The sequence below is a fragment of the Chinchilla lanigera genome, unplaced genomic scaffold (genome assembly GCF_000276665.1).
Source record: "Chinchilla lanigera isolate Chin_1 unplaced genomic scaffold, ChiLan1.0 scaffold00015, whole genome shotgun sequence".
In the NCBI taxonomy this organism is placed as follows: domain Eukaryota; kingdom Metazoa; phylum Chordata; class Mammalia; order Rodentia; family Chinchillidae; genus Chinchilla; species Chinchilla lanigera.
In genome coordinates this window covers 18,764,482-18,836,570 of record NW_004955416.1, presented here as the reverse complement: position 1 = coordinate 18,836,570, position 72,089 = coordinate 18,764,482, and positions in this window count along the sequence as shown.

The window sequence follows — 72,089 nt, the reverse complement described above, 5'->3', positions numbered from 1 at the left end:
TTTTTCCCTCCCTCTCCTTTTCTTCTTTCCTTCGTTAAACTTCTATTGAATGCCTAGACCTGAGAACCACAGGGCCACACAGCCAAACGGTAACATGGCTTGTCTTTTGAGGAGCTCATAGTACTCTAGAGTTGACAATCATTGCATGCGCTTTTTATATGCATCTGATCCTGTGACTGTGCGTTTGTTTTACATACTTGCATTGCATCAGCAATGAGATTGCTCAGTCTTTAGTTTGCCTGGTTCACAGTTTCCATCTCAGTAGTGAGCTCAGTGGTGCAGATGAGAGATAACATTACCTATGTCCTAGTCCTGTGGTGAGCTCTGAGTTACGTGATGTCTCTAAGTGTATAGGCCAGCGTCTGGCCCACAGTGGGTCTCGGTCAGTGGTAGCTATTATGATTACCGTGGCTGGAGCAGCTTGGTAAATTTCAGCTCATCTGAAACGTGTTGACAGATGGGCAGAGACAGGAGGTGAAATCCAAACCGGTTGACTTATTAGTAGAGCAGATCCAAAATCAGATAACAGAGCAGAGAGATCCCAGTGCTGCTTTTGTTCATTTATAAGTTGGATTCTTATGCAACACTGACTTCTCAGGTGAACACAGGAATTATGAAATCTGGTGCCTGTCTGCAGCAGGCTTGGTGGGAAGCTAGACTTAGGGAGATGACTGAACATACCAGGACACGTAGGTGACATATAGTCACCACAGGAGTAACAAGAATGATGGAATAACAGCACATATACAGGATGGACTTTATATAGTAACATATTATTTGCTAGAGCTACAAATAACAGTAGAGAGGGTATTACAGAATGGATGATTTAAACAACAGAAATATATTGTCACCTACTCCTGGAGTCTGCGCATCCAAAACCATGGTGTGGCCAAAATTGCTTCCTTCAGAGGCTGTTGAGGCAAGAATCTGTCATTTCCCCTTGGCCTGTAGATGGTCCTCTTCACCTTTACAACTTACCTCTGGCCAGGATGTTTTAATTTTCTGATTCTATTCATACCAATGTGGTATTTTCACTCTGTGACAGCCCTATGGGGTAGATGAAGGTTTATTACTCTTTATCAAAACCCTTGAGGCTAGATGTATTTCAGAATTCAGGATTCTGCAGATTTGAGGAAAGTAATGATAGTGCATGTCCTGTTTATTACATGATATCCCTGTAGGGTCTGGGGCAGCTTTGACATCCTACCGCAAAACATCTAAATAAGTCACCCAAGATTGGATCAAGATAAGCAATAACTTCTTGTCTGTTTGAGTCAGGCTTTGTTGCCAATGACTTTTGAAAAATGTTTGGGTTTTGGAGATTTTTGAATTTCAGATGTTTAGTTAAGATTTCCCAGGTCCGTTCTTCTTATCCTTGTTTCCAGAGGACAAGGTGAATATTCATATACCCGCTGGGGGAGGTAGTTAGGCCAGGCAAGCTCAGGGTCTGGCTAAGCAGCTGTGTGGGAGCCCAGAGTCCTGACCCAGCAGCTGTTGGTGGAGGGGATGGTGTTGTTCCAGGAGGGTGTAGGCGCAGGTCCTAGGGCACCTGTGACTCACCAGTCAGGGGATGCAGGTGTATCATCCAACCCTTCTGTAGCTCACTAGGCAGCCTGGTCTTAATGAGCTTCCTCAGGGTGTGTTAGTGAGAAAACAAGAAGCTAAGAAGGCGATAGGAAGGAGGAGATTGGTCTTAGCTTTGTGGAACCTGACACTTGTGTGATTTGAGGATCCCTTGTATGAAAAAGATTATGAAATGGCAACCAAAAAATTAGATACCAAGTGAATTTTTCTTTAGAATGAGGAATTACAGCAGATTACAAACTTTAAAAAGCTGCCAAATAATCTGGGGTGAGAGTGTGGGTGTGACAAGATGTATGTGGATATGTTTGTACTTTCTGCTCAATTTTTTTTTGTGAACCTAAAACCACTCAAAAAGTCTATTATTAAAAGAAAACCACCAAAGACCTCATACATCACACGATCCAGAAACAGAGCATAATATTTTTTGTTAATTAACTACCTGCACATTTCTTTAATATACTTTTCCCCTGATCAGTTTTTGGCTGCATTTCTTTCCTTTTCACAAGATAATGATTTGGTGATATTTTTATGGAGAGACTATAAAAATCATCTGTAAAGATGATTCAGTCTTCCCTCCAGCATGGTTGACCAAATTGGCTTTTTATTATTGGCAGCTTAGAAAAGGTTCTTTTAGCTGTTCAATTCTTGCTTGGTAATGTCATGTAAATTTCTGGGGTTGTTGACAAAGGTGTTGAGGCACGTCTGCCAAGCTCCTTCCACAGATGAGCTTCCTTTAGGCTCATGTTGGCCTCTGGAACATGTTCGTGTCCATGGCAGCACGACCAAGGGCTCACTGCAGCTGAGGAGAAGAAACAAGAATGGGTGAGACTTACAGTGTTTTGTACAGTGAGACCTCCTCTCCAAGCACATATCACTGTTTGCTTCCCCACTGTGAGTTCAATCCTGCCCTGGCCTCTAGAGCAATCCTTAGGCAGGAAGATTTTTCGTATCCACTGTTCCCTGGGCTCTGGCTCTGATTTGGATGGCTATGTCACTCTTGTTCTGCTGGTGGGGCCTCTGATGTGGGTATCCCGCTTAACATTCAGCTCCTTAGATGTCAGACCCCCATCTCGGTCCTAAGCTCTGCTTCTCAGTGGACTTCACCCAACTGGACACTCTCTTGGATGATGCTACGACATACCTGCCTGAATTTTTGAGTGGTGCTTCCCCCCACTTCTCTTTCTCTCTCTCTGTCTCTCTCCCTCTCTCTCTCACAGATGTGAGCTTCCTGATAGCAAAATGTATTTTTCCCATATGTGTGACCTCAGCACTCAGCATAGTGTCTGGAACTGGGTTTCAGAAAATTGGAGGGAATGAATGGATGGGCAAGATGTGTCTTAGTCCATTTTCTGTTACTATAACAAAATAACAGATATTGGATAATTTATGAAGAAAAGAAATTTATTTTTCACATTTTAGTTTTTTTTTTTTTTTGGTACAGGAAATTGAACTCAGGACCTTGCACTTACCAGGCAGATGCTGTGCCACTGAGCTATATCCCCAGCCTTTGTCACATTTTTTTAAAAAAATTAAGAGATGGAATCTCCTTATGTTCATGGTGACCTGGAACTCCCAGGCTCAAGTGATCCTCCTGGCTCACCTTCCTGAGTAGATTGGATTACAGGCGCCAGTCACCATGCTTGGCTTATTTTTCACAATTATTTACTTCTCACAAATCTAAGAGGACAGTGTTGCTGTTTGGTGAAATCTTTGTGTTGCCTCACACCGGGCACGAAAGGGTGAAAGAGGCCATGAACACATGTAAAAGAGAAAAGCACTGGAGGCCAGGCTTGTTTCCTAGCAACTCATCCCCACAATGATGATGATGATGATGATGACATTATTCCATTTGTGAGGATGGAGCCGTCATGACGTAGGGCCCACCCCAATACTTGCACTGGGGGAAAGTTTCAATATGAGGTTTGAGGGAAAATTCAAACCAGAGCAGACTCCAGGAGCTGGGCTTGCTTTAAGCCAAAAGTTATGAGCATAAGTGCTTCCAAGCTCTCAGGAGGAGACCTGAGGTCTAGGGTGGGGTGCGGGGAGCATCCTTGCATTCATTTGTTAGGGGGTGGTAACAAAGTGCCACTAAGTGGGTGGTTTCAACAAGATAAATTGATCTTCTCATGGTCCCAGAGGCTAAAAGTCTGAAATGAAGATGTTGGCAGGGCCACACTCTTCCTGAAATTACTGGGGAATCCTTCCCTGTCCCCTCCTTGCTGCTGGCGTTTTTCTGGCAGTCTTTGGCTGGTAGATGCATCCCTCGAATCCCTTGTCTTCATACTTCATTCTCCTTGGGTGTCCTCATATCGACTTACTTCTTTGTGAATCTGTGTCCCACTTTTTTATGAGTGTCAAGTGGATTGGATATGAACCCACCCTAATGACCTCATCTTGACTTCATTAAATACTCAGAGAATTTATCTCCAAATATGTTACATTCTGAAATCCTGGGGTTAGGACTTCAATATGTCTCCAGGAGGGGCACAATACCCTAAATCTTCTACCTGGATGTTTGGGATATTTCCATGACTTTCATGGGATGGAGTGGGGAGGGGGTGTTTTCATGGGCAGAAGGTTGTGTGTGGTGGATTAACTAACGGTCAACTTGTAATATTCAGCTGAGCTGAGTCAGCGTGGTTCTGGGTGTGGATGTCCCACCTAACGATTGATGCCAACAGCGTAAAAGCAGAACTGGAGGGGAAAATGGTTGCTGTTGAGTCTCCTGGAGAAGTTTGTTGTGCTGGCTTTCCTGATATGAACTCAGCTGTTTTCACCATAAGAGGATCTTGGGTCCTTGCTGTTGCTGAGGATGGCTTCAGTTCTCTTTGAGAGGAACTCTGGTCCTTACCTTGAGCAGCACTTCCTGGCTCCAGTGCAGATCTCTCAGTCTGGTGGCACAGATCCTTCATCCACCTGGTGCAGACTTTCTAGTTTCCACTACTGACCTTTGGGCCTTCCCGGTGCAGATCCTTGATACAGACTTGCATGAGACATTGCTGTGGGCTCCAGACCTCAGCTGGACTCATAGGGGACATTGCCTTGGGCTCTAGGTCTTCACCCGGACTTTTGCTGGACATTGCCATGGTATTCAGGCTGTTGGCTGGATTTTTCAGGTCTGCAGTGTGTGGACAGATCTCTTGCACTCTTCTGCATTTGACTTTTTGGGTGAATATTATAAAATAATCATATAAACTATATCTTCTGGATTAAATTTCCCTTGCAAACCCTGACTACAACAATAAAGATCCTGGAAGAGGCTTTTTAGTAGCATCTGAGTCATGAGTTAGTGCTGTGGAATGAACAGAAGTAAGAAAAAAAAAAAAAAAAAACAACAAAGAGGATTAAAGAAGGAATGAATAGGCCCTGTGCTGGTGCATGGAGATAGCCCAGTGCAGTGTTATGACATTGCCTGGACCAAGTGTTTCTGGATGCTTCGGATGCAGTGTTGCCAGAATAGACTCTTGATGCTATAGTTGGGAGTGAGAGTGACTTGTGCTTGTTCAAGTCCTGGCTCTGCTGCCATCTTCCAATTATAAGGTATAGGTCCAATTGTTTCATCTCCAAAAATCTCAGTTTTTCCCTTGTTGAAAATGAGAATGGCAATAGTAATCTTACAGATTTTTGTGGTACTGGGGATTGAACCTATGGCCTTCACGCTGAACTGTATTCCCATCCCTTTACTTTTTTAGACCAGGTCTTGCTAAGTTGCTCAGGAGGAGCTCTAACATGCATGCATCTTTCTGCCTCAGTGTCCCAGAGTGCTGTGATTACAGGTGTGTGCTATGCTTGGCCTCTTACATTATTTTTAAACGCTCTATGAGACAGTATATAGAGTGCATATAGCTTGTAGATAGTAGATACCCAGTAATTATGATATGCTGTTGTTACTGTCACATGTACCTTTCTCTCTTCTGTGACTGTCCTAGCCTACTTGTTAATTGGAGTCTAGTTCTTTTCTTGCTGCCCCTTTGTTCCAGCTGTGGTTTATCAAGCTGTGCCTAACAACTTCTAGAAAAAAGATAACCTGATACCTGTCCAAAATTAGGTGTGTGTGCGCGCGTGCGAGCTCGCGCGTGTGCACACACACACACACACACACACACACACACACAATGGCAGAAACCTTTTTTTCTGAGCCCGATCTTCAATTCAGTGGCTTCTTGGACTAAACCCCATATCTTTTCTGTGCACTAAGTATCTTCATTTGTCAAATGAGATGTGTGTTGGCTTAGTTCTGTATATAGTTCCTACCCATCTGGTTTTGTGTCCCTGTGACTGCAGATGGTAACAATTATTAGCGCATAGCACTCTGCTATAGGGAAGTACTGTTATTTTTTTGTTGTTGGTGCTGGCACCGGCACGGTGTGGAAGAGCTGGGACAAAGAACAATGTGAGCAGCTATGGAGCAGAGTGTGGAAACACGCTGTGCCCGAGACCCCACTATGTTTCATACACTTTGCCATGTGCCTCCTGTACAACAGCACATCACCGACACCCAGGTGCCTCTCAGGAAGGAGTGTGACTCCCACTTTATAGTACAGGACACTGAGGCCCTGATACATTGCAGAACTCAAGGGAAGACTCAGTGCTGATGAGAGAGAAAGCCACAGTTTGAATCTAGCATTGAATCTTTGCATTCAAAGCCCTTTGGAAAAGCTGCTGGAGCCCAGAAGGAGGGAGAGCAGAGGCATGTTTGCCATGCACAGAGACGGGGCTGTCTTGGGCTTGAGTGAGTGATGGTTGGTGAAGAAAGTTCTTGTGAAAGCAAAGGCCATGACTAAAGAAGCCCAGGCCCTCTGGCCTGCCAAGCATGCCTGCATGAGAGAGCGAGCTGTTAAGAGGATAATGAACTCAGCCTCTCAGGGAAGTTAGCAGGCAGCTGGTGGAAAATGTTCCCATGCAGATTTAGCATCAACTTGAATGCCCCTCACAGCCTGTCTCAGCTGGTGAGACAATGGCTTTACACTAAGGAAGAAATATGTGTCTTCCTTCAGCCCAGAACCCTGGGAGTAATTATGGCCATCCATGGAGGTTCCCAGGCTATTTTCCTTTAAGTATTTATACTAAGCAGGTGCTTTTTGCTCATGAACTCTCTCCCAAAAGGATATTAAAATGGAAATCCACTCTTTTCGATTGGACTTCTAAGACAATAATGGCCAGTGATTTCCACTCTGCAAAATGAGATGCTAGAGAAGTTACAGAGGAGAGGGTTGAAAACTGATTTTGGAATCTGAAAATTTACCCACTGGTGGGCATAAAAAGCAGGATGAAGAGAGGACACACAAGTTTGGAAAGGTGGAGAGGGGCAATTGCTAGTTGGAGAATGTTTTTGGAAAGAGCTGTGATGGATCCTCCCCTTTGATGGCGAAGGAATAGTGGATAGTTTCCGGTCCTGTCTGTTGAGAAGGACATTGGGGACTATTCAGAGACATTCGTGTGTGTGTCCTCGGTTGCTGAGAGTCACCAAGGACATGATCTATCTTATACTGGGAACTCTACAAAGAAAACGGTTGTCACTGCAGCTTCCTGCAGGTGACTCAGTCACTAAAGGGCCACATTTGGCAAATCATTGTTTCTAATGATGGAGGCAGAAGAGCACACTTGCTATGGGAGAAGAGATTGAGCAAGGGTAAGGGATTGTCAGCCAGAGGGGTGGAAAGACCCCAGTAGAAAAAGAATAAAGGGGATACTCAGGAGCCAAGGAAAAAGTGATCAGTCAGATGTGTTTGCCTATGCCAAGGGCACTGTACCATATTAAGCAGATCCTTATAATAGTAACTCATACATGTATGGAAATTGCAAATAAAAGTGTTGTTTTAAGCACTCATTTATTTCTCACCACCATGCCACAAAGCAGATACTATGATCATCTCCATTTTGCAGATGAGAAAACTTAGAGGTCAAGTGACTTGCTACAGGTCACACAGGTAGGAAGTGGTAGAACTAAGATTTTTTTAAATTTTTTTATTTTTTATTTTTATTTTTTTTGGTTTTTCTCCGGTACTGGGAACCGAACTCACGACCTTGCGCTTGCCAGGCAGGCGCTTTGCCGCTGAGCTAAATCCCCAGCCCCGGTAGAACTAAGATTTAAACCCAGGAAGTTTGGCTTCAGAATTCACACTTTTAATCAATACATGTTGTGAAGTCTTACAAGTAGCTGCAAAGCTGTCGCATGCTTCTGCAGAGGAAAATGTTCAGTTCTCCTCCCAGAACTCCATCAAAGAAGCTGGGACCCAAGCAAACTCAGCCAGCTGGGATTATACTTATCCCAGTGTAAGATAAATCTATTTCTTCTCTCAGAACAGAAAGTGTCAAGAATGCTGGGATAACTGTGTTCAAGAGGAGGGAAAGTATTTGAGGGAAGTATTAATGGCAATGGTCTTCTACTGTAATAGATTTAAAAATTTTAAATGTTCAGCCCATATTGGATCACCCTGTGTATGTATGTCTACCTAACTACCTTTGACTTTGCAAGATGCATTACAGAACAGTACCAAATCTAAAGTCACAAGGAACCCCAGAAGTTATAATTCAACTTCCTGATTGAGTAAGTCAGCAAATTTGAACCTGGAGATGTTAGGTGATTTGCTCGGCATCACACAGCCAAGAAGCAGTGCAGCTAGGCAGGGCCCTTGGTCTGCAGATTCCTGGTACTTTGCTCCTCCTCACTCACTGAATACACACTGGCCACCAGCCCCACACTATCACAGCCAGCCTCTGTTTTAAGGCAGAGATACTGGGAAGAAAAATGGTTAAAGGACCCAGTCCTGCAACAGACCGTGGTAGGACCTACAGATCTTTCTCATTCAGAAGGCTGAACTCTTCCCCAGAACACACCTGGTTCCACCTCATGTGCCAGGTCCAACTGGCTGGTCACAGCTGCATGGAGGGTTCCAGAGACTGGGTTGATTCAGAGACAGGCTTCAGTCTGTGTGAATTCAGTCCTCTTAGCAGGGAACCCTTTGGACAGCACAGTGGAAAGCCTAGTTTGCTTAACAGAGCTCTTCCTCCTAGGTGGGCTCTGATCTCCTGCACTGAAGCCCTTAAGACAGCTCAGTTTCATTCAGCCTTTCAGTCTCTGACCGTGGAACTGGAATTGGCAAATGTCTTGAGCAAGAAGTGGTCTCACATTGGAGACTTACTTCTACACCCCTCTTCACGCTGGGCTCTTGACTCCTCAAGTCCTTGCTGCCTTGGTAGCTATCTGATGTCTGAAAATCTACAGAGAAATAAACAATGCCAGAGGAACTGCTACTGTCCACGGGCTGCACTGCTATTTCTCAAGCAAGTATTTTACGTATCTCTTGTTTGGTTGCTCTAGGTATCTTCTTCCATCTGCTATGTGCTAGTCTATCCTCCTACCTGTAGAAATTTCCTGTTTTAAGACGTAAAAAGCCAAACCTGGAATTCCAGTGCTAACTTGAGTTATCTGAGAAATTGACCTCCTGTCAGAGGCTGTGCCCTAGAACCTTTCCCCATTCCAGCCAGGTGACCCTGGCAGCTCACGATGGAGCTTGGCTCAGCTAGCATTCTCTTTGTGTGAAGGAGGATGAACACATTTTCTCTGGTGCTGGACTCTCTACCCCAGCAACGTTGGCCAGGTTTTGCAATGCAGTCTTGAAGCAGAGCTGGCAAAGTAGGGAGATGGCATCTTCTTTCACCACGAAGCTTTAGATCCCTGGTTCATAGCAAGAGGCCCAATGGCCACAATGAAGATCCAGTAGAGTCCTGTAAGTTTCACTGAGGCACAGGTTGGCTAGGCAAGTGGGCTAGCAGGAAGGTGAGCAGATCTGAGCCTGTTAAATATCTGTTCCCATCTTTTCACTGTCACCCTGGAAAATCTTCAGAGAAACAAACAGTGCCAGAGGAGCGACTGCTGTCTATGCACTGTACTGCAATTTCTCAAACAGTTGGCTTTAAATGGTCAGAATAGGTAATGATGTATAAAAGAAATGAAACAGTGACAAAAATGGACCTGTTTGCAAAGTGCTTGTCCAGTATTTATGGTCCAGATACACCATTTAGCGCTGTATTTGGAAAATGATGGATGCTTTAGCAATATCAAGTGCTTTGCTTTGCAGGAGTGGGTGGCAGGTGGGGAGGGCACATCTCTGCAACTTGGAGGATTAAATAGCTCTTTTCTCTGGGTGCTAAAGGCAACAGCTTGACGAGTTTTAGCCATCACTTGTCCTTCTTGTGACCTTGCATCTTTGTAATTTTACAACCCTTTTCCCCTTTCCTTGCAGCTAACGAGGCAGCCTTAGTGCAGTAACTGCAGCAAAAAAGCAGAGGCAGGCCAAGGTGTGTGCTGCTATCTGAGCAGCGTGAAGTTTAAGACAGTGCGGATCACAGGAGCAGTCAGTAAACAGGGGAAAGGCCATGGTCACTGTGCAGTCTGACCTCCCTGTTTGAAGCTTAGCTCTGTGACTTTTCTGTCCTTGGCCACTTAGCCTCTGAGTCTCTACTTCATCTGTAAAGGGAGGACAATTATGAGGATGAGACAACTTTGCTATGAGAAGGAAATAAGATACCACTCCCGGCGGGTAATGCATCCAGCAACTTGTCTTCTCAGTTTCTCCAGGAGCTTCTATTACAGGGAATCTTAACTATCTCAGACTTAGATGCGCCTTGGATCTTGTTACCAGCAGAAAGAGCGCCTCACTGGAGATCTTAATTCTGAGTGTCCCCTTGTGCAGTCATTCCTGCAAGCCTTCCAGCTTGCTCAGGGCCCCTGCTGCTATGATTCTTCGACTGGATGAGGGCCTCTTGTTTGCGTGGTTTCTGGCCCGGAGGAGAGAAACAGAGCGGTCTTCTGCTTGTCCCCCACCACCTTTCTCCACAAAGCAGACAGAGCAACATGAGGTTCTAGGTGTAATTCCTAGTGCCCCCATCAACTCATGCTGTTTCATCTGCTTGAAACTTTTCAGTGGTTTTCTAATTGCCACCTAGCCAGCCAAACAACAAATCTGTAAATGCATGTGGGCACTTGTTCTGTGCCGGCTGCCATGTTGGGTTATATCCATACACAACACGTGCCCAGAGCCTACCTTCAGGTCCTTCTTGTACCTTGATGGGACATTGTCACCTCTTTCCACATCATCCCTTCCTCTGTTGGCTGAGTTTCTGTATTATCTGTGCCTGTCAACCCAGGTGCCTTTACACTACCAAGAAAACCTTTTGCTGAAAACTCACCAGGTGCAGAAGCTACAGCAGAAAATGGCCCCCCAGCCAGTATACTTCAGTTTCTGTTGCCTATGTAACCTCTGGTTTACTTCAGTTCCCATTACCAGTTCCTGTTACTTCTGTTGGTCCTGTTACTTTGGTTGGTCACTATGATGCCTGGCTGGTCACTATGATGCATGGCTGGTCACTATGATGCATGTCTGGTCACTATGATGCACACTGTAAGAACCAATCCTCAAATGACAAGCACTCTGTACTTCCACTTTGCTACCCCATAAAAACCACCCTCCCTGAGCCTTCGGGGCCTGACTTCTTTGGGAACAATCCTGGTCAGGTCTACCAGTGTAAATAAACCCCCAAACCTTGATACCGCTTGGTTCTCAGTCACAGCTTTGCTGTTACAAAGCTATGCTTACAATGAGGTTGATATTCTTTCTTCATTTCTCAGCTGATGAAACTGGGCTTCGGAGAAGTTAAAGAATGTTCCTGGGATTACACTGCTGCAGTGTGATCACATTAGGGGCCAGGAGACAGCCAGGCTCCTCAGCTGATGTGTTTCTGTGGTACTGTCCTTGCTCAGTAGCCCTAGGGCCATGGCTTAGTCCTGCAGTCGCTGAGGAGGACACTGGTACTCTTCATCATAAATTATACTCCATCATATAAATACTCCATGTAACAGAGTATTAAGACCTTGAAGGCACCCTAGCTCCCCACACAGCTCCCTTGTAGAGGAGTTGTTTATTTCCCAGGCAAAGTCACCTCTCTGTTCTCTCATTTTTTATTTCTACCCTTCTTCCAGGTGTTTAGTGTCATGGCCTTTTCCTACCACTCTCACTAATATTTGTGGATCCTGCAGTCCCATGGCATAGGTAACATCTTATCATTTTCATCTCATGTGAAGAATCAGTAGGGTAGGAGAGTTTAATTTACTTGCTCATGTCCAGCTAGTGAGAAGTGGAAGAAAGATTTGGCATCAGAACTTCTGCTCAAAATAGTCTACTCTGTCATTTCCTGTTGCAATCCCACAGTCATTTCTGCCTATAAACGCCTGGAGTGGGAAGGCCCGGCAGGCTTCATCCAAGGTGCTAAGCATGACTGATTTCAGTAGTTTCCTAAAGCTCTGTGTTGAGAAGGGCCCTGAGGCTGCATTTAGACTCAACTAGAGTGAATGTTCAGATTGGTTAGCGATATCTGCTAGGTGTGGTGCGGAAAGTATAGGGCCAAACATTTGCTGCCCTTGAATTTGTTTTCTTTTTTTTAAAGGAAGTTAAAAAAATTTTTTAGTGCATGTTTGCAGTACACAATGATTACATTCCTCATGGGGAGATGACACATGTATGTAACACTTCTTAATTCTTTTTTCATCCCCTACCCCTCCTATCCTTCCATGCTCTTTCCATCTTTTGGAAAAGCTCTGTTTCCCCTGGGCATGGTGGTACATGCCTGTAATCCCAGTACTCAGGAGGAAGCTGAGGCAGGAGGATCACCCTGAGGCCAGCCTGGGCTACATATTGAGTTCAAGGCCAGTCTGAACTACATGTTTCCTATACAGATTCCTTTTATTACTTTTTCTTGCCTGGTTGCTCTGGCTAATGTTTTGAGAACTATGTTGAATAGGAGTGGTAATAGTTGCCCTTGAATTTGTATATCTTTTCTTTGGTGGCATAGTGTAGAATTTTCTTAGTCTGTTTTGTGTTGCTATGACAGAATGCTATAGAATGAGTAATGTGTTGAAAATATTTTTCTCACAGTTGTGGAGGCCAAGATGTCCAAGATCAAGTTTCTGGCATCTGGCTAGGGCTTTCTTGCTGTGTCACAACATAGGGGAGGGCTTTAATGGTGGAAGGGAAAAAGGCAGGGAAGACGGACAGCAACAGGGTGAGAAGTCACCCTTTATAAGGGCATGAATTCCACTCATGAGGGTGAAGCTCTCATGACCTGACCACCTCGTCCCGGTCACCCCTGTTGACTATTACTTCGCAATGCACTTTCAACATAAGATTCACAGAGCTTGGACATTCAGACCATAACAAGAAGCATCTAGCATAAGACAGTTGAAACTCAGAAAACATGAAACATTTGTTGACTTCACTAAGTTGTTCCTGGGGGAAGAGCAGTGAAAAAACTAATTCCTTTAAAATACCCACCTCTACTTTTATATTAGATGGACTCTCAGGGCTGATGCTAGGTATAGAAAGATTGGATTAAGGAATCAGGCTTTGTATAGTTGTGATATAATTAAAGAATTGAGATTATGGGGCTGTCATCCTTGGGTCTGAAGTCCCCCTCTGGTATGTGGTAGCAGTGATCTTAAACAAGTTTCTCAAACATTGTAACATTCATTTATGCATCCATAAGTTGGAGTCATATATGGTATTTATGAAATATGTTTTTGAATGGACTACCTGAGATAATGCGTATAAACCAGCATGGCATAATTCCCGGCATGTGGAAAGTATTCCATAGACACCAGCTGTTATAGCGTGACATGAAAAACTGAAAGCACAGTTCCTGGCACTCAGAAGCCACCCCTCCCCTCCTTTCCCCGTTCTTCCTCCTGAAAGAAGTCAGGCATGCATGCAAAAATGAAACTTCTGTCTTCTGTGCTGCAACTTCCATTTCAAAGCAGAATCTGCTCACTTCCTGTCCAGGACTTGTGGGTGCCATGGAGATGCCTGCAGAGCGCCCAGTTGCCTGATGACGCGGGCAAGGGAAAGATCGGGTGTGTTCTCACACTGCAGCCTGCTTCTCACCGAGAAGTGCTTACAGATGGCTGTTGCCAGTAGGGGCAGCGAGAAGCTTCCTTCTGGCCGACAGGTTATTTGGAATAGCTGCAGAATGACCTGGGGCGCCTACTCTTGGGCCACTAGGCTGTTGGTAAGCACTTCCAGGTCCTGCCCTGACTTCTCTCACCTTTTGCTTCTGCCAGTCAGTTGCAGTCAGTTCAGGACTGTGCTTTGGGCAGCACAGTTGGCAGAACAGAAGGTCTCAGCAAGGTGGACGGGGCATCAGAAAGGTGGCCAATCTGCTGCGTGCTGCGTCTTTCGGGAAGTGTCTGTGGAAAGTGAAAGAACTTTAAGACTGGTGAACTAAAAAAGATGCCTAAAAAAGATGGGGTTAGCACCATTTTGTAGCTCTGCCCACTTGACGGGTGCTCATAATGGTTTTATTTCCCTGTGGTTGTTCTAGACTTTTATCTGGGAGGCTCTTGTTTGGAACTAAATTTAAGTGTTGAAGGTACAAGGCTTAGTGGTGAATAATACAGGTTTATGCGCCACTCAGGCCTAGGTTCAAATCATGATGCTGATACTCTTCTTGCTTTTGATCTCAGACCAAATAATTGACCCTCTCTTCTATCTGTAAGGTGGGACAGTGGTGCTTTCTATGCTTTAGCTGTGAGAAGAAAGTAAGAAAATGAACAGAAAGCATGTTCCACAGCACACAAACCAGAGTGGAAGACTGGGGCTATTTTGGCGTTACTGCCTAAGCAGATTTTTTCTGGCCAGACAGGGAAGAGATATCATTTAGGGCTCAGAAGACTTCGTTCTCCTCCAGGCTGAAAGCTCTCAGAAGTCATCAACCTCCTAACCCCCAATTTCCATGGAGGTATAAGACACTGTGCCCATTTACCAAGTTGTATGAAAACTGATAAAATAGTTGATGAGAAAAGTGCATAAGTTCACTATAAAGTATTATTCAAGTGGAAGGTTTTAAAAATTTGGTCAGCTTTATTGAAGAACAAATCACATGCAATAAAATTCACCTTTTAAAGTGTGCCACGTCGGCAATCGCTCACCATGATAGAACCGTGGTGAACCATGACCACGGTCAAGACATAGAAGAGTTTCACCACACCAAAATCTCCCTCCTATCCCTTTGTGGTAAACCTCCTTACCTAACAGCCAACTCCTGGCACCACCAGTCTGTTCTAATAGTTTTGCTTTTTAGTAGAAAGTTTTATTAATGGTATTACAAAAAGTATATTTTCTTGGTCTGACTTCTTAGCAGAATGCTTTTGAGATTCATCCACATGGTTGTACAAATCAGTAGTTTATTCTTCTTTATGAGTAGTACCCCATTGTAAAGTGCCATTGGCAGAACTGTGTCCACTCGGAATTCATTCGTTAAGGTGCTAACCTCTAAGTGATGGTTTTGGAGATGGGGATTTCAGGAGATAATTAGATTTCTATGAGGTCATGAGGGTGAGGGTTTCATGATGGGATTAATGCCCTCATAAGAGGAGACACCTGAGCCCCCCTCATACGTGGGCATAGCAGGAAGGCAGCCACTTGCAAGTCATGCTGCCTGGTCATGCTGGTACTCTAATCTTGGACCTCCAGCCTCCAAAACTGTACGAAAATGAGTTTCTGTTGTTTAAGCTTCTCAGTTTATGGTATTTGTTATGGCAGTTCAAGCTATGACATACGGATAAAAAGTTTTTTTTTTAAAAGAAACTAGTATATTTTTAAAAAAACCATTCCCATATTAATTCTTTTAGTAATATAAAACATTTTATTATAAATGTGCTGTTCACAAGCTAACTGTAATGTTTAAAAATATGAATTGAAAGCACTGAAACAGTAAAACACAAGATTCCAGATGCCGCCTTGATATCTTTGAGTGTCACGGGGCCCCACAGGCCTCACTGTGTGTATGTCTATGCTCCCTGAATATGCCCGTCTCCTCACACACAGCTGGAAAATCTCCCCACCCAGCTTGGTGCACTGTCAGCCAGAGCACCTGCATCCCACCTGGCCCCAACCTAAACATTCTACCTCCCTGCCAACCCCAGGAGTTATACAAACCACAGTCCCATTCTCCCAAGGAACCACTGGTGGCCTCATGTTCTTGTCACTACATGGCTACTTCCCTCTATGCTTGCTTGCTCAACCCGGTCCTGCATACAAACCCGTGTGGCCCTGTCCTCGGCAGAGTCTTCCTTCCCTGGCTGTGGGAATACGTGGCTTATCAGTTGCTGCCTGTCTCCTCTGTCCACTGTGGTGTGTTCAGCTACTTTGTACCATTTAGAGTAGGGGATCTCTCCTTCATCAACAAGGTGAATATGAGATTACCAGAACACCAGCAAAGCAGATTTTGTGGTTTGGTAAGAGGGTTTCAAGGTCACTTAATGACTTCAATGGTCATCTTTCTTTAGTGTTATGCTGTGCAAGGCCTCATTTGCAGATAACATTGTAAAGCTTAGTTTATGGTTGCTCGAATATGAGACTCATTCAAATGATTTTCAGAGAGGTTGCTTTTAACCTTTTTATTTCACCGCCCTTTTCAGAGAGTCACAAAACCCCCTAAACAAGGTTTCAGCAGAGACTAGGAGGTTGTCTCCTGAGGCCAAAGCACAAGGTCCTTTATGGTGGAAGAAACATAATTATTGGAGAGAAATTGGTCCATTATTTACTTAATACCAGGCTATAATTCCAAACAGGCCTCAGTTTTTCCAGTTTGGTGGTGTCTTTATCACAAGTCACAATCTTTGTGAGTTCAGGGTGTAACCCATGAAAAATGGCAGGTAGGGTTCTGAGGACTAGGAGTGTCTACTCCAGTCATCTGCTTAGAGTTCTCACTCCCTCACTTCTCACCCTGGGTTCTCCTTATGAGCCATTCAGTGCCTGTGTTAGGGTTATTTAAAGAACCAAAATAGGTAAGACAGACATACACAGAGAAAGAGAGGGAGTAAGAAAAAGAGAGAGAGAGAGCTTAAAGAATTGGCTCAGGTGACTGTGCATAATGGCAAGTCTGCAGTCTGCAGATCATCAGGAGACCCAGGGAAGAGCTGATGTTGTAGTTCAAGTCCAAAGGCCATCTGCTGTCAGATTTTCCTCTTGCTCAGGAGGGATCTATCTATTCTGTTCAGGCCAACAATTGCTTGGATGATGACCATATATATACTATGGAGGGCCATCTGCTTTCCTCAAAGGTCACCAATTTAGATGTTAATATCACAAACACCCTTTTAGAAACATCCAGAATAATGTTTCAGCAAAAATCTATGCACTGTGGCCCAGCTAAGTAGTTCATAAAATGAACCATCATGGTCCCCACACTAAGCAGCTGGGCATGGCCAGAGGAAGTCACACCATAGTACTGCCTGGATTCACTCCAAGCACAAAATCTTAAAATGATTTTTATGTCCTGAAATGAACATTGATTTGTATCCATCTCCACGGTCCATTCTAACTGCAAATGACACCACCGTCCACCTAGTCATTTCAGACATGTTTGAGTTGTGATTCCTCTGTTCTTGGGCTGTCTACACCTGCTGTCCACTGCCATCCTCCTCCAGATTCCCCTGGGGTCTTTATGAGACCCCGAGAGCACAGAGACACAGCCTCTCTCTTCACTGCCAACCTAAGTGCCCACCTGTTTCTGGGCCAAACCCTTCTTTCTTCCCGGGGGTTACAGCAAAGGGAGGGCTCCTCCCCCTTCTGAAGGACAATCTCCCACAGAGCTCTAGGTCTCTTTCTTTCCCTCTTTCTCTGGGCCTTCCCTCCTGTAAGTTCCTTCCTCTCCTCCCTCATTGATCTCTCTCCACACAATTATTCTCAACAACATGCAGACACGCTCAAGGCTGCTGATCTTAAAATAGCCTCACTGGCCGCCTTGTCCTCCAGTGAACACTCCATTTCTCTGCTCCTTCAAAAGGCTTTTCTATCCAAGTTTTCATCACTTACCAACAGCTCTACTCTAGCTCTGCATTTATATATCCTTAAAACTCATCATGGTGCCACAGTTCCCACTTCCCCTTTCTCTCTCTTTTGAAATACTCTGCTTTCCTAGTGTATGGTCTGAGCTCCTCCTTCCCACTGAGAGTTCTCCTTGGTCACTCTTACTGCCTTCTGTGGGTAATTTCTCTGGACTTGGTCCACCCACACCCAGAGTGGGCCTTCCCGTTATCTACGTCCAGAACTATGTTAAACCAGTCAGTGGACTAATCCATTTACACCACACCCTTAATCCAGTATCATACACACATGATCCAGCCACCTCCCCACAGGCCCACTTACGAGCACACGAGGCTTTGGGGGCATCTAGAGCGAAGCCTTAACACATCCCATATATTACTATATGATCATGTCGTTATTCTCATAGACCTTCTCAATGGCTTCCCATTTTCTTTAAAATAAGATTCAATTCATTTACCGCAGCTTGAATGAGCTAGTCCTGATCTGCCTCTCCCTGCTTCCCTTTGCCTTTGCTCTCTATGCAGTGGCTACACTCGTCTTTTTTCCAGGCTGGGAATGCGACACTCTGACCCTGTTTCAGCTCATATTTTCTCATATCAATTCTTCAAATGGATGTTCCCATGCATGCTGTAAGTTTCAGTTTAATTGTCACCTCTGTGTTTACTCCTTCCATAGTGGGACCTGCCACTAGTGGTCCTCTCACCTCCCAGATATATTTATGTACCAAACAGACTGGGTCTAGAGCCTCCATTATATGTTAGCTGTATGACAGCCAGACATACTCCTTGGGTTCCTAGCACCCAGAATACAGCCTAGCACAAAGTAGGCTCTCACTGAACACATGTTCATGGCATTAGTGAACATAGCACATATCCTTAGGGTCTTGTGTCTGGACCTGTAAAGGGAATGCTGGGGGATTTAATAGGAAGTGTGTTGTTCCCCAGGCTCTGTCCTGTTGAGCTGCATGATCTTGAAAAACCACTTCCTCTTTCCGGGCCTCAATCTCCAAGTGTGTGGCAGGTGCATGAACAACAAGCATCCTACAGAACTAAGCAAATCAAAAGGAGCGGGTGCATTATTAAGACAGGGCCGAGTCTGCACTTTTTAATAACCTCCCTGCCATAATTGCATCTGAGAATGTGACATTTACTGCTTTGAGGATAAAAATATCCTCAGGAAGCCACATGGAGGCTAAAGCAGCCATCTTGATCTCCCTAGAGTGTGTACAGAGAACTTCTTCTTGCCATTGTAGCAAATCACTAACATGATATTTCTGATCTTCTGGGATCTGCAGGAGCCACACAGATTAGTGATCATCATTATCCACAGTGTACAGAGATTCCTAGGACTTTTAGGTCTCTTAGAATCCAGATGGGCCAGGCTGATCTTATCTGTTAAGACTCTCCTCTTTAATCACAATTAATCACAAGGCACATAGAACTGATGGAAAGTTTTAGTGACAAGAGATAGGAACAACCGGAAGGATGCCAAATAATACCATTGCTTGGAGAAATGGAAGGATAATCTTTAGAGAATTAGGAATCAGGGAGAAAAAGACTTTGAGTGCCAGAGTGAGTGATTTTAATTGAATGCTTACCTTCAGATACTCTTATGTCTGCTGGAGATTACCATATTAAAACAAGACATTAAGCACATTTATGAAAATTATGTAAGAACTAAGCCTGCTTTCAGATTTTTTTGAGGGGTGCTATTTGGAGTGAATGGGGTCAGGCAGAGAAATGATTGAAAGGGGGGGAAGGAGATATGTGTTTGCTGAAAACAACGGGGCCAAATATCAGCTACAGAAATTTTTCCAGGGCACCCCAGCCTAAGGTTAAAAAGGGGTCCCAATTATGTTGAAAAAAGCCTTTCTCTGCTCTCTAGAGAATTTAGCCTCACTCAGATTCCTTTCCTGTGGATCAAGGAGTCCTTGGTGTGTCCACATTGATCTCCTCAGGCCTTTGTGTATGTCTGAGGAGATCTCTTCCACCTGCTTCTCATGTGCTAGCTGAGGCCCAAGTAAACCTAGCTCCAGTGCAAGCTGAGCCTCATCTTGCAGCTTAGATTGTTGCTCAACTCCATCCCTTCCTAGGATGTTCAAAAGCTCCATTAAGCAAAGAGCAGCAAAATAGTTATCCAGGGGCAGAGAACATTGGCTGTTAGCTGAGCCAGGCCTATGTGTTCCCAGGCTGACTGGGGCCTGATGGGAAGGGCAGGCTGCCAGGGTCTGTTACGGTGATTACTGCTTCCCCTTCTACCGTGCTCAGGTGCCAGGCTGGGAAGACTCCAAAGAGGTAGAAGAAATCAGGGGAAGGAAACAAGAGCTTTCACATGAAATTTAAAGGATTCCCAGGCACTCAAGGCCAGTCCTCTCATTCCAAATGCTCACTGTTGAAAAGCACCAGGTCTCACACGTTCTCTCACTCTATCCCTCACAGGCACAAACCTGGGCAAATGGAAGCAGGGCCTGTCTTGTCTCAGGGGTGATGTGGAGATGAGGAACAGCACCTCAGGGAAAAAGCAAAATATTTTTCCCTTTGTACATGCAACTCTAGAAACTCTGCATTACCCAGTCTGCACACTATTGTAATCAGGAAGGCTAGACTGTGCAGTACCTCAGCCAATCGGGTGGGGACACTAATTTTTAGGGGTAACTCAGACACTGCCACAAAATGCATTTGGCTTGTCATAGCTCCTTGGAGTAATCTTCAATCCAATCCTTTAAAGTCATTTAAATATAAGGCAGAGAAACAGAGAAAGAGTGAATAAGAAAAGAAAGTTTAAAATGCATTTTTAATTCTCACTAAGAGTACTTCGGCTTTAAACCATGCAGTCCAGGATGGAATGGAATGTTCATCATTCATTCAGTGAATAAGCATACACTGGACAAATATTCACTGAGCATCTACATAGTACATGCCGTGCCCTTTCTTTCTTTCTGCTGTGCCTTTTCCATGGGGCTGAGGAATAACTGCTGTGAGCATAGTCCTCATGCCATGGGGACCATTGGTGGCAGACTAGGTTACAGCGTGTTCTCCTTTCCTGGGCTGGCTGGTTTAACCTATGATTTCACTGCAGGGTGATAAGGGTGGAGAGAGAGGGGGGCCCTCTGTGAGGTAGGGGTGCCAAGGAAAGGAAGCAATACCACCAAATGAGGGCCAAGGATCTATTCCTAGATGTTGAAGGATCTGATGGGACTCTTGGAGGTAGAGTTAGAGTGAGAGACACAGTCCACAGAAGGGGGAGCAAATGTGGGTGCAGCTTACTTGTCAGGTAGGCCTGGGTCCACACCCTAGCTCTGTGAGTAGCTGTTAGCTATGAGGTACGGTAAAAATATGGTGAATGCTTAAATTAAAAATTTATTTCAATAAAAGACACATTGTCATTAGCCCCTCTTAATATATACTCCCTTGCTTTGAACACACTTACCCCATCATTTTGCCACTTTCTGAAGCAGTTCTGGAAGTGTTCTTTCATGAGTGTCTTGAGTTGCACTGTGGCTGCTGTGCTGTTCTGAGCTGATTCAAAATGATTCCCTCTCATGGGCATTTTGACTTCGGGGAAGAGCCAGAAGACCCAGTGAATCGGGTGGATGAGGACGCACAGTAATGTTCTGCAAGGCCGCCTTTCCATTGGATGGCACTGGGCAGCCACATTCAGTATATTTTTGATCACACCTTGTAAAGACACTCAGTAAAAAAGAACTTCCAGAACTGCTTCAGAAAGTGGCAAGAATGGCTGGACAAGCATGTTCAAAGTGAGGGGGAATATTTTTTTTTTTTTTTATTTTAAAGAATAAAAGAAGGATAACATAATAATAGGGGGGACTTAGCAAATTACAGACAAAATGGTAGGAAATTATCAATGGTTATCGTTTTACATATTATTGTCTACAAAACAGTTTCTGAGGAAAACAAATAGACAATAGTGAGTTACAGACAAAAGAGGTAGGGGATTATCAAGAGTTGTTGTACTATACTTTGGTATCTTCAAAGTGGCTTCTAAAGAAAATAAATAGAGCTATACATGAGTGACCTATTGAAAAATCATTAACTATTCTCAATGGTTGTTGTAGGAAACACATAATAATAAACATACATCCATTTATGAAATAGGATAGGAACATTACAAACTTTACACAGTTATGGATAGATTAGTAGGAAAATATCAGTGGCTGCTGTAATACGTGGTGGTATCTTCAGAGTGGTTTCTCAGGAAGACAGAGATATGCAAGAGGGACCTATTAAGTAGTTACAGCCTAAGGGTTGTCAAAAATAGCATATTATCTCCTCACCAGTGACTCCTTTCACTGAGGTATGATGGCTGGAAGGAAGGCCAGGATTGAAAAGAAGGACCGAGAGATTTGTACCTGTGTCTAGCAACAGGCTGTTTTCTTGTTCCTCCATAGTCATGATTACCCAGGGCTCCTTGATGGAGATGATGGTCTGGCCAGAGGGAGAAGGCAGACCATGCCCCAAGCCCTCTCATTCCTGTTGGACTAACTGTTAGCATGGGTCTGAGCTCTGGGGCCTCCACCTCAGAGGGCAGACCGATCTCCAGTGGTCTCCTTTGCATCCAGGGCATGGCCCATGGGGCCTCTTAGGGCAGTTCCTCTTGAGGTGGCCTGGCTTTTAACAGTGGTAGCAGATGAATGCAGTTGTCGAGTTCTTCTTGGAGCCCCGGGAATCAGACCTGGGATCTGTTTCTCTTAGTGGTGCAGCAAAAGCAGCTGCTTTTTCTCAGTCTCTTTGTTTTCTCTCCTTGGCCTCCTCCTCATCATGGCTATAGAATATTGAGGAGGCAATTCTTACTAACATCTCAAGTGAGCTATCTGGGGTGAAAGCCATTCTTTGTAGCTTTTTCTCTCCAGCTTCCCATTGCTTTGGGACCCCACAACCAGTTAGTGACCTCTCCCCAACTGTCAGCACAGTCAGCAGGAATCCTGCTGCAGACTTCTCCGGAGCTCCACCACAGCCTGTACTGTCAGGGGAAGAATGGCTTCCAATGAGTCTCTGCAAGTATTGTGCAAGGTCCTCCTGGTTTACAGCTTCCGAGCGGCTCTGGGGACCCCAGTCCACAGGACCTCTGACTCCGTGGGCTTGGTCTGCATTCTCATGTTCTCTGAGTCCTTGTTCAGCACCTGCTCCTCTGCTGACTCTGGACCTTTCTGGTTCCCAACGGCAGGAGCAAGAGTGGCCCGTTGTATGGCATGCATTACCAGGGGTTGTTCAAAGTTTCAATGATTCACACACATCCATGGGTGGGCAACTGCTGTCGGTGCATGGCAGGCCAATTGTGTCACTGTTTCTCTGTGTCATGATAGATCTCAATGGAGCAGCGGCGGCAGTGGCCGGCCTAAGGGCCGGCGCGCAATAGTGCTCGCCGCTGCATGGCCCACCCTCCGGGAGCCAGCAGGCAGGAAGCTAGCCAGCCTGAAGGCTGGCGCTCCCCACCCGCAGCTCCCTGTGCGCAGGAAGCCCTCCTTCTGGGAAACCCCGAGGCGGGGAGTGAGTCGTCGGTCCAAAGACCGGCGCTCCCCGCCCGAGGCTCCCCGTGCGCTAGGGGCCCACCCTCCGAGGGGGAATATTTTGAGGAGGATTAATAGCAATGTGTCTTTTACTGTAATACTTTTTTATTTTTATTTTTTTCCCGTACCAGGAATCAAACTCAGGACCTCGCACTTGCCAGGCAGGTGCTGTGCCGCTGAGCTAAATCCCCAGCCCTGTAATACTTTCTTAAAAAAGATTTACACACTTGTCACATTTGGCTATCAGTAACAGCCGCCTCAGGAGTGTGCGGGAATTCTGTTCAGTACAAAGAGAGAAAGGTCTAGGTGTTGGGATCAAAAATGGTGCTAGAGACATTGAGAGCAGCTCAGGGAACATTCTAGTCTGCTCACCTTTGTGCTATTATCACACACACGGGTGACCTTGAGGATACTTCTGACCCTTCAGCTGTTTTGTCTTGGCTGCCTGTTGGTTTTCGCTCCAAACTAATTTGGAGAGGGCTGAGGTCAGCAACCTCCACCTTCCCCTCCTCTCATTTGCTGTCCCACACTGTTTTTCCCGGGTATCTTGTTTTTCCCGGGTCTGAAACCTCCTGGTGCTGTTTATTCCCTGGGGAGTAGCTGGGAGGCGCTAGGGTGTCAATGCAAGCCCAGGTGTAGCACAGCCCAAAGCAAATTCTATGGGCTGAACTGAGATCCTGAAAAATTCAGGAATAGGGAGATGGAAAGGGTAGGGGCTCATTTGACCCTCATCATTGTCACAGAAGGCTTTACACTGAGAGTTTTCCAAAGGAGGTCACACACATAATTTCTTTGTGATTAGAGGATCATATGTTTGTTATATCAGTTTTAATTTTTCTTTGTAAACTCCCTCTGTCCCCGCTTTTCTATAAGCGAAACGGCTCAAGTCTTTCCCAACTGCTGTGTGGTTCCCTCAGGTCCATGTAGGGTCTGAAGGGTCCCAGGGTGGCCCAGCGTGCACAGTCTCATCAACGCACAGGTCAAACACCAGCAGGAATCTGAATTCAGGGTAGAAGAAACTGGGCGGTGTCAAAAGACAAAAGCAACTGGGCAACGAGGGTGAGTAGGATATGTGGACAAAGTTATTAATGCTATTGTCTTCTGCTTTTTAAAAAAAAATTTCCTGAAAGTGCCTAGGCTATCCATTGTGGCTGTCCTATAAGGAAGTGCCAGGGTTAGCCAGAGCTGGAGACTGGTCCAGACTAACAGGGCATTTGATCATTCTCTATGCATTTGAAAGAAATATATTTCTTGCTGTTGCATTCTGCTGGGGTCCAGACTTGACTACATGCTGCTTAAGGCTAGATCATCAAAGTGGATACAAGGGTAACTATTCCATCAGCATTAGAGAAGTTGCAGCACTGGAATATAGCAGTCTCTTTAAGAGAGTCTATTTGGGTATCAAGGCATCTGTGGGAAAGGTTGACTTCTTGATCAGCCTATTTCCAGGGACTGCAGCTGGAGGGAAGGTTGAGATGCTCGGGCCCGGAAGAGAGGCCTCTCACAGCTGGCCAGGACTTAAGACCAGCAGAGGAAAGGACCAGGATGACTAACTGTCCCTGTTTCCCCAGGACTGAGGGGGTTCTTGATAGGTAGGATATTCAGTGCTAAAGCCAGGGAAGTTCCAGGAACAATAGAATGAATTGATCATTGTGAGGGACTCATTTATTTTCATGAACTCCAGCATTATGAGACAGAGCCCTTGGGCCAGATTGGGAGGACCTGCTCTTGCGGGTATAGGGAACACTTTGCCACAGAGCTCGACAGACTCACTTTTCCAGAGAGACTTATATATGGCTCATCCTTCAAACTGTTTAATGTGTTTATGGAATTGACACTGTGAGTGCAATAGCATGCAACTACTCATCCCTTTGTGATTTCTCTCGCTGGTGGTTTTTGTGGATGAGACATATCGCTGAGCATTTCGTAACAAGAATAGTTGTAATTTTCCCCTAATTGAATAGACTGCTGCCTTTTGTGCCCCTCTTCTCTCTGTACCAGTATATTTATGATCAGTTCTCCAATGACCTCCAGGCTTGTACAGAGAGCAACATCTATTTTAAATATCTCTTAATTTATTTTCCTTGCCTTCCTAGAGAAAAAGGGGATGTGGAGGGGGAAGCAGCTGGAGGAGGGGTAGTAAGAGAGAAAAAGGAGACAAAGCTCTTCCAGGGAGTGTGCAGAGGGGCCTGCAGGGGATGGGAGGCAAATACACAGGGAAGGAGTATGTGCTGAGGAAACATAGCACGAATCGTAATCACACGGCTCTTTGGCATACTTTCTTTGCCCTAGTTCTCTCGCTCTCCTTTTTTAAGCCTTTAACTCTGACACACTTCCCTTCTCTTCCTTTTCTTTCATTTGTCAGTTGTGAGTATTTTGGTTTAGTCAAGAGAAACAGACAGCTGGTGTAGCCTTCGCTGCTTCAATAACACCAGGGTGTTTACGTTCGCACTTTTCATCTGATGAGTGGGTGTTAGAGAAAGCAGCTTGGTGTTCTGAGCCTTCGCTGGTGGGGTGGCAAACCAGGGTGGAACGGCCTTCTCCAAGTTCAAGGTCCAAACACGGTGAGCTCTAGGAGGTGGAAGTGGTGAACAGAGTGTGTGTGCCTGTAGGGAGGAGAGGGGAGACGACCCAGATCAATACATAATCGGAGATTATGCCAGATGGTCACCTGCAAAGGAGGCTGGGCCATCTTCTTCTCATAGGCAGGAATGGTTTATTAGGGTGGATAATGATTTTTTTTTAAACCTCCAACAAAATGGTGTCATTATGAAATTCACCCATTTCATCAGCAAATTGAGCTCTTGACTTCTCCCGTGTAATTAATTTTTAGGCAACACAAGGTGCTCAGGGCAGTTTCTGCAGCCTTAGTTGCCCATTGAGTTTACCTAAAAGCTTAAAGAATAGTGAAGCGTGTGGCCCACCCTGGGAGAGTTTGACTTATTTGTTGAGGTGTGAGGCCTGGGTATCAGGAGTTCTAAAACCTTCCCAGGTGATTGTCATGCAGCAAAATTTGATAAGCATCCTCTTGGAGCCACCCTGTGTAGTAGATGAGCCTTAGGATCTGCATTTTATTTTATTTTATTTTATTTTTATTTTTTGGTTTTTCTCCGGTACCGGGAACCGAACTCACGACCTTGCGCTTGCCAGGCAGGCGCTTTACCGCTGAGCTAAATCCCCAGCCCCAGGATCTGCATTTTAATGGGCAGTGCTTATGCATAGAAAAGGCCAAGAAATTATCTTAGGCCTGTGTCCCTAGGTAGGTGGAAGCCAGCAGCTTTGCAGAGCTACTAGACCAGTGGAAGGCACAGAGCATGGATTTGAGGCCAACTGTACCGGGATTCAAAGGCTCACTTCTCTGCTTATCAATTGTAAGGTTCTAGGAATTCAGGAACCTCTTGGTACCTTGGTTTCCCTATCTGTAAAATGTGACAATGAATAGTGCCTGTTTCACAGGATGTCCGTGTAGAGGAACTGCCTGTGACTTGTTTATCACTGTGTCCGGTATGTGGCAAGGGTTCAGTATGTTAGCTGCTATTACTGCTATGAGGGAGTATTCAGGTCACCTTCAGGACAGATGGATTTATTTATGTTTAATCAAACTTAATTTAAGTTCCTTTGGCAATTACACAGTGGGTGCATGAGAGAGAAGGCCAACTTTAGTTAAACTGTAACAATATTTTGGTTTATTTTTCTGACTCAACCAACCCCCAAAGAATTTCCAGCAAATATCTGAGATGTGCAATTACTAAAAATGCAACCTTTTTTTTTTTTTTACCCCCCTTCCTGATAGTTTCAGAGATATATTCTGGGAACTGAGTGTTAGGGACATTGGAGACAAATCACCTCTTTTGAACCATCCAGGTTACAGCCCTTGGTGAGCCCATGCCCCCACCCCCAGGGGCAGCCAGTGTGTTTCTGGGAAGCTGTAGACTTGCTTCTACTATATGGGAACAGGCCTGGAGCCAGCCTCTGAGTTCCTTGGCCCAATAAAAAAATGCAATCCTCAGCAGTGCCTGGCCTCAATGACTCACTGCTCAAAGAATATAATTCATATATCTAGATGAGAGGCTCATATATTTGCTGGACACTGTTGCAATGAGTGGGGCGCTTCTGACAACCAATCAGAGGCATTAGTCAAAAGCATGACCTTAACTCCAGCCAATCAGATCATTCCTAGGAGAGCTGGACTTTCCACAGGTTTCCTGTTACTTGTTACTCACTCAGAAGGTGTGGGTCAGGGTCACAGGTAGAACATCACTGTTTGGAGAAGAGTTCTGCAGCATGGAGTGGGAAATATTATTGAGAAAAAGGATTTGGTTGATGCATAAGTTGAGAACACTGCCTGTTACATCCTTCTCATGCAGACCTAGGATGCCACTAACATATTATAGACTAGAGTGGTCATGCTATAAAGAAAACTCTGCAACTTGGCTTTTTTTATAAGGATATTTGTTACAGATTTATATTTTAAGGTAATGTCTATTGAACATCTGGCTAAACGAATTGCCTAACAGATTTTGGGAGCTGATTAGAGAGTTCTGAAATTGCAACTGTGGTGACGCTGCTATTTCTGCTGTCTTCAATCAATCAGCTGATCTTTTAATTTAACTCTGGGTTCCGGGGATAATTCATAGGGCATTGTTAGAAGGGCCTCCCTGAGGAAGTTCCACTGAAGCATTGCCTTGGAGGATAAGAAGGAAGTGTGTGTCTGAAGATCTGGGAGAAACACTGTAGGCAAAAGGAGTGAATGAGGACAGCAATAGACATGTAGAGAGGAGCTAGGTTCCTCTGGGCTGTAATATAATGCCTGTCCCCCTCAGCCCTCTCTCCAGGTATTCAATTTTCAGCAAAAATGTGACACGACTTGGTTAATTTTAGAAATATGACTTTGCTTATTGAACACAAGGCGGGTTATAGAGAAATAATGCTAAAGAGAGTGGGACAGAATTTGTTTTCCAAAATGGTTGTCTTAGTCACTTGCTTCATCACTGGGATACCATACCTGACACCCAAACTTAAAGAAGAGGTTTATTTTGTCTACATTTTCAGATGTCTCAATCTTTGCATAGTCACTGGCTCCAGGCAGAAGTGGCATCATTGGAAGGGTCTCGGTGGAGACTTTTGGAAGCTGCTTGTGCTGTCGTGGTGAAAGTGCAGGGAGAGAAAGGAGGAACTAGGGAGAGAGAAACCCTTCCACGTTATGCCCCTCCAGGGACTCACCTCTTCTGACCGCACCTCACCTCCCAAAACCAAGTCAACTACATCACCTTACAATTCAATCGCCTTCAGAAAGCCCCACCTATGAGTGTGTGAAGCACTTAGGGGATATTCTTGATCTAAACCATAACAATGGCCATGAAGATATCTTTGCCCCCACACATTTTTAAAGAAACTCCCAGGGTTCTGTCAGGAGATGAAGTCTAATCCACCTTCCCTTGAACTCTGGCAGGCTTTTAACTTCCTTGTATTAACAGTGTGATGGAAGTGAAATTGGGTGACTTTAAAGGAGAGGTCATAAAAGTTAACAGCAGCTTCCACCTTGGGAGGTGGAACTTGTGCTTGGAACACTGATTTGTCTTGAAAAAAGTTCCTCTCTCCCTGGCCAATCAGTTACCACGCTGTGAGAAACCCAAGCTGTAAGTAGGGGCCCATGTAAGTGCAACAGTAGGCACTCTCACTTTATGAATTCTTTCTGCCCAGTGCCAGATATGTGATATGTACTTTTATATGATTCTGGCTTCTAGCCATCAAGGCATCCTCAAGGTCTGAACTTTGCTGACTGAAGCTTCAGACATCTGAAAGTAGATTCAGGTATCCTTATTGTGCCTTTCTAAACTCTAGATTCACAGGATTATGAGCAAATTTAAGGGGTTGTTCTAGACTGCTGAGTGTTGGGATAGTTTCCTGGGCAGCGATAGCAAACATGGAGAACAGTAAGGAGGATGTGGGAGTGATATTATGATTTAGATCTGAAATGATCCCCAAGATCTCATGTTGAGAGCTTGGTGTACAATGCAGCAGTGTTCAGAAGTGAAGGTTTTGGACAGTGATTGAATCATAAGGGCTCTAATTTTTTCAGTGGATTAATGCATTGATGGATTCATAATTTGATGGCATTATTGGGATGTGACAGAAATTTAGGAATTAAGCACTATGAAAGGGAATGGGTCCTGGGAATGTGTTCTCCAGGACTATACTATGCATCCAGCCCCTTCTTCCTTCTTGCTTTCTCTTCTTGGTCATTATGTGGTGAGCAGCTTTGCACTACCAAGCCTTCTGCCATGATTTTACTGCCTCACCACAGGTCTAAAACAATGGAGCTACTTGACCAGGGACTGAACCCTCTGAAATGGTGAGCCAAAACAAACCTTTCTTCCTTTAACTTGTTTTTATCAGGTGCTTTGTGAGTGATGAAAAGCTAACACAATGATTTAAGGAAGTTGGCATGAATTTGGGATCATCAGTTTCCATGAAGTATAGATACCAGAATACAGCTATAGTTAAAGAACAGCTGGGTTTATTATCTGTTGCTTGCAGCAAGGAAAACAATATGGAAAGTCAGGGGTATCTCAAAAGAGAGGAGCTAGGGATGGGTACTTATACAATTTTGAGAACTATAGTCATAGATGTTATTGGCAGAAACTGTCCAGAATTTTATCTCTGAAGCTGCTGCAGCAGTGAGCAGTCTTATCTTTTGAATTCATAAATCTGTATATAGATGTGTTTGTTTGCTTATAAGGTCAGTTTCTCTGGTCTTAGCCATGTAGGCTTGAATAAACAGGCTCCAATAAACTGATATCAAAAGTTTTTGCTTTACATAGTCTGTGATATGTGGTGGCTTTGTCTAGCACAGAGTATCTCTCGGTGAATACATTTTGCAAGTTGTGAATTCTATTTCCTCCTTAAGGTCTGCTCAAGAACTTTGCTGCCAGCTGTTAATTTTAAGAGAAATAGTGATTATGCGGAGAAAAGACTGTTGTTCAGAGACACAAATTGAAATATTGACAGTCTGAAGCAGTAGTTTTCAAATGTTTTGGGTTTGAGACATTGATGGACCTAAAAATTGTTGCAGCTTCATAGTGTATTTTTTGGTGTGTGCTATCGCTATTAGTATTTGCCATGTCAGAAGTTAAAACTGAAAATTTAAACATTAATAAAATTTATTTATAACATTTATTAATTTATTTATAACAAATTATAAATTTTCAAAAGTTAGTAACTACATTTTAAAACAATTAGTGGAAGGATGCATTCATTTTACATTTTAGCAAATCTCTTTGATATTCTGGCTTAGTAGAAGATGCCTGGAGTTTAGTATCTGCTTCTGAATTTAATCTGGTGTAGAACATTGTTTTGGTTTGACTATATGAAAAAAAACTGACCTCACACAGATACATAGATGGTAAAAGCTGGAGTATTTTAATAGCCCCTTTCCCCATAAATGTAGTTACTTTTCTTTGGTATTACATCAAAACTTGGTGATCATTTCTACCGTGCATTTTATCAGTGGACGTTTCCTCTTCAATGGATTTTCCATTCCATCGATCTACCTTGTGCTTTACATTGATCTCTTATCTGTGTATGATTTTATGTTATCATCTATTGGTCATTTACAAATATTGGCTTACTGAGTGTTCAGATCCTTCAAATATTGACATATTGCATTATTCATTTAAATATTTAAAAGTCATAGTTTTAAATATCATCCCTGATAACTTCAAAAAAGTTTTTAACTATTCAGAGGCTGTCAAACTCATAATGGCAGAGACAATTTTCACAAATTCTAGTTTTTGCTGAAAAGTTGGAATTGCATCAGCAGTAACAAATGCTGTCAGTCATTGGCCTTGAAATGACAGTCTCACTTAATTCATTTTAGAGACAATGTGTGCCAAGTACCTGAGTCTGAATAATAGTGTTTCTGCCAGTCAAACTTTCAAATGAATTCAGCGCTTCATGTAAAAGTGGATAATTTAGGTCTCACTGAAACATTTGCACAATAGTTGGGGCCTATTCTACCCTGACGTGTATCATATACTTCCAGGTGGAAGTATATATAAAGTGTCATACGTCATATTAAAATGATGCGTTACTCAAAAACTGAGATTTAAGGAAATGAATAATCACTATTGCCTTGGCATAAGAGCAACTGGTGCTTATTTTAGTGTGAGTGAGTGGTAGTGAAGATTACTATGCTCTCATGCTCCTTTGCTTGGAGGTAGGGCCCCAGCTGTTTGTCTACCACTGCTTTTGTGTCATTAGTGTGTCAATACAGAAAAGAGGCAAATAATGTCTTAATATTAGAATGAAAGTAGATTTGATCTGGTAGTTTCCCTGAAAAGGGTCTTGGGGTCCCTCAGGTATCCACTGGTCAAAAATTGAGATGTAGGATTTGCTTGAAAATGACACAAGAAGGAAGAAAGCCATGGGGCATGGATAAATAATAGAGGCCACAAGAAGGTTAACTATTAAAGTTGGGCCCTGGGTACATGGAGGTTCACCATGCTGTTCTGTTTACTTGATGTGTGTTTGAACTTTTCTATATGAGTCCTAGGACACTAGCCTTAGTACTTTGTGGACAGTAGTGCTGTTTATAGGTGCGGAGACTTGGGGAGCAGAGACAGGTTTGAACAGGAAGGATTCTGTTTAGAACACACTGAATTTGACATGCTAAGGGAGTGCCCATTTTGGGTATGAGATGCAGCACAGAATCTGCAGGGGTCAGCAGATATTTTTATTTTAATTAAAAAATTTTTTTAAAGATAAAAGAACTGAAACATATTATCAGACACATAGACATAAATAAAACAACAAAGACAATAAAAGCAATACAGAATTTCAGACAAGGTGATAGGAAATTAACAATGGTTGTTGTATTACCTATTGGTATCTTCACATTGGTTACTCAGATAAACAAATATAGGCATGTGAGATTGATCAAACAATTAAACATTAATTGTTCCTTTCAATAAAGCAATAGAAATTAGTAGTACAACTATCTTAGCTATCTTGTGGATATATATTCATTTTTTTCCTTTCTTTCTTTTTTTTCTCTTTGCCTCATCCCAGTCATTCTTTCCTATTGAGCAGCTTCTTTCTTTTTCACAATATCTATTGTACCTTTTATCTTTTATTTACTCTTTCAGGTTCTTACACTAGGGAGACAGTATGATGTTTACTCATGTGAGTCTGGTTTATTCCACTTATGACTACTGTCTCTGGATGCATCCATTTACCTATAAAAGCCTCAAATTTATCTTTCTTTATCGCTGAGTACTATTCCATTATATAAAAATATCACATCTTTTTTATCCACTCCTCAGTTGATGGGCATTTGGGTTGTTTCCACAACTTAGCTATTATAGATCTGGCTGTTATGGTGAGAGTGTGTGGAGAGATGGACCCAGTTAATATGCCTCCCTTACTGCTTGAGCTTGCCAAATGGACCTTGTTTAATTGTCTCCAATTCTGAGAGCTTTCACAGGCCTCCCTTTGCTCTGGGTGCTTGGCACTGTCCCCTTGGAGTGTGATCTTTCATCCTCTGGTGCTCTGATTATCTCTTGGGATTAGAGAGCATTAGGAGGGCCTGGGAGAAGGAGGCAACTTCTGGGTTTCCTTGGAAAGCTCTAAGCTGGTCTTATCTAACGCTTTTTCATCTGTTATGATGGGACTCCTTAAACTTGATTTTGATTAATGTTTGTGAACTCCACAAGCTACAATATTTACTGGAGCCATTTGGAGTTTAGAATTTTTGCGTCCTAGGCTATCCTGACAGTGAAGAACTTAACATCTGGAATTCAGTCAATTTGGACTCAAATCCCTCCCCCTTACTGGTTGTGTGACTTGGGCCCATTGCTAAGTTCCTCCAAGTTTTCATTTCCTTCTATCTAAAGCAGAGAGTTTAAAAAGGCATCTCCTTCATTGGTTTGGAGGAAGAGTCAGTTAGGCAATGCATTCAAAGTGTTTTGCACACAGGCAAATATTCAGTCAATGTTGGTTTGATTTTCCCTTTTACTCTCTCTGTGTCCCCTCCTGGTGGTGTCAAGCAGTAAGATGGAGGGAAGAAAAGAAGTAATGACTCATACTGCTGACCAGATGGCCTTACAAGTGGCCCTTTTTATTGGTCTTAGATCTTTCTTACCATTCTTCCAGACAAGAGTTCCATGACTCTGTGCTGAATGACTTATCAGAGAAGTCAAGCAAACCCATCTGGAGCCAAGAGAGGTCCATCTGTTTGGAACATTTGGGAGCCTCTGGTGCCTTGTAGAGCATCACTGCCTTCCAGGGGCAGGATGAAGGAGGCAAGGCAGGGCCTGCTTCTCCCCACCTTGTCCAGTTTTGCAGAGCCGAAGTGCTGACGATAGCTTTTGACAATTCCAGCTCCTGTGTGTTTTTGGAACTGAAGTGACAGGGGCCTGTCTTATGCTCAGTATTTGCTCCTATGTACTGAATCATTATCTCTTAGCCATTACCATTAAAGATTTATCCCAAGGATGTATTTATTGTTCAAATCTTTGTGTGTATTTTTCTATGCCCATATTTCCTCTAGTTCAATCAAGATCCTTACACATACTCCACGTTACCCTTTTCATTGTTCTGATTTCCCCAAGTCTTTACTTGCATCTTTTTATATCTGTGTTTCTATTTACTAAAACTATGCTTTGTGTTGACATAAATATTGAAAACACAAAAATGCATATCACATTCCTACCTTTACAGCATTCTTATTTTAGTGGGTTGGACTGATAAGGAGCGATTACAGTTGGTGTTATGATTCAGATGCCTACAGTAACACACAATTCAGATATCGGTCAGTAATGTGCAAGAGTGATGTGGGGCCAGTGTGAGCAATATTGTCCTCTTCACTCAGCTGAGAGGACAACAACAGAACAAGGGCGATGGTGAATGTCATTTGCCCCCCTACTCAGTGTTGGGAAATAATGCTGTCTGCGTGCTCCTTCTGTGACAGCAGGGAACTTAGCTTTCATGTTCATTGTGTTTACAGGACCTGGAACAGCCTTGACTGGTGTAAGCACTTAAGAACTTAGATCAATAAATTATTGAGATCAATAAATGAATGAGAGCCAGGGACAGTGATACACTGGATAGTACAGGCTTTGGGCAAAGGGAACAGCTGCAATTTTGCTCTATAGCCAATTTTGTCATGTAGAAATGTAGGCCCTGTGTGCTTTCATATCTTCTGATTTGTTTCTTCACGGAAAACCAGGCGTCTTAATTTTCAGGTGAACTCTCTATGTTTTAAAAATATTAACAAAAATGGGACATCACATTATTTTGTACTACTTTTATGTTTTTATGTATAGTGAAAATGAATTTAATAAAAATGAAATGTATTTTAGCCACTGTATGTTGAGCAAATAAACATGTCTTCCAGCCAAATGTGGCTTGTTGGTTAAATGGTATGTCTACTCATTTTTTTTTTTTTTGTTTTTGTTTTTTCTCCAGTACCGGGAACCGAACTCACGACCTTGCGCTTGCCAGGCAGGCGCTTTGCCGCTGAGCTAAATCCCCAGCCCCTGGTATGTTTACTCATGTGAGTCTGGTTTATGGGCTAGAACATGCCACGGGGACACCTTGAACTGACATGTTGCTGGAAGAGGTGGGATTAGGTGCCGCCCAGATCAGGGCAGTGTTTGAATGGCGTTGGCAAGTTCTGGTCAGCATTGAGAGAAGCCAAGATCACACCTCAGGGCCGGCATCAGTTACAGAGACCACTTTCAGAAAATGGGTCTTTTTGTACGAATGACTTTCCTGAAAGGCACATTTTCCATGGCAAAGAGCATCAGAGAAGAACCAAAAATCGTATTATTTTATGATTTTCTGGAAAAAGCCTCAGGCTTAGGTGTCTAGATGTCTGGGGAGCCTAGGTGCCTCCAAATGTAATACAGCAAGATATGCACTGCAAAGTCCAACTGCATCTTCTCAGCACTAGGAAAAGAGGGGCTGCTTGTAGGTGGTGTCGTCACCAACACAGCATGAGGAAAACCACCAGTTGTCCTTGCTCCATGCAGCCCTTGAATCCTGGGCTCTGAGTGAATGAGCAGCTCCAAGGAGTAAAATCAAATAATGTGTCAAGAGCAGGCTGGTAATGGGAGGTGAGTTGGCTGCCCTGGGGACAGTGTTCATACCAGCACTCACAAAGCAAGTTCTGTAGCATTTTAGGAGACAATGAACTGGCAGAGGTCTCCAGAGGGGGACTGGGGTCACTGGTCCTTACCGGGTTCACATGCGGGAGCATTTGTGCATTACCCTCCTCAGCCATGAGCCATCTGCAGGAAGGGTAGACTCCAGCATGCCAACCTACAGGCATGAGGACAGAAGTCACTGCAGCACCGCAGTTCTACCATTCTGCATCTGGGAAGACTAACGAAATTGCTAGGCATATCTTGGACACTGTGCTAGGTTCATTTCAGACTGCTATAGCTCAGGGTTGTGAAGCCTAAGAATAACTGAGATGATCAAATTTGTCTCCTCACACCCTAGAAAAGGACGAAAAGGTAGGGGTGAAAAACATTTGTGCTTGCAGCAAATCTGCAGGTGTTACAGAAATATTTGCATCCAGGGAGGCTGGAGGAAGGAACGCCAGGGATAGCTCCTCTCACTGGCCAGTGGTTGAGTAAGGATGATAAATTTTGCAACTAAAATATGGCTCCAAGACTATCTGAAAGGCAAGCGTCTGACTCTCAGGTCCATCTGTAATATAATACTGGAGCTCAGTCCTAGGTACTTAAGTACTTGAGGTCCTTTCTGCTTTAGTGTCTGGCAATCCTTTGCTATTTTCTATTCCTTACAGTGCCGAACACAGGACTTGGTACAGAGTAGATATATAACATTAAGAGAATGAATGATATTGAGCGCTTACCATGTGCTAAGACTTAAATAGGCTCTGGCCTCTCTTGTTTCATTTAATCTGCAAATCACTCCTGGAAAACAGCTATGCTTGCTTAATTTTACAGGGAAGGAAACGGAGGCTCGCAGAGACTACACAAAGTTTCACTGTTGTGACAAGTTTGAATTTCACACTAGCCCTGTGATCTTGGAAAATAGTGAGGATTAAAGAAATCTCCCCTCTGTTTTTCTGTCTTTGTTACTGTTAGATTAGGACCCCTCCACTCATCCATTGTGTTCATCCCACTTCCCCACACTGGGTTCTTCCTAATCTTGTTTACTCTTCTCTATAAAAGGAAAGTTCCTTTCTTCCTAACCACTGACGCATTTGCAGGACTCGCTGTTGGTGAATTCTACCCATGACAGTTGCCCTTGTTTCTTGTTGCAATAGTCTCTTTCTCACCTTCTGCAAAGGTCCTTTCAAATAAAGCTTTTTCCTACCTAAATCTAGAGCTGTGTTTTGTTTGCTAGTAGCTAACATTTTTGAGTACTTACTTAGGGCCAGGTCCTGCATTACACCCTTAGTAGGCTAAATCTCATTTAATTCTTAAAATAAAACTGGGTTCTATTGTCATTAGTGTCACTGCATTTTAGAGATGAAGGATAGAGCCCAGTCAGGGACTTGACAACCCAAGTCTTTCCAGCCTTTTTATTTTCTTCCATTACACCTGATGATTATCTATAGTGTCTTGAGCCCTCAGAGGGAGATTGTCCTGATGAATCAGGAATGGCAAAGAGGAACAGTGGCAGGTGGGCATCACACATAGACAAATTATCACTGAAATAACTCATATCCCTAGGTAAGATGCCTGTCATCTAGTTAGCGCACAGAGGTGGCTCTTGGATTTAACACGTTTTGGATTTAGACTCTGCAGACCTCATATGATTTGGCCCTGCATCCTACTCCTTCGGAGGGTCTGTTTTCACTTCTCCCAGCACCTGTGTGACGTATGAAGCTAGCTCGCCATTCAGCACATGTATGGGGAGAATCAGGAAGTGGGAAATTGTTGCCACTTGCTCCAGACCAGCCCACAAGTTCACAGCCTGGAAGAGAGGTGATCCGAGGCCAGCACGCTGGCTGTGACTCACCCCACTGCTCAGTCAATGCCTCACCTTCCGCCAGTCAGACTCTTTCCTAAATAAAATCACACACTGTAGTTGAACTCTTCTGGCCTCTTGTGGTCAAGCTTATCCAGAAGTCCAATAAACTTCCCAATAAACTGAAGCCACGTGTTCAAGGGTTTTGGAAGTAGGCAGCATGTTGGATGGCCTGGTCTTGGGTGTGAGGAATCCTGGTTTTGAATCCTAGATCCATCACAGCCACGTCCTAAAGATGAACTTGGCAAAGTGTTTGACTTCTTTGAGGTGTTTTTCCTGGTATATGAAATACGAATGATGTATCTGGCCTCATGAGGCTTGGCAGATGAGGCAGTTAAGGCAAGGCCTGGGGCACCATGCCAAGCCCATAGCACAGCACTGTTAGTGTTGCTTCTTTGGTGTGGCCATGATGGGAAGCTGGGTCTTGTCCTGGTGCTGATTGCCTCCATGTATGACTCCTTCATCCAGGATTCAGCATCCACCCTCCATAATTTCCATGGTGACGGATGCTCTCCTGATTTTTTGCTTTTCCTATCACCTAGGCTGCTGATGTTGTAAACTAATTCAAAGTAATTTTATGCACATTTAATGAATTATCCTTCAAATGGTAATTGAATTTTTAAAAGAAATTATCTGTAGAGAGGGCTTCAAAAAGATTCACCTGTGGAAAGCAAATAATAACTTGGCAATATTAGAAGATACCATCAGTCTTCAACATGGGGTTGCATTTGCCTGTAGGATAAAGAGCTTCCCCATGCAGGAGTGGTCCAGTAGCTCACAGAAACCTCCTAGCCTGGACAAGAGTTTACTCCTTGTAATTCTCATGCACCCAGTCCTCGACAGTCAATGAAGCCCAAAACTTCAGTCATCTTTTAGTTTTTGCTACCAGTGAGTCAATAAAAGAACAATCCTAGCACTCTGGGAGGCTGAGATAGGAGTTCACAAGTTCAAAACCAGTCTGGGCTACTCAGTGACTTAGGGAGACTCTGCCTGGAAATTTTTTTAAAAAGGCCAGGGATGTCCAAAAGTCCTGGGTTCAATCCCCAATACTTCTGGGAGAGGGGAACAAAAAATAAAAACAACTCATTGACTCTTTTTTAGTGTGGTCATTTATATCCACTTTCCTTTCTCTGTTTCTATTGCATCATCTTGGACTGATTTCTTTTCAGTCTCATGCTGCTATCACTGGAATGAATTCTAACTACTTACCTCTTATCAGATGTGGGGTTTGGAACGACACGTGCTTTGGAGCATGCTTTGGAGCATAATTCCTGTACATAAGGCATAGAGTTAAGCCTCAAGAGTTAGGAGATCCTGGGTTTTACCTTCTCTCCTTGACCACCAGGACATGAGGCTTATTACTTAAATTCTATGAGCCTCAGTTTTGTGTCCTGGACAATGTGATAAATAACAAGGGTTTTGAGAGATTCAAATGAGGTTTTTTACAGACCGAGGAACTGTTCCAGAGTGGTGAAAGAGATAACAGAGATGTGATAGCTAAATGCAATGTGTGATTTTTGACTTGAGTCATTTTACTCTACAGGATATTATTGGTACCCCCTGATGAAATTTGAATTTGGTCTGAATACCAATTGGTGTAAAGATCAACATTAAGTTCCGGATTTTGATTATCATATATTTGCTGCGGGGAAGAATGTTCTTTTGTATAGATAATTCAGCGCAAGAGAATTTGAAGACAGGTGATGGGATTCCACTCAGCAACTTATTCTCAAACAGTTCAGGATAAGAAAAACGATACCTATAACTTTTCCATAAATTTGTGATTGTTTCCAAATAAAACATATTAAAATTAAAAAACAAACAAAACAAAATAACTCAAGGTCCTGTATGTAAGGCATATGGCCTAGAGTTGGCACCCAAGGCTTTCATCGCATTCCTACCTTGCTTGAAGAGTTCCTTCCTAGCTCCTTGAAAGCCCAAACTCCCTAGGCTGGTGTTGAAGGTCCTCTGTGACTATTCCTCAATTTGTTCTTCTTGGCTTTTCTCCGTATGTCTGGGACATCCTTTCTCCCCTCTACCTTGATACTGTTGCTCTCCGGAATCTGTTTTCCTGGAAAGCCCTTTCCATTTGATCTCTTTGGTGAAAATCTTTCATCCACTATGGCTCAGTGATAAGGCTATGTTTTTTTGGAAAGACTCCCAGACCTGGGTTCATGCCTTGACTGGGTCCTAAGGCCTTCACCACCTGAAACTTTTGACAGACAATTGATTATTTTCCTGGCTTACGGGGATTTCATTCTTCATAATAATTATCTTTTCCTTGGCTTGATTTATAAGACTGCTGAGCTCAGGGTCCAGAGATACCAGAATCTAAACTCTATAAATTCTTGGTGTTTGGTTTGTCTTGCTTATGGCTGAACACTGGCACATAGTAGATGTTCAAGGAGTATTTACTTACGAGTTTTACATGAATGTCATGCTTCACTGACATCCCACAGCATCCAGCCTAGTATTCTGCAGATGCATATTCAAAACATGTACTGAAAAAATTAATGGGTGGGTAGATGGATTGTTCTGACCAATGTGGGCATTACTGGTTATCATAGGTAGTTTGATATCTCAGCTGTAGCAAGGCAAGTTGAATAACTGATCAGTAACCACACTTGCTTTTAGCACTAGGATATTGACTAGAAAGTTGCTGCAGGAGGGTCAGTAGAATTCATAGATGAGGATGACAGGCTTCATTTCATTATTTATGGGCCTCTCACATGTCCTCCCTGGCAAGGTTGCTTTGGAAGTCATTTGTACATGATCAATTTCCTCTCCTTGAATGAGGGGTCATCCTGGCCTTAGTGGTGGATGCCTGATGAGATGTCCAGCTGACAGCACTGTAGGAGACGAAGGAAGAGCAAGAGAGTTTATGGGTTGATCAGTTCCCTCCAGGGTCAAGGTCAAGATAAAAGACCTTTAATACTAGCGGGGGCTGGGGATTTAGCTCAGCGGCAAAAGCGCCTGCCTGGCAAGCGCAAGGTCGTGAGTTCGGTTCCCGGTACCGGAGAAAAACCAAAAAAAAAAAAAAATACTAGCATCAGACAGGGCACCCTGAAATATCTTTGGGAAGGCATCTCTGGGAAAATAGACAATGGATTAAATGCAGGTGGATTAAAGGACAAGAATGTGTGTCTTTGAAAACCTGCTGTATCAAGCACTATGACAGATCCTTCACATACATTCCCTCAAAAAATATTACAAGCCAACGAGTCTTACCTCATAGGCCGCATGATTCCCAAGCTCGAGCCTTTTGTCCATAAATGATGTCCCTGCTTCTGTATCTCCTGGAATCTCCTCTTCTCACTCCAATCGAGTTTTGTCCCCATGATTACCTTTAACAGTTCTTTTTTAAAACTGAGGGCCAATGATGTGAGTCACCAAGGCAAATTATCCTTTCCCACGTAACAGCTCTCCTCACGGTTGGACCCTGACGATGACAACCGGCACCTTAGCAAATCCCTCAGCCCTCTTCTCTCCTCCAACTGCATCCTCACCCCAGGACATCTTATTCAGTTTCCTCTATTTATTGATGGCTTTCAGGTTTATTTTTTTCTACCCAGGATTCTCCTCTGACTACTAGAGTTAAATATTCTCCTGTTCACCTGAGATTTCTACTTAGATATTGAATTGATAAATAAAATGAACTCATCACAGCCAAAATGGAAGCATTGATTTCCATGTGTGTCTCTCGTTTCCCTCCAATAGATAATCACAAAAATGTGTCAGCTTTTACCTGCCACCCTCCTCCCTATTTGCCTTCTCTCCATTCGGCTTAGTACCAACCACTGCAGACTTATAGAATCCTGGACATGGAAGTGATGAGAGGATTTGCTACTCAAATATTTTCACTTAACGGATGAGAACACAGAGACCCAGAGAGGGGAAGTGATGGAATCCTAATAGCTTAAAATTAATTAGCTGAGAACCTGAAACTAGAAGCAAAGTTTCATTACTTGTAGCTTTAGTTTTACTGAGACCATACATATTGAGCATCTGTATTTAAGATAAAGAATGTCTTTGGCGGCTTACTTTATAGTTGATCTTTGTATTCACTCATTGGCTTATTCCCATGCCTGATAATTTCCAATCCTGATCTTACTTTGTGTAATCATCTACATTAGGGATGGTACATACCTCGTCTATGTGCTGCTACTCTTTAAGTAGTGTCCATGGCAGACATCACTAATCAATCACGATATTGCTAAGCCTTATATATCCTCAGAAGTCTTCCCAATATGATGATCCAGGCATTTGCTATCAATTGATTGGAGTTGACTTTCAAAGTGAAACATTTTTTTCTATACAACTTCACACTCTGTCCATTCTTGCCTCATTTTTTTTCTCTAAAATTATCTCTGAAGGCAAGGTAATTTGATCTAAGGTATTAGAGAGTACTAGTGAGATACTACATTTTAAATTTTTTTTTTTTTTTTTTGGTTTTTCTCCGGTACCAGGAACCGAACTCACGATCTTGCGCTTGCCAGGCAGGCACTTTTGCCGCTGAGCTAAACCCCCAGCCCCAGATACTACATTTTAGCAGCAGCATGTGGAAACGATGTTGAACCAAAGATACAACATTTTAATGGTGAAAACAGGAGAGCCTGAAGCATGCAGTCTATTTCTTTCTATTATACCAGCTAAACAAATGGCTTCTGAGTTCAAGTTCAACTTTAAGTAACTTACCAGTGGTGTGACTTTGGACTAGTTTCCTAATCTCGCTGAGCTTTATCTTTATCTAATTTACACAAACTCTAAGGCTCTTTTACATACATAAGTCATAGACCCAAATGTGATTCATCCTGGGGGAGCCATTAGCCTTCCAGAGTGCGTCTTAAATTCTTGAGGTGGTTTGAAGCTATGTGTGGCCTAGAGTTTGTAACATCATAGGAAAAGCGCAGCTTTTAGAACCTGACATCTGTATTCCATCCATCACCTGATACTGATTAGTTATATTATGAATGTGGGCAAATGATTCATTTTGGATCTCACCTTAAAAAGTTTTAATGTATAGTGCCTGGAACAGAGTAGGTGCATACTGCCAACTAATCAGTCAATTCATGCATTCAACTAATATTCATTGAGCATCTACAATGTGCCAGAGAATGCTGGCGAAAAGGCAATAAACCAGGTAGAGAAAGGTCCTGCCTGTATGGAACTTATGAAGAATTTTATACTTGTATCGAAGATAGAGTGACTGCTTTTCACAGGTTGAAACAGATCTCTTGCTTTCCTTTGCCACTGTGCAGGTGCCATGTCCAAGAGAGAAGAATGTGGCAGTGATCTCTCCTCTGTACCATGTTTCAAGAGAAGGCTAGAGGGATTTGCCCAGACATCTCAGCTGTGGACTAGGGCAGGTCTGCAGAGATGCTTCTCTTGTCTGGCAAGAGGCCCATGTCTGTCTGTGCCCAGTGCTAGCCATTTGCTGATTCCCTCTGAAGCTCACGGTATTAGGAGTTTCTGCCAACTCAAAAGCCATCCAAGTAAAGAGCAGATCGTCCTAGGAACAGCTATAATTTCTTGGTGGGGAGTTTAATTCTGTGGCGACAGTAGAAGATTTTGTGGAATGCATATCATGTCAATGCTATTTAATAATATGGTAACCACTGACCATTTAATTACATGGTAATTGTCGCTTAGTGGCTGGGTAATTGCATAGTAAGTACCATCTAATTTTAGGGTAAAGGGTAAATACATGATTATTTCAGGCTCCTTAGGCACAGTATAGGTCACCCAGGAATTAGGTTTGGATTGACTAAGTATAAATTACCTAGAAATCTGTTTTCGGGTGATTACTCCTGTCATCCTTCCTCAACAAAGCTCCTAATGGTTACCATATAATTAAAGAGAGATTTCAAGATTTTAGACCTCAGGAACTTTTTAAAGGGGCACTGCTTCATCTTCTAATCAGTCATTGCCTGCTGTGTGAGGGATGGTGCTTGCTTCGGGAGGAGATGGAGATCAGGTAGCAGAGTTTTCTTAAATTGATTGAGTCTAACACTTGATGCAGAAACGTGGGACCGCTGATATCATGAGAAGTGAGTTCAACATTCAATTCTCTGTGAACTGGCCTCCCATCCTGAGCACTGGGTGAGCAAGAAGACGCAATCTATAGTGGCTTAATTGTGCCCATCCAAAAAGTTAGGTTCAACTCCTTATTTTTGGAAACTGCAAATGAGACTTTATTTGGAAAAAGGTCTTTGGTGATGTGGCTAAGTAAAGAATTAGAGATGGGCTCATCCTACTGTATGCAGGTGGGCACTTATAATCCAATGGCGGGTGTCCTTGTAAGGGATCAAAATGGGGACAAAAATAAGAGAGAGGAAGTCAAGTGAAGATGGAAGCAGACTGGAGTGATGCAGCCACAAACCAAAGAATGCCCAGAACCACAGGCTGGAAGAGGCACAGAATGTGTTTTGCACCAGAGCTTCGGGGGTGGGGGCGGGGCAGCATGGCCCTGCTGATTCTTGGATTTTGGGCTTTTAACTTTCACAACTGACGGAATAGGTTTCTGTGTTCGCAAGCCACAGAGCTGTGGGCTCTGTTACAGCAGTTGCAGGGCAGTCTGTAAGGAGCTGTGGATGGCAGAAGTTCCAGGTGTCGCTAGCATTCCATCTCTCACCTCAGTGCTAGTGTAGCTGGAGCAGGCGAACAGCGGTAGAGGAAAAACTAGAAACTTGACCAACTCTAGCCTTGTTTCACATGGAGAACAGAGGGGCTCCCAGCCGACTTCAAAGCAGGGATGCTAAGGACCTCAGCACGAAATGCCAGGCAGGAATCAGGGCTAAGCAATAGGTTTGTTCAAGGCTTCTTTAAAGTGCGGACAAAATATATGGTGAATATCTCAATTAAAAATAGAAAAATAATTTCAGTAGAACACTTATTGCCACTAATTCTCCTCAAAATCCTCCCTCTCACTTTGAACATATTCATCCCCCTGTTCCTGGCACTTTCTGAGGCAGTTCTGGAAGCTCTCTTTTATGAGTATTTTTTGATGGCCGCCTCAATGCTGAGTCATTGAAACATTATGGTGTGTCCTGTTCCACCTTTATTCGTTGAGTCTGGCATAGGGGGACTTCTGGCTCTGTCTGAAAGTCAAAATGACAAAAAGGAAATATTTTGAACTGATATAGGACACTGAGGCATGGCTCAGGTAAAGACATGAAACCAGACTTCCAGAACTGATTCCAAAAGTGGCAAGAATGATTAGGTAAGTGTGTTTGAAGTGAGGGGGAGAATTCTGAGGAGTACTAATGACAATGTGTCTTTTACTGAAATAGCTTGGAAAAATTTAAACATTCACCAAAGTTTGGGTCACATCTAAAGTGTCATATGGCAAAGGAATTTATAAAAACAAATGTAATGTTTTTCATTATGAAAGAAAACAGTGGTCAGTGGTCCTTCTGACAAACGCAAAACAGTCAAAAAAAAAAAAAAAAAAAAAAAAAAAAGAGCTGGGTTTCCGGAATCCAGATAGGCTCACAGGGATCCACCACCTGTGAATGCAATCGTTTTTTTTTTTTTTTGAATTTTTTTATTTGAAAAATTAAAAAACTGACAAAGTAACAATGAAGGCAAAATCAAAACAACACAAAAAGAACAAACATGATACATGGCCTCAAAACAAAATGATAGAAATTTCCAGTGGATGCTGTGTTACATACCGTTATCCTCAACAAAGTTACTCAGTCCACTAGACGTAAGAATGTAAGATTCATCAACCAATCAAAGACAGTAACAAGTAAAACAAAAGATAAAAAAATAAAAAAAATTGGAAATGACGCAGAGCTTCACCATACAAGATGGTAGGACACAGTCTTTATATTTGCCGAAGCTGATTGCTCAGTATGGTGGAAAGAACGAGAGTTCAGGCTCTGGGGTCAAAGCTTGAGATTTGAAACCACGCGAGAGCTGGGTTACCTTGGGCAAGTCGTTTAACTGAGTCTCTACTTCTCTGATTTCAGGCCAGGATAACAAAACCTGCCAATACCAATGGATATAAATTTAATGAGAACATTTATCCCACTGTTCTTGCCACTTTTTGAGGCAGTTCTGGAAGATACATAAGCAAAAAGTTTGTGCACAGTCAAGTGTGGCTATTATTTCTATACTGAATGCACAAGGCTGTGTGAAGTAGTTTCTGTTTTTACAAGCTCTTCCCAGACATATGTTAAATGGTGACATTGTAGAGCATCAAATACATGTGGCAGAGAGGAAACAGAGACTGGCAGCAATCACACTGCTTCCCCAGGGCCCCCTAATGAGCTTATTGCTAATTATACAGCCCCTTCTCCTACCCCACCTCTGAGCTATTGCAAGACAACTGTCCCTCTGTTGCTCATTTTTCCCTACTCCCTACAATGAAGGCACAGTCGTGGAAGACATAGGGATCAGTTACCCTATTTACACTGCTTATACGCTGTGGCTACCTTAAAGCCTCAGGTTTAGATAAGTGCTTTGGAGAGAGAGAATAAGGCTCCATAATAACCCATTCAAGACTGCACCCAGCTATATGATTCTGCAGGAAGGAGCTATCCAACCAACAGGGGGATTAACCAATAAAAGGTTTAAAAGAGCCTCAGTAAATAAAAATAACATGAGCCATTCTCTGGGAGGCCTCCTGAGTCTTCATTGCATTTAAGTGCTGCATGTAAAGTCGGATTTATTTTTATAGATTTTGAATCATTTGCTCCCTGCCAGTCCTACTCATTCGTACATCAGAAGTCTGCTCAGTTACAAGTGGCATTCTGCACACCTGTCCCTTCATTTCCCAAAGGGGTTGCATGGATGACACCTTATCCGTGGGTCAGAGGCAGCCAAAGAGGGCCCATTCTCAGGCTTTCTATCATAATATTACACCCTGGTGGCCAAAGCTGATCTGTCGTTAACATCTCTGTGGTTTATCTTGCCATTTGGCAATGCCAGGCAGGGAGGTGATGCCTCAGGGCATGATTTCAGAAAAGAATATTTCCTAAAAGAATAATAAACTGCATAAAGCTCCCTTTATTGGAAGTTTCTACCTTCTTAGCAAAGGCATCATGCTGAGAGTCTCACATGTTCTCTAAAGAGTTTCACATGTTCTTTAAATTTAGTGATTACAACAGATTTATGAGATGGATTTTGTTTTCCCCTTTCTCTAGGCCAAGTGAGGCCAAGAGTGTTCCCCCCAAAACAACGTAAGGACCACATGGCTAAGAAATGGGGAAGCTGGGATCCAGGCTAAGTCTTTAACCCCTCTGCTGGGTGCATGGAGGGTTAGGTGATGGCCATATTAGCTGCACAGTGCAATGCTTTTGAGGTTTTTGAGGTTTGTTTTGCTTTGTGCTACTGTAACAGAATACCTGAGACTGGTTAGTGCATAAAAACAAAATTGTTTCTATTCTTTTTGCCTTTCTGGAGGCTGGGAACTCCAAGGTCAAGGTGCTGGCATCTGTTGAGCCTCCTTGTTGCATCCTCACATGGTAGAAGGAAGAACGGGAAGGGAGGACAAATGCTATGTCCTCACCTGCAGACAAGCAGAAGAGAGCAGATTACTCTTGGAAGTTCTTCTAGGGACAGTGTTACACCATTTGCGGGGCTACTTCTCTCAGGACTTAAAAGCCTCCCGGTACCTCTACACTGGGAGTCAAGTTTTCAACACACGAATTTTGGTACTCACCCTCAGACCACAGCAGCACATCAGGGAAACCAAACTGACTGGGAGCCTTACCTCGACTTCACTTCTGTCCAAGTGTTACCAGCATCTGGACTGAGAGGAAGAACACTTACGCGTGAGCAGGCTTGCCTGAGTACGTGCACTTTATCATCTTCCAGGTGACTGGTTCTTGAACTTGTCTGGCAATCAGACTCCTCAGGGATGAGGTTTGGGCATCTGTATCTTTTTAAAGGGAATCAGCAGGTGATCCTGATGCACCTAGTCTGTGAACTAGCCTTTGGGAATGATAGCATAAAACATTCTAGATTTTATCTCTGGATTAAACTTTATCATTAAGAAGCTATAAATCAGTGATATTTCTGTAGCTTTGAAAATTATAGCTTTTACCATCTTGCACGGCCATTGGCTAAATATGAAGGAAGTTCTAAAATGGGGTCATCTATAATTTAAAAAAATATATATCTGTATATATTTGGCCAAAAAAATGTATGCACACTTCAGCAGTTTGCCATACTAACAAATGTCTGGAAGCTAATGGCTACCACTGTGAGCACCTCTTGTAATTGTAGAAGCCAAAAATAATTTGTACTAATCTCACAATAGCTCCATAAATTTAGTATTAAAATATTTATACAGGTTTCCCTTATGTATATGCATATATATATATGTGTGTGTGTGTGTGTGTGATATTGCTAAAGATATAATTCAATGATCAGAGAGATCATTTTTCAGACTTCGATACCAGAAATAGGTTTACTTTTCCTGAAAACTATTTTTTTCTGTCTTTATGCGGACCTTGCCTTGTGTAACTGATTGAATTTCATTCTTTAATTGGTCATTAAAAGCCCCAAGCAATTTTTTTTCACCCACTGTAAAGAACCTATGTGTTTTGTTTCTAATTTTACTTCTGGCTTTTTTTGTTTTTCTTCTGTCTTTTTCTTCTGTTTTTTATATTCCCACAATTGCCCTAACAAACATTTTAAAATTATTTATATTTTGTATTTATAGTTACTCATATATTTATTTACTCATACATTTATTCATTCATTAGGTGGAGATTTCTTTCACATTTTAACTTTTCAGAAATTGGGAGAAAATCTGCATCATAGGTACATGTCTCTTTTTATACTGTATTAGGTTCCTAGGGCTGCCATAAGAAAGTACTTCAAACTAAATGGTTTAAAATAGCAAACATGTATTGTGTCTCAGTTCTGGGGATAGATGTCTGAGATCATGGTGTCAGTAGAGTCAGGCTTTCTCTGGTAGCTTTAGAGGAGAATCTTTCTTGCCTTCACTCATTTCTGACCAGTGGTCCTTGGAGTTCCTTGGCTGTAGATGCATCATTGCACTTATGGGACCATCTTCTTCCTGTGCGTTCATGTGTCTTTCCTTCTGTGTGTGTCTGTCTCTGTGTCCTAATGTCCCCTTTTTAAAAACAACACACTAGTCCTATAGGATTAGTGCCACACTAATGGACTCCTTTTGCTTACAGCTATAGAGATCCTATTTTCTAATATGGTCACATTCTGAAATACTGAGGGCTAGATTTTTTAAACATTGTTTTTTGTTGGGGAGATTTAACACACACCATAGAACCTCATTTCTTTTCCTTTCTTTTTAAATTTTTTCTCCTTGACCTTTCTTTTCAGTGCTTTTTGACCATTTACCTTATGGTCACTTACTAAAGAAACTATTGAATATAAATATCATTTTGTTTTGCTAAAGTGAGTTTAGGAATTTAATAATAGACTCGTCTTTTCTGGTCTCAAATAGCCTGCATAATTCATGAAACATTGACTTTACACCACCCTGTTTGTAAATCTGCCATTGACCCAGGATGTATTCATGATGTTAACAACTTGTATGGAAAAAATTATCCCTTTCCTACTTCCCTTACTTTACAGGACCATTTGTACTTCTAGATTAAGGAACCAAATCACTGTAGTGGGACTTTGTATATAAGGTCCATTTCACTTTTCCCTTTAACACTATGTCCCTTCCACAGTGCCTTAGAGCAAGGGAGACAACAGCAAGAAAATTGGTTTGAGAGTGCAAGCTTCCACCAACCGGAACCTCAACAGTCATGAAGGAAGAGAAGGAGGAACTTCCACGGAACAATCAGTGCTCAAGAGTTCTTGTCACTGCTGGAGATGAAACCTGCAGGTCTCCATATCTTTTCCTGAGGGTGTTTGTAGAACTTTCAGTCCTGGGTACTTTAGCACTTGCATGGGACAAGACAGAGCAAAACCGTGATGTTACTGAAATCTCTTGGTGCAAAGTAGAAACAGGTGTCCAGACACAACTCTCAGTAAATGCTGGTTTGGTGCTGAAGTGGACAAGTGGCTGATCTAACATAGATTTTCATGGATCAGCAAGGATTTGGGGCTGGCATAGGATGTGGGAACAGAGCAAGGATGATGAAGCCATCAGGCTACAAACAAAATAATAAAGCCAGGCCAGGCCAGCACAAAGATGTTTTCTGAGCTACTCTTGGCTGGATTTCATCAATACCCGAGAGAGGATGAGAGTGCACACCAAACCCTTGTGGTGGACGTGGCTTTTTGTTATTTGTGCTGTGTGTGTAAATCAATATTTAATTCAGAAATTTAGAAAATGTCAAATTAAATTTTTCCTTTAAGATATTGTTCTAAGGAGACATTTATATTGAAGTATCTTCTCTTTGAAGTCACAGCCCTGACTGTTGGCATTTGCTGAGTGACAACTGTTCATTCTCCTGAATGCTCCATGCTAGCTCCCACCCCAACACTCCACTGAAACAGATATCACCAAGGCCACCTGATAACTGAAATCATTCTTTTCTTATTGCTATAGATAGCTAAGTTAGGTAGAAATACTATAGGCGGTCAGACAGAGACAGGCCCTTAAGAGTCAGTACAGAGGATGAAAATACATTACAGCTGTGGCCAGAGGCATATCTTTTGGAGGCCAGGGTTCTTGGTTACTTTTCTCTCATTGCTGAGACAAAATACCTGACACCCAAAATTAAAGAAGGAAAGGTTTATTTAGCTCACAGTTTGTGGAGGTTTCAGTCCATACTTGGCTGACTCCAAGTCAGAGTGGCACATGGCAGAGGGCAACTGTTCATGGCAGCAGAAGATAGTAAAAGCAGCAAAAGTGAAAGGGAGGAGAGGCAGCAAGCAGGTTCTTTCTCTCCCTCACATATGCAGACTATCTGCCCCAGGGTGGGTATAGTACTCACACCCATAATCCCAGAACTGGATCATGAATTAATCATAAACTCTAAAAGCCTGCCCCATGACTGCATGAGGCTTTGGGAGGGGGACATCCAGACACAAACCATAACACCAGGGCTCAAGATAAATACAAAATGACCAGCCCTACGTACCTCCCCAGGAGATAAGTTCATTGATATTACCTGGTCCAATAAAGTCCAGATAGACATCAGTCATTTTGGTGGGTGAACAAGACCCCCTGAGCCAACCCTTCTGTCTTGGTTATTTTTCCTCTCATTGCTGAGACAAAATACCCAACACCCAAAATTAAAGAGGAAAGGTTTATTTAGTTCACAGTTTGTGGAGGGTTCAGTCCATATTTGGCTGGCTCCAAGGCAGAATGGCACATGGCAGAGGGCAACAGTTCATGGCGGCAGAAAACAGCAAAAGCAACAAGAGCAAAAAGGGAGGAGTGAGAGATCAAGCCTTTTTCCCTCCCTTGTACTGTATGCAGGCTCCCTGCCCCAGTGTGGGTGTTGCACTTATATTCATAATCCCAGCATTGGACTGCATTAATCACAGATTCTAAAAGCTGGCCCCATGACATCTAGACACAAACCATAACACCTTCTTAAACTACATCTTTGTTCTTTCTGTGTACACTTACTACATGTCTGCTTCTTCATTAGATCAATATTACCTAAGCAGCTATACTTATAATCTTATTGGTTGATCATAGTTTTAACCCATGTCGTACCTACCTCATGATTTTGCTTTACAAAACTTCCTTTGAGAAGTGGGCTCATTGAAAACCCACTTTGGGGGCCCCTCTTGTCTTTCAGGAGCTATCTCTCCCAATAAAAATTTTCCACTCTTAACGTTTCATGTTCCTTACAATTCATTCTTCAATTTTGGGGAACACAAACTCAGCATATCTGATATCTAACAGGTTAAGAATTATATTATTTCCCCCATATCACTACTTTCCATATAGTCTTCTTCTTCCTTTACCTGTTGGCAGCATTTGATATTCTTGAAACGTTCTCTTCCTTTATCTTCTAAGACATATGTGTCTTCTGCCCCTCTATCCTCCATCTCTGTCACAGTCTCACCCTCTTCTCTTGAGTTGCTAATATTAGGATGGTTCAAGAAACAGGCATTGTTTTCTACAGCTGGTATTTACATGTAATGAGGTGAGTGGGTAGGTATGTGACGTTCAGAGTTAGGTGTTGAACAGCTTTTGAGAATATCTCTGAGTCCTCATGTGAAGTGCAGCATTTATACTAACCCAGCTGAAATTCTCAATAACTGCTGCTGTTGTTCTGATGTTGAGCTTGTGAAACATGCTCCAGAGATGTAAGCTCTTTGCAGCTACCATTTTGCCTATTCTTAAAGAAAGAAAGAGCCTGATATTTATGCTGGAACAGAACGCAGTAGCAAAAGTGGATCCAATGCATTCACGTCAGAGGTTGGCAAAATATGGTCAAGTGCTTGGACACCATTCAGAAAGACTTGACAAAAGTCATGTATTCTTTCTATTCCTCCAGCTATTAACTTTTCAGTGTTGCTGGCTTGATGGCTTCATGAGGTCACCGTTGTAAAACACAAATTATTAGTTGGAATATTTTGCAATGGGTAGATATGTAGTTTGATTTTTCTACTAGTTTGGTGAGCTAGACAAGAAACTGAGTTGGTTGAAATTTTGAACTCCCCATTCTGCATGTTTATGATGCTAAGTAAAAGTTGCCTTCATTGCTAGCTATAGAATATAAACAAGTGTCAGCCACCCTAGTGAAGAGGTATCATTTGATTTAATTGCAAATTAAAAACCATAAACCACCTTAAACGTGGTGCTAATGCCACATCAAATCAATACAATAATTGCATGAGGGCAATTGAGAGGCAAACGAAGTTTCCATAGCTTGCATACTAAAAGAATCCAGTCACTAAGGAGTTGGGAAGCCCTCCTGAATGGTGGCAATTATGGTAAATTGCATTGGCTGGCTTTTTCTTTGAGGGTGGACCAGACAGGGTAACTTTTTTGTTGTCTGTCCCTGTAGAGAGATTGATAATTATGTTTGTGTGTTGGGCGGGAGAAGTTCTTGAAGTTTCATAGTCAGGGAACTAAAGGGGTTCCTGCCCTCCTTGGAATGCCTTGTGTTGAGCATTAATTCTCTTGGAACCCAGAAATCATTTCTTTACAGACCTGACATATTGTGGCAGCTAAACTATGCCAATGGACTGTGTCTGACTGACAGATCCCAAGTCAGCTGGGCTTTGGTGAATCATTCAGGTGACATGTGTCCTTTGTTTGCCCTGGAGCATAGAGCGGGCACTGGCAGTCTCTACTTCAAGTGGCCTGTTTTGTTGCTTTAAAGTGTCCCTCAGTCTTATTTCGAGGATGGCCTGGGATAAAAAGGGGGCAAGCCCCATGATTCTCTTTGTCATGGGATTTGAAGGGTACCAGGAAGGCCTCCAGCCTAAATAGCTCTCTCTGTCATTCTGTCTCCACAGTCTTGAAATAATTTCCCATAGACATGCATTCCTTTGAGTGTCTGAAGCTCCAGTTAAAATGCAATTGCCTCTGGGAAGGATGAGCAAATTAAACAATTAACACCTATTAATACTGCAATGTCAAGTTGATTCAGGAGGAAATATCCTTTAGGCCCCCATGAGGCATTCATAAAATAATGCCTGATAGTGAGTCTTGATTAGTGAATCTAATTAGATAGTCCCCTGGCAGGAACCCCAGGGAAGGGCACTCCTTAGTAAGCTCGGATGAGGCAAAGGAAGAGGACATGACTCACCTCAGGTGTGGGATCCTGGCATTCCTCCTTTCTTCTTGACTTTGGTCAGGGAGGATGTTTTCACTGCTGCCTGGTCTTTAGCAGGAGCTAAAGTGTGTGTGTTGGGGAGCTTGATCAGATTTTCATAGCTAGAAGTCTTAGTCATCTTCTCGAGGCCCACTTCCTACTCTGTGCCTTGAGTGTGAGAAGCATCTCTGATCACTCTCCTATCTCTCTCCCCTTCCCTTTCAAAAACCTGCCTGTGCCCTCAGCTTAGCCTGGATGCTTCTCCAAACCTCCTGTGCAGTTTCCATGCGCTCTTCTGAAAACCATGCCCCACTCCTCGTATTCCCAGCTGTAGTGAGCATCTGACCCTAAATGAAAAGTCCTGCTGGGCTGCACAGTGTCAGCTCCTGGGCAAACTTCCCTCTTCTCACCAGCCGGGAACCTTCCCTGTGTTTCCTCAGTAGTCTAGGGAGTGCCTGATTGGTAACAAGCCTTTGAAACCTGCTATTATTAAAATTTGATTTATTCATTGAATAGGTGATTTTTTTTGTATAGTACGTAATTCAAAAGGCAAAGAGGGGTTTGCAATGAAAAATGTTTCTCCCTTGATCTTCTGCCCTCATTATCTGATTTATTTTTTGCAGGCAACCACTACTATTAATTTTAATATATCTTTCTGGAAATATTATATATATATATATAATATATAGAGACACACAGATACATTTGTATATGTACTTTCTTTTTTGTCCCATCATGAGAACTATGAAAGAATATTATTCTGAATCTTAAGGTACAGAGATTTTCCATATATACTGTTCTATACATACACAGCCTCCCCCATTATCACCATTCCCTACAGAATGGTATACTTGCTACAAATGATGAACTTACACTGACACATCAGTCACCCCAAATCTATAGCTTACATCAAGGTTCATTCTTGGTGTTGTGCATTTATGGGTCTGAGCGATAGAATAATGATATATCCCCTACTGTAGTGTCATGCAGTGGAATTTCATGCCCCTAAAATTCCCCTGCACTCCACTGTTTCATCCCTTCCTTTTTAAACTTTGTTTTTCCTCTTAAAACTATGTCATGGAAATCATCCCATACCACTGTACAGAATGCTATCTCCTTATTTTTAATGACTGCACAGCATTTCATCATTTAGACATGCCATAAATTGTAGACAGTTTTTAATCTTTTGCTTTGGTAAACAATGCTGCAATGAATATCCTGTCTGTGTATCATTTAGCACATAGACCAAATGTTCAGGGATAAATATTCAAAGTAGACATCCTCTCCAAAGAGCACAGACACCCGGGTGCTGTGGTGCATGTCTGTAGTCCCAGCACTCAGGAGGCTGAGGCAGAAGGATCACCAAGAATTTGAGGCAAGCCTTGACTACAAGTGAGTTCAAGGCCAGCCTGCACTGTATAGTGAGATCCTGTCTCAAAAAAGACAAAAAAAAAAAAAAAAAAAACAAACCACAAAAATTCCAAAACAACAATGAGCATAGATATCTTTCTTTTAATCTAACTATTGCTAACTGTCCTCTAAACCTTATTTTTAATTGTGTCCCACTGTCTCTCCTCTCAATACCTCAGATTGTGATCTAATTTGGAAACAATCATGGCAGATATAATTAGGTAAGATGAGGTCATCCTGGAGTTGGGTGGATCCTAAGTCCAATCTGATTTTTGTCCCTATAAGAAGAAGGAGGTTTGGACACAGACAGAGACAGAAGACAAACATTTGAAGATGGAGGCAGAGATGGGCTAGAAATCCCTGGGGCTACAAGGTGCTGGCAGGGACAGGGGAAGGTCTTCTTGTAGCGGCTTTGGAGAGTAATGACTGTATCTTGATTTGAGACTGCTGGCCTCGAGAGCTGGGAGAGAACAAATTTCTGTTGTTCTAAGTCGGTTGTGATACAGTACTTTGTCACCGCAGCCCCAGGAAATGAGTATAGTTAGTAAATGACAACGCCAGAAGTGCAACCTAAACCAGTCCAAACTTAACCCTCAGTGACATCAGCTCTGTCACTGCTGCCCACTCAGCATCCGTGGATTCAGAGATCAAGGCTTTCCTTACAGCTGTGGCTTTGGGCAGGTGATGACTTAGATGTGGGTGAAGTGATTGGAAGCTGAGGGCTGTCTCTGGGCATTTGCAAGGCATATTTCAGATGGCTTCCAGAACAGTGGGAAGTTCCTCTGTTCTAAATCCCTTCCTGGTCAGGACATCATTCTATAAACAAATGTACTGCTATGTGGCAGTGTCAGGATTATCAAACCTAATCTATGCCTTGCTAATGTGACAGGAGAGGATCCCCACACCCGCCCATCAAGAGAGTAGGCTGTGCCCTTTGCAGGCTGGCTTTGAGGTAGGTAAGGCTGTTTGGCTTTGTTTACAGGGCTGCTCTTGGAAGAAAACAACCACTGATTTTCTCTGTTTCCATGGCAACAGGGAGGCCATGATCTGACTTCTGGGGACATTCCTTCTAGTGTGCAGGGGTTTGCTGCAACCCTGCCTGGTCTGTGGGGACAAGGAAGAGGTGATTGCTGAGTCGGGTGGTGGGGATTTCAGCCCACAAGGGGTCATAGGAGGAGAGCAGGATGAGACCAGGTAGAAAAGGCCATGGAAGCCAGCTTCCTGAGCCCTCACTCCTAGTGTCATGGCGTAGAGCTCGTGCGCATGTCAGAGATCACCCTGAGTGGATGAGGGAAGAGAAAATAGTGAGTCTCAAAGGGAAGGCTCTGAGCAGAATGCATCCCGAGCAACATGTGGAGTGCAAGAATAAAATGATAGAACTTTGAGTCTGACTTCTGCCCTGTCTCTTTAAGATGTTTACTTTTGCTCTGCTTTATGAAGTACATAGTGTATTAATAAATGTGAATATACATGAAGAAAATAAGCATTTGAGGCATGGTCAGTTTTGTGAAACTGATAAAGGTACATGACTGGAGAAACCGGAGACATCATTTGAGAAGATCAAGCCATCGGTCCCTGGCTTGAACTTCAGGGCCCTTTCCTGCGTCTCACACTCCTCCTTCTCCTCTGCCCAAGTTTTCTTGCCATTGCATCTCCAGTTTAACCTTTGGCTTTGATTCTTCTTGCTGTAAATTTGCTCTCAATGGGTGCCACTCTCTCTACCGGCAAAGCCTGGCTTTGGAGGCAGAGCTTTAAAGAAGGGATTGTGCCTTAGCCAGCCACCTGCACGGGGACCCATGGGAAGTTACTCAAGGCTCATCTTCTGAGCCCAGGCTTCTCTTGGTAAAGTAGAACTGGCAACGTCTACTTTGCAGTATTGTCCAGAGGCTTAAATGATATATGTAACAAGCACTTGGTGTTTTCTACCTGGAAATCAGTAAGTGACTACAATATCTCATTATCATCATGATAATTTACTTGACTCTTTCTTAAAGATTAGCTCCATGATACTTTTCTGGCTTCATCTACTCTGTCCTAAACCCCTGCTTCCCAACACAGGAAGCGTTCATCTGTAGAACTAATTCAGCCCTTACTTGCATATTGTTTTGTGTTACATGCAAATGTTTGCATCATTGCCTTCTGCTGCAGGAACCTGCCATGTCTCATGTCTCATTTTTGGAATTGTTGATGATACTCCAGTGCAGAGGGTTGAGTTAATCCTACTTGTAGTGGGCAGCCACTGTTGCCTTTGATCTCGAGACCCTTCTCTGTGTTATTTTATTTTCCCCTACATCCCTACCCTCTGCACCTATTATGTCCCATAGGCATCTTCTGTTATATGTTTATAATGCCCTTAATATCTTCTATTTTTATGAGACATGTAGTGCACGTTGCTAATTTACATGATTTTGGTTACATTGCTAACTTACCTACAATGATATGTTAGCAAAGTCTTAGTCTGTTAATTATGGTTCATTCTTAGTAAATGCTATTTTTAAAGCTTTATCCATGTAACTATATGTACATGTGTTTGATGTTTCTAAGTGCTACAGATGAATCTTTAATATGCTTTTACCACCTTTTATGAATTGAATCCCTGGGAATGGACACATACTTTGCTTCTAACTCTTTGATTTTTTTTAAACTCTTTTTGCAGTACTTTCCTTGATGAGCTACCTTGACCCTATGACAAAGATTTGTGTGATTCTTAAGGATGGGATAGGCCCCTTAAGGGTCTGCATGATTCTAGGGTGAGGCATGTAATATGCCAGGGTGTATGATTGAAAAGGGCACCCACTCTCAAGCTGAACAACTGCCAGTTTGTGAAACTCTCCCAATTTTCTTTCTAGGATTGCCAGACACCATCAGTAATGGCAGTGATGCCTCTGTCACCAGTACCTTAGTGGTTCTCGTTAGGTGGGAGGGACAGTCATGGAGTTGAACAGGATCAGACCCCTGGCACATTGCTCATTCGGCTACACTGCAGAAATGAAAGTTGGAGTAACCGTTCTTCATTGTGTCTCTTTATTTTGACATTATTATTCCAAGGTTTTTTTTTCCTGAAGACTTTTTCAAATAATTCTCTTACCATCTCTCCCTTCCAGGAAAATTAATTCCCAGCAGACAGTTGACATGTGAATGCGTCTGTCTTTTGCACATCCAAAAGGATACCCTGCACCACTGTTGTTTATTTATTTACTTTTAAGGTCCATGATTTTACTCAGTAAATGGTAATTTTTGCATGGTGGCACAAGCCTGTAATCCCACCACTCTGGAAGGCTGAGACAAGAGGGCTGAAAGTTTGAACAGAGCCTGCACAATTTAGAACCCCAGGGAGACCCTGTCTTAAAACAAACAAACAAACAAACAAACAATGGGCTGGGAATGTAGCAGAGTGCAAAGGCCCTGGGTTCAATTCCAAGTATGAAAAAAAAGCCAAAAAAAAAAAAAAAAAAACCCCAAAAACCAAAAAAACAAAATCTAATTTTTTGAAAACCCAGTACAATCCTCTGAAGTTAGTTTTGTGGGAGCCTCAGAAATGAGTAAGCTATGATCTTTATGCTCAGGATATTCACCGATGACCATGGGAAGAGAAGAAATGCCCAAAATGATAGAAAGCGATACCAGCTATGAGATGAACAACAAGTTGCTAAGGGAGGCCAGAGGCAGGAACAGCCCCTCCCAGCTGATGATAGCACCTGGCATATTCTTCCCACCCAGAGACTGGGCTATGGCTTTGGTATACATTACCCTTTTACCTATCTTAGCAGCTTAAGAGGGAAGTCCTAAAATAAAGGATAAATGAGATTAATGAGACTAACTTGGCCAAGGACCTAGTGCTAGTAACACAGAACATAGAACATTCTCATAGGTCATGCTTGCTACTTTCCTTCTTAAATTCTAATAATATTCCTTCCCACTGAAAAGAGAATGAGTATTCTTTTCCTTGGCCTACCACATCCTACACAGCCAAGCCCCTTCCTGCCTTTCAAACCTCACCAACACCATCTTCCTGACAAGCTCCAGCCACCCTTGTGTTCTTAGTATTTCACAGAGCCACCAGGATGGGTTTGCCCCTAAATGTTCACTTCCTATGTTTCATTTCCTTGACATGCTTTGCGTTCAGCCAGGCATAAGGTTGTGTCCTTGCAGAGCTCTCCTTGAAGCTCCTCTCAGAGAGGCCTGTCTGGACATCCAAGCTCTCCAGTTACTTTCTGTTGTCTAGGCCACATTCTATAACTTTCCCTGCACATATCACCTCTGGATATTTTCTTTCATTGCCCTCTGGTTGAATGACTGACTAGCCCGTGCTGCAGTGTCTGGCCTGCGTTGTAGTCTATATTTAGGATTGTTCTAGCTCATGGTTGATGCTCTGTAATGGAATTCTGTTGAATGAAAGGATAAAAACCAGGCCTCAGTAAAAGGAAATATGTTTTGGGGTTTGCACCCTAAACTCAATGTTCTCCAAGCATTAGCTTCAAGTGTTAGGCTAAAGAGTTTGGAATTTGCTAAAGTGCAATTTGGGCAAAGTAAGTCTGAGAGAATAAAGGTTTCATCATTTTGGTATTGGGGTAGTTGCTACCAGTATTTCAGAAATACTTTATGAATCTCAATTGGGAAGACAGTTTTTCTTTTTTAGACACTTCCGTGAGTCATGCACAAGTCCCTTTTCCTGGCAGAACAAGCAGGACAAGGGGAAGGACATTGAGCGACAGGCAATATACCTCTTACCCTCCATTCACAGGCAGAAGTATGGAAAGCCATGCTGCAGAGGGTGCCAGAGCTTGACACTGGCATGCAAAGAAGCAGAGAGAAGGGAGATTTAGGGTTCAGTGGGTTAACAATATGGAAAGGGCAAGTCAAGGCCAGCCACTGGGAAGAGACTGGGACTATGGCATCTGGGGCAATAAGGAGGTTGTGTTGACTCTGGTATGTATGCCAGTTGAGTTAATCAGCCTTTCATCACTTTGAATGAATGCCTGAGAAAAACAATTTAGAAGGAAGAAAGATTTATTTTAGTTCACAGTTTCAGAGCTTTTAGTTCACAGTCAGCTGGCTCCAAGGCAGAAACGTCATGGTGGAAGGATGTGATGGAGGAAGGCTGCTCACCTCATGGGAGGCAGGAAATAGAGAGAAAGGGAAAAAGTCAGGGAAGAAGGGACCAGGCACCGGATTTCGTCTTTAGGATCACAACACGAAGACCCACTTCCTTCAACGAGGCCCCACCTCTGAAGCCTTCATCATCTTCATCGATTATAAATACCATCAAATGATAAATCTATCCATAGATTTCTCTGCCAATGAAGTTAAAGCTTTTGTGGCACAAAAGCCCTACCTCTGAGCACATGAGACTTTCTGGGGACATTTGAGACCTAAACTATGACACTAATCATGTTAAAGTAAGTTACCTCAGTTCCTCTGGAGGAGAGGTTTTTCTTATGACTGCATTTGGCATTACCTCTGGAAACAGACTTTGCTCATGCTATGGATTACAGAAAGTTATCCCCAGCTGTGACAGAAAGCCTGCTGATCTGGCTTCTGAATGGTTTCCCCTAAACCAGTGTTTCTCAGATTTTCCATCAAAGATATTAAGAAAGACCAAGTACAGTTGGCCCCAATTCTATGAAATTTCTTAGAATATCTTAATATTGTTTTTGAAAACTTACAAATTTTGTATTTTATATTTTTATTTTAAAATCATCAGGTAAAAAAAAAATTGTAATTTTTTTTAACCAAATCTTTGAATAAACTGGATTTTTCCAGAAAATGTGCTCTCTGTACCCTAAAGCTTTGTATGACTCCAAGGTCCTCTTTGAGGAGTTGAGTTGGGGTAACAAGAACAGCTCTGAGTAGCTCTTGACTATGGAGTCCACAGATGAGGGATTTTATGCTGACAGGTCTTGGCTGCTGCTATGGTTTTAATGTGACCTTCCAAAGCTCCTGTGCTAGAAACTCAATCCCATATTCATATGTTGATGGCATCTGGAGGTGAGACCTTTGGAGGATAGTTAGGATTAGATGAGGTGATGAAGATGGCTTTATAAGAAGAGAAGGAGAGACCAATGCCAGCACATTCTCTCTGTCTGGCCCTGTGACACCCTCTGCCATGACACAGCAAGAATGCTGTCACCCAATATCTATAGCACTGTGGACTTCCAGTCTTCAGAACCATGATATAAATTCTCTTTTCTTTATTAATCCCCCAGGGTACAGTATTTGGTTATAGCTACAGAGAATGGCCTAACAGAGCCACTCTGCCCACTAACTGACCGGAACAACTCCCAGAGAGACAAGCTGGTTTTCTGAGTTGAGAGCCATGAAATGGCAATGGGAGAAACATTGGGCCAGGTTGACGCTCATCAGTATCTTTGTTTATGAGTCTAGATGGAGCTGGCAGATGCCTCGCATTAGCATTATTTAGACATTAAGAGATTCTAATTGGAGACTAACATGTGTCCTCATCACAGTTGACCTTATTTATGGAGTGGTTGACATCTGAATGTCAAATTTGCATCAGTGAATTCTCTCCTCTAATAACCACTTTAATATGTAAATAACAGATTTGCAGCAGGGAAAGATACACGTGATATGCTGATGATTGCTTGGAAGATGTGGCTTTCTTCCGTACACAGAGAGGGGAGGGCTGGCTGGTTCCTCCCTTTAATTAGGAGACACTGGCTAAGAGATTGAGCTAGGGAGAAAGCACACACTTTACTTCATGTCAGTAGATGGATACAGAGTCCCTACACTGTAAACCTACTTAGTGAAGTACAGGGGGAGACCCCAGTACTGAAGAGAGATAGGTTCTTCCTCCAGAAAACCTGAAGCAGTTATAAGGTGGAATAAGATAGGTATATAAATCAGTAGTATACTTCACAGCAACAGTTGATGAAGTCAGAAGCGAGAGGTACAAGTGACACTTTTTTGTGGTTTTCCATGGGGACTCTGGAAGGGTTTTATATTCAACAGGGCATAGTTCTAAACCCCAGCAAATCTATGACCTTACCTTAGATGGACAGGCCTGAGTTGTGTCATGCCGTGAGAAGTCTTGGGTAGGAGGTCCAGGTCAGGCACAGTAACTTACAGGGGCCCAGGCTGTTTCTATTATTTTTACTTCACCATCCTTGTGTGAAGGTGTCACTCTTGTGCTTGTGGCCTCATGGTTGCAAAAGATCTGCTTTCCCTCCAAACCTTGATTTGCATTTAGTATAGGAATAAGAAATAGGAAAAATAGAAGGAGAAAAAGTTCTTTTCTTCAAGAGATTTAAACTTTAAAAAAAATCTGGAAGAAAAACCCTTCTCAGCAAATTACATCTTATTGGCTAAAACTATGTTCCAGGGCAGCCCTAGTTGGAAGGTACCTAGGGAGCAGAGGATTTGGGCAAACAACAGTCTGCCTGCCACAGGTATGGAGGAGGCTGTGATGCTATGGTATAGTTAAACATTTTGACATGTGTGTATGCATGTGTCTCAGTCAGTTTGGGCTGCTATAACAAAATGCCATACACAAAATGACTTAAATAAGAGAAATTTATTTCTCATGGTTCTGGAGGTTGGGATGTCCAAGATCATCGTTGGGTTTGGCTGAAGTTCCTTTGGTCCACTTCCTGGTTTGTAAGTAACCATCTTCTTGCTGTGTCTTCACATGGCAGAGAGCAGAGAAAGAGAGAGAAAGAGAAAGGGAACAAGCTCTCTGGTGTCTTTTGTTACACGGACACTAATTCCATCATGAGGACCCCACCCTCACGAACTAATCAGTTCCGAATGCCCTCCCTGGTATACTATCAGATTACGGGCTGGGGATTTGAACATATGAATTTTGGGAAACCCAGCTATATTGGCTATAACAGTGTATGGGGGGAGTAGCATAAGGCAAGATAGATCAATGTGAGAATAATTAAAGAAGTTTGGAGTCTTGGGGATGAAGTAGATGACAGCATAGAAGTGAGTGTAGTTTAGGGAAAAAAGGAAACCAAGGCAGAACACGGTGGGTCTGCACATTATTGGTGGCAATGGAGGGAAGAGAATATGTGTGTGAAAAGTCTGTGGATCTGGGTCAGAGGGCCTTGACTCTGACACAGACAGTTCTTGGATTCTAAAACCTTCCTGTTGGAGGAGTTGATTGATATAATTTAGAATGTTTTCATGATTAACTGTGTTCCCACAGAATGGCCAAACTAAGTAGAGGGATGATAATACTGCCAATTTCCCTCTTAAATATCTACATTGCTAGAGAAATGTGGCAGGGCTAAAAAGGGGTAATAATATAGTTATTATTAAGATAATAACTTAATGCAATCATGTTGTACAATCAATACTTTACAATTATACTGTAAAGTAGGGCATTTTGACTGCTGTCATATTCCCATGTTTGTTTAACAGTATTTCTCAAGGGCCTACTATATGCACAGTGCTGAGATTGGTGCTAAATGAGTATAATGTGAAGCATGTCTGCCTGCTAAGGGCTGTCATTGTGTTGGGGCACACAAGACAGGATTAGTAAGCATGGCAGGCAGCATAGGGTGACAAATCTAAACGAGTGGCTAAGACAGAATGTGTATTCACAGGGATTCAGAAAAATCATCTCTCCGTGTCACTTGGCACTCTGAGAAATTTCTCAAGCAGGAAGTGGCACTTAATTTGTGGAACTTGAAAAGGTGGTAGAATTTGGATAAAAAGAATGGGGAGAATGAGAGGACCATTCTGGGTTAGGGGACAGGCTGAGGCATGAGGTAATGTGAGGCAAAGGAGAGGGTGAGGGGCTGGTCCAGGTAGTGCAGGGAGGGGTGGAGGATACCCCGGGGTGGGTGCTGAGTCAGCCTTGAAGGTGCATCTGTCAGCAGAGGGCATAGTGATGATGTATGTGGCCCTGGGATTGAACCTTGGCTCCGCTAACTGCCAACCACTTGAGTGGCCTTGAGAAAGTAGTTCAACTTCACAGAAGCCCAGCAGTAGCTTTAAAATGGAAACAATAATACTGACCTTGTGGGTAGTGGTGTGGAAATTTGAAGCACTATTTTAACATAAATGCTTATGTTCTGGGGTCAAAGAGATATTAGGTTAAGATGAATAATTATGTGGCCTTAGAGACAACCTAAATGTCTGAGCCTTCATATTCTTATTTATAGATGGAGGGTATTGCAATATTATAATATTGTATTAGATATATATTATTGCAATACAATATTGTATATGTAGCATTGTACATGTAATATTATATTACACAGTATTGTACAGTGCAATAATTCTACCTACAAATCTGGCAGGGTTCTCTAAACTATTGTGTGATATTCTTGATTATCAACTTGATTGGCTTGAGAGATTAGTAAGCACACTCTTGGGTGTGTCTGTGTAGGTCATGGAGACACAGGATTAGGAACTCTATCTGTTCCTTGGCCCTTGTTCTCTAGCTCTTTCCCATTGTCTCTGCTCCCCAGCTTCCTTAAAGTCATAGCTTTGCTGCCCCATGCCTTTCTACCATGTTTCTTCCTGGCAGCCAGTGACCATGGACTGAAACCTCTGGAAACATTGGCCAAATTAACCACGAAGCAGTTTACCCTGAGTGTCACTTGGGCAGTGCCTTTATTTATGTAGCTGACTATCCTGAGAATTGCTTGGATAGGTGTAATTTCAACCAGTTGATTCTTATATTTAATACATTTGATAAAATTATCATCTTTATATTTCATTATCTTATAAAATTAATGAAAAAATATGCATTTTTGGTCATCCTGTATTTAAATAATTGTACTGATAAGTAGTTAAATCTCTCCTCCTTTAAATTGTGTATGTTAGGCATTTTGGTAACAGTGACAAAAAGCTTTGAGAATTTTGGAAACTTACTATGGAGGTTGGGTTTAGCAGCAATTGTTGAAGGCTATATGGTAGCACTTGCCTTTTTCAGGAGGGCTGGAGAGCCAGGTTTAGTCACACAGGCTGCAGTGAGGTCTGCATCATGCCAGAGGACAGCTCCACTGCAGCCTGCCCTGCCAGCTGGTACTCAACACCTCCACCTGCATCCCTGTCACTAGGTGTGAATGTCCTTGATGCTACTCTTTGCACAGTGGTTTCACATGGGGCTTGATGCTTTGGGTCACTAGATTTCTAAAGGGAATTTTTTGGGTTGCATCTGATTGGCCGAGACTGGTCACATGTCTGTGCCTTACCTGCAAATGGTTCTGGTAAATTGTACTCAGTGTTCAGTCTAAGAAAGTGGGAAGTCTCTGAATACAAGAAAGCTGTTCTAAGGTGCTGAGTGCCAAAACCATGACTAGTATCCCTACTCAAGCAATGTAGTTTAAGAGTTTCTTGGGAGAATTGAATGACATGATATATGTCAAGCACTTAGCGTGGTACCTGACCCAATAAGGAAGCAGTAAGTGGTAGCTATTCTTAATATTAAGTTATAACTGCTAATAACTGTGGCACCACGCAGTAGTATGAGTACAAAAGCAGAGATGGTTGTTCAAGCAGCCTCTGGGGAGTGGAGCCACTGCGGCCCATGACTTGACCCTTGGCCTCATAGGTTTGAGAAGTTGACTCAGCAGCATGTGGAGGCAGAATTCAGCTCAGGAGCATTCACCTCTCTACTTAGTAATTTTAATTGATTACGTTACCATGAAAAATGCAACTACCCATCCATGTGTTGCTCTCTGATGGACTGCTCTTCACATGGAAGGGGAATAAAAGATCCCTAGGAAGCCATTAGAATTAGAAGGTAGCTTGGTGAGAGTGGTGGCTAAAGTGTAATTTCAATTTGATTGGCTTTGAGATCTGCCTCAGGATTGGCAGAGCACACTCTTTGGTGTGTCTGGGTGGGTCTGAGATTTGGGCTTGGGCTCTATATCTGGTCTCTTGCCACTTTTACCTGGTATTGTTCCTCTGCCCTGCTCTCCGGCTATCATGAACTGTGCAGCTCTGTTCTGCTCTGCCTTTCCACCATGATGTTCCTGCCTGAAAGTCAACCAAACATGGATTTAAAGGTTTGAAACTGTGAGACGTCTTAGACCTCTCTTCCTTTAAGTTGCAAGTACTGAGTATCATCTCTAGGACTATGAAGCTGACTGATACAGCATAAACTTAGAACCTGCAACTCTAGCACAGGGGTTAGGTGATTAAGAATTGTTTGACTCCTTAGGGGTAAAGAAAGGGTTCAGGCCTACCAGGGGGCTTGCAGATTCTGTCTTGGACCACAAGATAACCCTGGACCAATGGAGCGCTGGTGTATTAGGAAAATAAAACGTCCATATTTGTCTTATTTGCATGGTGTATAAATACTCCTACCTTGGCTAGTTTCATGTTGCCCACCTGATATGATTCTAATCCCATAAAAATAAAGAGTTAGAGGAAGCACCCTCTGCACATCACTGTCCTGGATTGTCCTGGGGTAACCTCTGGGTATCCTCTTGAACTTTCACATTTAAGTTTATTACAAATTATATCTCCTTTCTTTATTTGCAAGAGACCTGATATATAGGACATTGGAATAAAAAGAGTTGAAAAAAAGAAAGAAAATTAAAAGCCACAGCTTAATATTTAGCATTTTTTGTTTGTTTGTTTGTTTTTCCGTACCAGGAATTGAACTCACAATGTAGCGCTTGCCAGGCAGGCGCTGTGCCGCTGAGCTAAATCCCCAGCCCTTTACTTAACGTTTTTTGTTTGTAATATATATTTTTTCTTTTCTGACTTGCATCTTTTAAGATTGATGACAATCAACCATTTTTACTTATTAAAAAGACAATTTTATATATGCTTCAATGTAATACAATTCACATTGTATATAAAATTTTATAGCCTACTTTGAATATACGGTTGTATCATAAACATTTCCTCATGTCATTACATTTTCTTGAAGGTATAATTTTTAATGGCTGTCTTCTAATAAGTTGGATGTGTGACTATAATTTATGTAACTATTAATTTCATGGTGCAATATTTGAATCTTTTTCTCTCTTTTCTTTTTCATTTTCTCTCTCCCCTTCCTTCCATCTTTTCCTTCTCTTTCTCTTTTTTTTCCTATGATAAATATGGTTGAAGTAAATATTCTTGTAACATTAATTTTTTGTATTTATCCCTGATTATTTCTTACAAACTTAGAAGAAAAACTACTTAGAAAATAGTTAAAGGGTTTGAAAGATTTAAAAAATCTTCATATGTTAACGTTAACACGCATTCCCCAAATTGTACTAATTTATTCCCTAACTAGCAATATATGAAAGTGAGATTTGCTGCAAAGTTGTCACCAGTGCATATTGCCTTTTATTTTTGTCTTCTCAAGTGTATTGGGGAAAGTGGTAGAGTTAGAATAAGTTTATTTCACAATTTGGGGATCTACGGGAAAACATAAAAGAAAGTGAGGGAGTGTGTTCTTTGAACATTTTAACATTAAATTCTATGCTTATTTAAAAAATAAGAGACAAAGTAAAATTGCAGGCCCTATGACTTAACACTGTTCTGTGCCATCCCTCCACTCACATCTACCCACCTTCTGTGACCTTTTCTGCCAGCAGTATATCAATGGGTGGCCCCAACAGGTGAGTAAGCCTGGGGCCAGATGGCTGTGCAGTTTTGACTTTTGACATGATTGAGCTGAATTACTATCATTTGGTATAGGTGACTCAGCTATGCCATCATAACACATTGTCGGTAGCAGAAAGAACTGGTGTGGGTGGCTTGTCAGGCCTTGGGCAGAGGGCCCTGTTATGTTGCTGCAGCTTGCTCATTTCAATTTCTTTCCAACTTCAATATATGACTTCCAGCATTGCCAAATCTGGCTTTCAGTTTCCACCTGTGTATTGGGGGAGTGGTGGAGGGAGGCTGGAAAGGCAGAACAGGAGGAACGGGACAGGAATGTCATTATGGGTTGGCAGGAGCAGAGTGAGAATGTGCTTGGGGGTGGAGGGGGTAGTGTGCAGTGAGATAAAAATGCTTCCAATTCAGTTCCAATTGTCAAGGCTGAAAACTCAAACATGGGGGAGAGAGGTGTCGTCTTTGTTCTGCTACCAGTGAAGAAGAAGGTCAACAGCTGATTGTGCATTTAAGCCAAAAAACTCCACACAAACAAACAAAATACCCAAAAGTGTAGGGCTGTGAGCTGTGAGGGAAGAAAGTAGTCATTCAGATCTGATTTCCTGATGCTGAGGGCTCACGGATGCAAGAGAAGTCTTCTCTACTAGCAATGGCTTAGGTAGCTTGTGTTGTCTTTTGTCCTCCTTTTCGGTTGTCTCTGGTGGAGAACGGCAAGTGCCTGCTACTCGATGTCATGATCCAGGGTGGCATAGCTTAGCTAGACTTTGTTGTGGGGAAATGTACACAGGTTGGTAGAGTTGGTCCCACTGGGTGCCGCCAGAAACATTGGCTGTAGGGGTCAGCAAATGTCTCTAAGTGATGGTCGCCTTCCGTGACCTTTTCTGAGAACTAGGATGGCATGCTTCTCTCATCGCAAAGAAGTGATGACAGATATGCTCCATACACTGATTTGATATTTCACAATGTATATGCACTTACTGAAATATCACACTGCACCCCATACATATGTACAATTATTTTGTGTTGATTATGAACAAAAGAAAAAAGTAAATAAAATTCTTTTAGAAATATGCAAGACATGAAATTTACAGCTATAACCACCTTTAAGTGGGGAGTCATAGGGGCACTAAATGCACTCTCGTAAGGCAGCCACAGCCACTATCCATTTTCCAGAGGTTTTTTTATCATCCCAAATGGGAACTCTGAAATCATTAAATAATAAAGCCCAATTTTCCCATCTCTCTAGTGCCTGGTGATCTGCAATCTACATTATGTATGAATTTAACTACTCAGGGTACTTTCTATATTTATAACTGGAATCATAAAACACATGGCCCTTTGTGGTTGCCTTCATCCACTCAGCACCGCTTCAAGCCTTCGTACGCGTGTCGGAATTTTCTCTCTTAGTAAGGCAGAATAATATTCCTTTGTAAGTATATATTACATTTTGCCACATGTGTGCATTGATCATATTCTGAATGTGCAATTATCTGTTCAAGTCCCTGATTTTAGCTCTTTTAATATATATCCAGAGTGGAATTGTTGACCCATATGAAAATTCTCTGTTTAGAATTCTCTGTATGTCTTAAATATGGGACAAGCCTGGGGATACAGCTGAGTGGCACAATGTCTGCCTGGCAAGTGAAGGTCCTGAGTTCGATTCTCAGTACCAAAAAAAGAAAAAGGGACAGATTTGCAGTGAACCTAGTCTGTATGACACATTGGTGGATACAGGCCATTATACACTTGTCAGAGCACACTGGCTGTGCAACACAAGGAGAGAACTCTGATGTAAACTGTAGACTTCAGCCAGTGATAATGTCTCAATATTCATTCCTTGATTGTGACAAACAACCAAAGCAGATGTTAATGGTGGTGAAAATTAGGGGGAGGGAAAGAAAGTACAAGTGATTTCCTTGTACTTTAGGTTCACTTTCATGTAAACTGAAAACTGCATTAAAAAATATACTAGAGTAGGGGGGAGAATGGCATGACAATATAGAATCCCTCACGGAGTCACTCCTCTTCATTTACCCCTTCGTTTACAAGTCCCTTCACACTCTGTGTGACAGAGCAGTGTTCCTGCTCATTCGCTTCCCGCTCTGTGGTCCTGTCTCTCTTCCATCAGTGCCAGGTTCTGGCTTTCCTCCTACCCTGGAGACTTCTCTGACTTCTCTTGCTCTTGCTTATGTTATACGGAGAAGGGATGCTGCTCACTGGGCAGAAGGACAGGGCCCTAGAGGTTTCTGGTGAGCTGCTCAGGGCCCCAGAGTGCCTCCAGGATAGGCCCAGGACTGGCCTCTGTATCCAGGGCACCAGGCGGGCATTGGTCTGGGAGCAGATATTTTTTGGTCAGCCTCATTGTCACTGAAGGAAGTTGCTGTGGAGCTTTCTAGGACCCCCCCTTTGCTTTTTTTTTAGAAAGTAATCGAAATTCTTTACTATGCTTTCCAAGTGTCTGTTTGGGTTTTCCATCAACAAAGTGACAGTTTGTTCACTACAAGACACAGATATTCTGTAAAAAATCAAACAATAAAAAGTGACTAAGCTTGAAAGGAAGAAAAGGGAAGCCCTCTGGTGCTACAAACACAGACATTGGTCAGGCTGAGACTGGTAAAGGGATTTTACTGTTTGTGGTTGGCTAGGGTTTTAGACTGCCTGAGAACTTTGTGACCTAGAGACTCAGATTTTATTTCCCGTGTACTGATGGGAGATCTGACCCGAGGCCTGGGGTGCACAGGGAGGGGAGAGGGAGAAGTGACCCACCCTTCATGCAGTGTCTCTTGGTTTTGGGGACTAGGAAAGCTCTACCCACCAGCACTAAAGTTATTGAGGGGAAATAAAACTCCAGCTCCATATTTAAACTGGGTGTAGAGGGTCAAATTCACTGGAAAGCATGCGGCTGACACCGAGGTGACTCTAGACCAGTGAAGCTCTGGGATCTGAAAAAAGCAAACCCCAAGCTGAGGGGCAATGATGTTTTACAACCCAAAGCTGAGAGCAAGTCTAATGTCCTCCAATGGATGAACAGATATCAAAATCCTAGGGATATACAACACTTGCAATAGAGGAGCTAACAATGATGTTATGATGGTAAAAGATAAATGACACAACAAACCTGCCCCAAACAGGAGTCTGCTGAAACAACAAACGAAAATTAGTACTCCAAAAGGTAAAGTTATAAATAAACTGGGAAAAAATCCCCTGTAATATCAGTGGGTTTTGAAATAAGAAAGGAAATTGGGTTAATAGAAGGAAGACAATCATAATAAAAGCATAGGACACTATTATCTATTTCCTCCGTGAGAGTTTGAACTGTATGTCCAGTCCCAGGGCTACATATCTCTCTTCCCAACACAAATTTTTCTCTGCAATCTGTTCTACTTCTTGGTCTTGTTTACAATCCTCTTCCACATTCATCACTCTTCTTCCTAGCTGCCATTTTATTGTAAATGTGGGACAAAATGTACTAAACAAGGTTAATTTCACACCCAATCAGCACAATGCATATGACACACATCTGTGGAAACAGACCTCGTAGGAAAGTTAAATAAGGCCCAGAAAAGAATTAATGTCAAACTCCTGTGGATCCAGAAGGAGACTGGTAATGGAAGCAAAAGAAGACAAGAAAAAAATCCTGAATTAGGCAGCCATGGACATGTTTTCTGATGCACAAGGTGTAGTGTTGGTGGGTGAGGGAGACTCTGAAATGTCTGAGTTGTGGTCCTTGACAGAAAGATAATCCATTTTAGTGATAAGAGGAAATTAAAAGGAAGGAAAAAGCAAACAGCTAATATTTCCGACAGTTCATTGTGTTCTCATGTGCTTGGCTTTAAGCTAAAGGAATTACTTTCTTCAACCTCACTGTTGAAATTGTTCATGAAACAGAGTTGACTTTTATGTCATGGACTGTATTTAGAATGCACACTCAGATAATGCTATGCTGTGCTTGGAGTGTCAGGATAAGAGTGGATTTGCTGTCACCCAAGAGTCTTCAAACCCATCTGTAGCCTCCCTCCTAGGTACTCTTCTGTGGTACTCTGTCAGGGAAATAGAGTTGCTCCATGGCTAAGACATCAAGTTTGGGAGTCACAAAGATCTGGTCTATTTCCCAGTTCTGTTGCTTATAAGCTTTGTGACCCTGGGTGAGTTATTGAAATTTTCTAAGCCAAGAATTCTTGAATTGTTCAGGACTCCTGATTGCAAGTGACAGAATATCCCTATTGGAATGAGTTTATATGATTTTTACCTTTTGCACTTCTGACTTCTGAAAAAGACAAGATATACCCCCCCACACACAAAATTCTAATTGCCCAGTTCTCCAATGCCAACTGAAAGCTCAATAATTCAATTCTGACACTGACTATCTAGGATTAAAGCAGACTCCACAGGTTAAGAGCTCGGTCCTACAAAGTTATTTGCACTTTAGATGCCAGATGCAAGTTTTAGGGGCCAACTATAAATTTTGGAGCTCCTATAACCCTCCACCTCTCAGTTTGATAGGGCAAGAGAAACTCCATTTTTCTGGTTTTAAAAATCATAGTAAGAGAGGTCACTTAAAGTTCACTTAAGCTATAGTTGATACCCCTATACCCCAGTCCCCTTATCAACTTGCTTAAAAGCAGAGAAAAGCCATAAATTGGGAACAGAACACACAGAGAAAATTGGGAAGTAGGTTAAAGCCTAACCCACTATGGTCATTGGAATTTGGTTGTCTGACCTCCTTGGAGAAAGGTAAACTTTGTACTAATTATGTGACCTTCTTGTGAGATTCCTGAAAATGAAGTAATGGTTACTATGGAAGCCTGAAATGTACTAAAACCAAAGGTGAGACCCAGAGTGGCACAGACATCTTCTCTGACTCTGGGTTAGAGACGAAGCATCAGCTGGCTCCAATAAAACTTTGTTCATTTATGTTTTTTCGGTTTTCTCGTGAGCGTCTTTCTCAATGGACTCGGTTTGCCATATAAGTTCTGATAATTTGCTGAAATGACTCAGAGAGCACAGGAAGGCCCTTTACTATTATTGGGTTACTATAAAGGCTACAATTCAGAAACCTCCAGATGGTAAAGATGCATACGGCACGGTATGGGGGTGGTGCATGCTGTGAAATGAAAGGAAAAACCACCATGAAGGTGACATTAAAAGTGTTCTTTAATGTCAATAGAATAGGGGGACACTGGGGAAGCAGGATTTACATGAATCAAGCTGCTGCTTAGGAAGGTGAACAACTTTGATCACTTCTGATGTTTGACTGCAGACATCTGTAATGACCAGAACAACTGAATAATGACATTGTATCCAGAGTCTCACCATGCGTATCAAGAGGTTATGAGACTACTGTTTCATGGGCATTCTTATTGACAGTCTTTATCTTCTGTCAGTAGGTAGCTTCTACTCTTTCTTAATATTCAATAGTGCCTATACTTTTCCTGCCTTCTGCAGAACTCTGATTCATGTATCTCCTCAACTGCAATT